General features: G+C 44.6%; 2 protein-coding genes across 3 annotated transcripts; one reads left to right on the top strand and one right to left on the bottom strand.

Moving 5' to 3' along the window:
• Window positions 1-16,742: 16,742 nt before the first annotated feature.
• On the bottom strand, window positions 16,743-36,124 carry IQCB1 (IQ motif containing B1). The gene is made up of 13 exons (XM_009946266.2): window positions 36,007-36,124; window positions 35,007-35,169; window positions 33,204-33,333; window positions 30,876-30,969; window positions 29,706-29,805; window positions 29,152-29,324; window positions 26,398-26,510; window positions 25,019-25,128; window positions 20,029-20,171; window positions 19,463-19,611; window positions 18,869-18,997; window positions 18,337-18,493; window positions 16,743-17,247 (listed from the first exon to the last, which is right to left on the bottom strand). The coding sequence occupies exons 1-13, from the start codon at window positions 36,122-36,124 to the stop codon at window positions 17,018-17,020; spliced, it is 1,809 nt and encodes a 602-aa protein (XP_009944568.2). The 3' UTR covers window positions 16,743-17,017.
• A 991-nt stretch (window positions 36,125-37,115) lies between these two features.
• EAF2 (ELL associated factor 2) lies at window positions 37,116-50,993 on the top strand. Of its 2 annotated transcripts, XM_086465397.1 has the most exons (7): window positions 37,116-37,254; window positions 39,997-40,091; window positions 40,781-40,917; window positions 41,659-41,804; window positions 45,381-45,558; window positions 45,601-45,647; window positions 50,153-50,993. In XM_086465397.1, exons 1-7 carry the CDS (start codon window positions 37,152-37,154, stop codon window positions 50,197-50,199), a joined length of 753 nt encoding a protein of 250 aa, XP_086321523.1. In that variant the 5' UTR covers window positions 37,116-37,151; the 3' UTR covers window positions 50,200-50,993. The 2 variants fall into 2 exon arrangements, with proteins under 2 accessions (XP_086321523.1, XP_086321522.1); XM_086465396.1 differs by having other exon boundaries at window positions 45,381-45,647.
• The last annotated feature ends 7,297 nt before the right edge of the window (window positions 50,994-58,290 follow it).

The following is a 58,290-nucleotide window of genomic DNA, read 5'->3' as shown; positions in this document are numbered from 1 at the left end:
CACAAAACCACAAAGAAATCCTGGAGGAGATGCTGTTTCCTTCCAAGTGATTCTGTGAGGTGGGGACTGTAAGTGAAGCAGAGAAGCAAGAGTTTTACCAGTTCCAATATAATCCCATTTTTTTCAGGAAGATACTAAAAGTCCATTTCAATGCAAACCATTTTGGGGAAGCATGGAGGCTGGAGCCTGTTCTTCACCTGGTTTCCACTTTCCCAGCCTAAGCAGTGAAAAAAAGTTAAGAGAAGGACACAAAGCAGCCTAGTTCATATTCCAGGCAGAAAGGAAGGTAAACAGTGTAAATCAGGAGTAGCACAATTTAGACGCTTCTGTTAAGTTCGTTTGGTTTTATTTTAACCTAAAAGATATAAAATGGATGTAATTGAGCTGGCTATTTGGGACGGTGGTGTGGCTGGGATCACAAAACAGCCTGTAAGTTGTTTGAAGAGACACACTCATTTCCCTGGGTTGCAACAGTGAGCGAACAGAAGGGCCCTTCTCCCGGTTCTCCCAGTTCTGCCCTCAGTGGCTGAAGGCACACTCAGTGCTGCTGACGGGTGAGCCCAGCTAAGTGTTAAAACTTGGCTTAGCCTAAGCAGGGAAGGAAAAAAAAAAAAAGTTAAATGCTCTTTTATTTTCTCTAAGGATATGGTGGAATTAAGCCAAAAGTGTGTATTTGTACTGCTTCGCCTAAGGCAGCATAAGCACCTTCTCTGGTGAATCCCTAGGTCCCCAAAGCTTTTGCTCCGCCTAAATGAATGTCAAGTATCCTGAGGAAATGCCGCCCATCACAAGGACACTGTGACACTGCTGGGCTAATGCACGATGAGTGTCTGCGGTGAGGGTCTGCAGGATTCTACCCCAAGCTCCCTAGGATGATGACATTTGGGATCTAATCCCCAGTATCCGACTTTTCACTGTGCCCCAATTTACCTCAGTTTTTCTGCCTAATGCTATTTTCCAATCTTCCAAAAAACGTTTTCCCAACCTGTTGCCCAGTATCTCTCAGGAAGCTGGGGACAGCAGTTCCTCACTGTTCAGGGACCAGCACGGGCAGGATGTTGGCAGGTAGGTGCACAGGATAGCTTTGGAGGTGAAGGAAGATAGAGATGGACAGAAGGCTGCTGCCACCATGATGCTATGGACAAGTCACACACGGCAAGGTTTGGAAACAAAAATTCTGCAAGACGGAGATAAGGGGGGGCAGGGGCAAACCCACTCAGATAAATCTGAGGCTTCCTTGCAGCTACAGCAGCCATGTTAACACGCACTAGGTGAAGACCAGGCTCAACTGTTTTGATGTTAATTGCCTGGCTGCTTTAACAGGATATGTTCTTCTAAGTCCTAAAGTCAGCTGTGTGACAAGACAAACTGATATTTACCGCTTATCTCCTTTATCTTGGCTTGTCCAGCGCTGCATGGTCAGTACATATGTTCCTGTGCATTACAACTGTCCGCAGAGCTGATGGATTTTTTGGTAAGAGGAATGAGCAACATTTTACATCTGAAGTGACTGTTCGGACTGTGATTTGAGGCAAAGCTACTTAGGCCTGAGCTCAGTTTCTGCTCCAGGGAATGCCTCCAAGGCACCAATAACCATCATCAGCAACCAGATAATAATCACCGTGCTGCAGGGCTACTCATCAGCAGTGCAATGACTGCACGTGGATACCTGATGGCCTCTGATGATGTGACACTTGCATCACACATGCAATGCAGTCAGTGTCCCTCTGGCCATGCTGAGGGACACGGTGCTCTCATGCTGTAACAACACATGGAGCTAGAGGATCAGTTACCACAAAGCACTGGTTATTTCAGTTATTTCAGCTGGGAGGTTATGAGCATGGCTGAGGACGAAGTAACTTTCTAAGATGGGTTTTGGCACACGGGGCTTCCTGCTGCAGTCTGTGCCAACGGGCTGGCATGTGAAGGGATGCAGGGCTGCTGAGTCCAACTTCTGCCTTTCTCCTCCTGTTCTCCTTCGGCTCTTTGCTATCCAAGATGATGTAGGATAGGAACATGACGGGGGACAGAAAACACCCCCACTGCTTCTGAGCACTGCACTGCCCCATCAGTTAATGTGATTAGGTGGAGCACCAGGTTTGCAGCCAGGCACAGCTATCCACCAGCGGCCAGGAGCAGCAGGCTGTGTGGTGCACAGCCAGCGTGTGGTTCCAGACGAGGCCAGGCCATGCACTTGCACCAATATACTGACACACCCAGCCTGGCTCCACTGGGGTGTCTCTGAGCCTGTGGAGCAAATTCCTGGTAATGTGGCTGCAGGTTATCTTGCAGTCACCCCTGTTACAACCAGCAAGACATTATCTCAGCCTCCTGATCTCCCCGTCTGGTTGGGCTTTGTATTGAGAGAACTCAGGCTCTGCCCCCCATCCCCATTACAGCTTCAATGACATAAAAGCAGAGGAAAAAAGACATTAAATACTCTGCATTATGGAGTGCTGGGTCCTTCTCTAAAGAAAGTGGGGGAGGATCCCTCAGTAGGGTGTAGTCGCACATCACAAGCTTTGCTATCAGATTCTCTCACTGGGAGAGAAGGACCTGAAACTAAAAGTCTCCCTGCTGCTCCACGACCCCACGGACAACTGGGCAGAGGTGCAGTCTACCATGCGCCGATCAGCCAAGCGTGGCACAAGGGGACAGGGGCAAGAAGCTGGCCACTGCCTTGCGAAAGGCTTCCTGGACAGGCATGTGCTTGGAGGCGCACTGCTGGAAGACACCTCTGACTGCAGCTCTCCTCCCTCCTTGCAGGACAATTCCCCTCACTGAGGGCCACCCCTGTGTGCTAGGCCTCGAAGCAGGTTCATCTTCATCAAATGATCACAAACCTGTTCTCACACTCAGTCCATCGAACAGAAAGGAAGCTGTGAGACCTGGACTATGGCACATAAAGAAGCAGTACCATAGGCTCAAGTTTATGCTTACTTACACGGATGTAAACAACCTGACCAGAAGCAGCAAAGGTACCTGATTTTGCCTACTGCCAGAGCGAGGAGGACACTGCATGAGGTACAGAGCTACCAAGGGAAGCTACGGTGAAATCAGCCACCTCTTTGAGCCATTTACCACATCACGAGGCAGGATGAATCAATAATATGTATCGAGCTGGGAAAGTTAATCTGCATCCAGAGCATCATAACAAATTAAAAGGAAATAAAATCAGTACAATTCCACTGGCTCTCATTACTATCACAGTGGAGAGTAATTAAAATCCATGGGCCAAATCCAACACTGAAAGAACTCTCCTGAAGCCAGAGGCACTGTACAAGGGCATTGCTTTCTCCAGATGCTATGTGTTTCAAACAGCAGCAAGAATGGCAAAATGGGCAGAGAGGATAGGGCAGGGTAAGACAGGAACCTATTTAGGAGCCAGGCATTCTGCTTCTTGCTCTTCCTCACCTGGAGTCCTGCTGCATGCCTGCTGTTTTGGTGCTTGATGGGCTGAATATCAAAAGCTCCAGGCATTTGTATGGGGGGCTCCTACTCCAATGACAAGGCCTTCCCAAGCCAATACAGAACTGCTATTCACCAGTCCTCGCTAACACCCCTGTCCTGCCTCTCCCCTGCTCCACTGCCTTACCGTGCTCCCTCTGTGCTCCTCAGTACAGCCACCCCTGCTACACCCTCTCTTCCTTGCTACAGAAACTCCTTTCCCTACCACAGAGCACCTCTGCTAGCCTGTTGCCTGACAAGGCACTCAACCCATCTTTCTGTGCTTTCCTATAAACTCCTTGTCCTTTGGCCCTCCCATGTCCCTGAAGAAGAAGAAGCAGCTGAAGGAGGACTCTCACTTGCCCCAAAGCCATAGCCACTTGCACTCCCATTACAGCTTTGGTCCAGCCCTGCACGAATTACAAAGCTGTGCTATGAAGCAGGGATTCACCTTGAAGCAGATCTGCTGCCCACACCTCTGGTACCCTGCCCCTCTGAGGCCTCACTGCTCCATGTGGCTCTGTCCCAGCTCAGTCCAGCAGCTGATTCCCACTAAGCAAAAGGGGAACGTGGGATGCGCAGGAAGCACGTTGCTCATCACCGCACACAGCGCTGCATCCAACTAACCAGCACTGCAGCACGAGGTGAGAGCGCAGGCACCGTACAGGCACCCAGAGAGGCAGCTGATGGTGACACATGCTGCTGGCAGCGAGCAGGACTGGGGATGCGAATACCAAAGTTGGGTTCACAGGGCTCAGGGGCTGGGAACAGCCATTAAAGGAGAGAGGACCTGGAGAAAAGATAGCAGTTTGGGGAAGCCCTATACCCGTGTCTAGCAAAAGATTAGATCTCAGCGTTCTTGTCCAGCCTTCAAGTTTATGAACCTCTTATCTCCTGTTACCACACCCCACACATGGCTTCCACCTATGGAAGTTATGCTGACATCGGCAGGATTAGGCAGTTACTAAATACCACGTGTGGCAAACTCCAGTCTGCCCATGTACGTTGCTGATGAGGACTTTTACACACGGACACATATACTATGCAATAATTATGATACTCTACAGAGATAATCTGAAGTGGATTGTTAATGCTGTTTTACAAATTGACGTAGTATGGTCCTGCAGGTGGAACCATGGACTGAGAGTTGTATTTCCAGAAATACCATGCTCCTGTTCACTGTCTGGGAAGGTGGACATTTCACTTGCCCTAGCTTTGCCTCAGTATGCCTTTTAAAAGTTCAGCCACTCTACTAACACATACCCAGCTCTGTAACCATGTTCAGATGCACCAATGAACAGCACAAAAGCATCATTCTTAAAAGTGTTCAGCACCTATATTCATAGCCATATTATCACAGAATGCGTTACACCATTTCACCAAAAGTGCTCGCATCTTTCAAAACAATTCAGCAGGGACAACAGAGACCCTTTGGAAATCTGCCCCTTAAGTGCCTATCTAGGGGCCAACTTCCCTTATTTCTCTTAATTTCCATCTGTAAATAGCAGACCATCTCTCCTGGTCCAGAAAGCCAGGACTTCTCTTCTAGGACACCTTTTTAGCTAGCTGATGGAAAATAAGCAGCAAGAGCTTCTGCTGTGTCATGGAAGCAGGTGCATTCACCTTGGCTACTGTGGGAGGGAAAGGCTGGGTCTTGTTATGGGAGGAAAGCAGAAGGCGTGAGCAGGTAAGGGGAAGTGTTTCTTCCATAGATCCTAAGACGGGAAAGTATGTCTAAATTTTTCTCTTTATGGTGGGCTAGGAACATTATTTTTAATGATGTACTACTTAGTGCGCATATATATATATATATAATCTCTCATATATGTAAAATCTGTCTTTCCTATTACAACAACTTTGAGTTGATTTGTAGAACATTTAGACATTCTCAAAGGGATTACTCTTTGTGTTAGCTTGAGGCATAACTGCAGTGTTGTCCCGAATATGACTTTACTCAAAAAGAACAGTGTTTTGACATAGTCTTTATATGAGGTGAGATACAGGTAAAAGCATGGCTCCTAATGCAATGAGGAAATAAACTTGCTGACTCTCACCCCCCTGGACAGGCCAGAGCGAGTAGGGAGCTTCTTCCCATGGAGGTCAAAAGCCAGCCTGTACATGGAAATCCGAGCTATGCACTAATGCATACTGCACTGCATAAGCACGGAGGGGATGGCTCACACGGCTGGGGGTTATGTTAGTGCCTGCAGTTGCTTCTGGGCTGGGCTAGCTCCATTTTATGGATTTACTTCATGCTACTGCTGTAATGAAGAAAAGCCTGAGGAGTGTGCTGAAAGCCAGAATAAAAAGTGTTGCAGAGCTATTGCTCTACTGTTTGCATGTGACCAGAAATAATGCAGCGTTGTTTAGACGAACAATGACTGTGTCCCTTGGGGACGCGGCTATATGGCAACAGGGAGGACAGAACCTGGAATAAAGGGCAGAAGATCTGCCCTGAAAGACACGACTGGCTGTAGAGGCACTGTTCTATTAGCAGAGCTGATTCTCAGAGCCAGAAACAGGATGTCAGCTCTTCCCATACCTGCTGGAAGGTGTCCTGAGACCCAAGTGGCAGATCAAACAAGCAAGGTATGGCTTCTGCAAGCATAAACCACCAATTTCCAAAACCATGTCTAGCCCTTAAACTAGGAAGAGGACTGCCACACTGGGGCTCACGAACAGGTTATCTTCTGTTGCGGAAACGTGATCCCTGATTGTCCACAGAGAACAGAGCTGTTGCAACAGCTGTGGTAAAAAATGGGGCACATCAGTGCAAAACAGTTAAGTACCGCAAACCAGGACTCCTGAGGGAGTGCTCTCAAATCTTGTAATTGAGATGTCTCAGATCAGTTCAGGCCTGAGGTTTTTCTAGGTTAAACTACTGCTGCACGGATTAGCAGTGAAACTGTATTGATCCTTTATGATAAGCAGTTACCTCACCGGCTCTTAAAAGGCACTTTCTTGAAAGAAGTCTTTCAAGAGGGACCTCCTCTTGAAAAGAGTTGCTTCTGTCTACTCCTAGAAGCAGGCTGGAAGGATCAGCCACACCACCATGAGTGACAGGAGTACTTCAGCACAGAACTGATCAATATCCCCAGGCACTGATGTCCTGTTAGCCCAGAGCGCTCAGCTTCAATCGGGTACCAGCCATGGCTGGTGCTCATCCTGCTCCAGTCAAAACTCTGAACCACTGCTTTGCCTCTAAACCTCTCTGCAGGGTTTATTGAGCGAGGCGTTTGAGACGCAAAGATCCTTAAGAAGAGCAAGGACTTGATTAGAGGGAATGGTAGGTGAGCTGTCCTTGAGACAACCTATGAAGCCAGCAGATAAATCTGTCACAGCAGCTCTGACTGGCTGTGACACTAGAAATTAATGTGTATCACTTCTGTGCTAGGTCTGAATGGAGCTGTCTCTCTTCAGTGTCTGAGGGTCTTTAATTCCCTTCTTCCTGGGGGAAGAACCTTGCATAGAAAGTTCAGCTGTGTGTACTCCAAATCTTGTGAATCACTCGCTTGTGGTCAAAGCCACTGTCATCTTTCAGTCCCTAACTGGCTTCCTAAACATGCCTGCAGAAACAGTCAGATTGCTGTGTTGCAAACAAATGAGTTTTGACAGGACACTGCCAGCACTGCTCCCAGATGCCAGGGAAGCCACAAGATGGGCTGCATAGTGTCTGACTGGAGCAGCTCTAGTACTGCATCCACAGCTAGTGCACTGTCTGGCTGCTTCTGCAAGCGCTGACAAAGAACCAAGCCTGTAAACTCCCACTAGCATCTGCTGAAGCTTCGTTTCCCAAAGGAAAAACGGATTTTTGCTTACATGTATCTTTAAGCATTTCAGCAGCAGAGAAGGCAAGGGCGTAGACACTCTCTCTAGCTAAAAACCACAAAGCCATGTTTTTTCTTTATAAGAAAATATTTAGTGCTGCTCCTTGACTTCCTGTCTACGACAGGAGATGGAGAAGGATTTCAAAAGGTTTAGTTCCTTCCTGGAAAGAAGTCTTTAGGACAGGTACTGTTTAATTCCCGATCAGGTTATTTCTAGGAGGTGAGGGGATGGTCTCAAACTCAGGTTCCAAAAGCTCTGCAGAGGGCCCCGAGCTGTTTCAGGCCCAGAGTTGTTACATGGCAAAATGAGTATCAGCAGACAGTGGAGATTTTTTTCTTTTTCCCCTTGTGCTTCACCTTGAAGCAGCTGTTAGCAAAGCCAGAAAACTCCTCTGCCCCTCAGTGTATTTAATACAGCCTTGGCAAAGAGACTGCAGTCTGTCATCTCATGACTATGGGAATTGCCTAATTCTGCAGCTATTCTTATTACCTCAGCCGGAGGGTCCCAGCTTTCCATAACTAATTCCTGAAATCACACTTTCCACTGTCCTTGCTGTCCTTGAGCAGAAAATCGCTGCTCCTCATATAACTGATGCTGGTGTCTGCTGTGGTGACACAGGTTTTCCCAGGGCCCTCCCTGAGCAGGGACAGCTCTATGGACAAGACTGCTGCCCCCAGCACTCCTGTGCAGTTCAAGGAGCTACTCACCCTTTGTTGCTGTAACTTACAGCACCGTGTTTTGAAAATAACAAATGCTGCATGGCGCTCTGCAGTGGCTCAGGGCTGGATGAACAGCTCTGAAGCCTGGGCAGCAGGCTGGCAGCAGTAACGCAATCCATCCCCAGCAGCAGAGGAGATCCCTCACGCTATTCCTACAAGCCACAGAGCTCCCTGCCTCCTTCCATGTCCCACCTCATCTGCGACTCCCACGAAGTCTAGAGATTTGCAGTGCCTCCCACTTGTCGCTTCATTTTCCCCTCATTATCAGGTATGTTCTCAGTCTACCTTCCCTCCCTGTGCCCATGCACCTATTTTCTGCTCCTTCATTATTTTTCCTAATATCACTGATCCTGCCAGCCCTGTCCATCCTCCCCAGACTCAGCGCTAAAGCTGTTCCTATGCTGGAAGGCGAGAATGGCTGCCAGGAACCAGCTGTTAGGACTGCTGCAAACTGCAAAGCAGCTGGAAGCTGAGGCTGAGCTAATTATGAAGCAGGGACTGCAAAACTCACAGAGATTCTGGCCAGAAGTGCCTAGTTAATTCCCAGAGACAAATGAGCACATCCTTTGAATGGCGGCAGGTGACACGTGAGCAGGAAAGTCACCAAGCTGTGGACAGCTTTGCAATCCTGGCTACAGAGTGCTGCATGTGATGCCTCCTCATCTCACAAACACCCACGACTGCTGCTGCCAAGCTGCTCTGGACAAGGAGAATGTGCTCACACGCTGCACCAGCAGCTGAGGAGATCTTAATGCTGGTTTCAAGGGCTAGATTCCTGCAGAACATAGGCAGGTAAGAGCTCTTCTCAGAGGCCAAGAAGTAGCCCGCAGTAGCACAGGCCACTGAGTCAGGATCATAGCAAGGTGGAAAAAACCCCTAAGTTCTTCCCGTTTCTTTTGTGATACAGAATTTTTTTTTTTCCTCTAGAGTTTGCCAAAAGGGTAACTGCATCAATGGTAAAGACTGGATTATGTCTTCTGGTAGGTTAATTTCTTCTTCGTAGTTCAAAACTAGCCCATACAGAAGCCGCAGAAGCAATCACCTTGGAAGTCCATGGTTTTGTAATCAGAACCTCCCTTTCAATTAGTCATATTATAGGACTGTAAATACAATAATTCCATCAATATTATGGAAAAGTCATGCTGCATTTGTATTAACATAAACGAATGGTAATGTGCCATAGAGCTAATCTGATATGACAGTAATTGGCTGATGCCCAGCCATGGAGGCCCTGGAGCTACACTTGCTCTCTCTTCTCTAAAAGAACTGTCCTCTGAAACACTGGAAAGGAAACAAACTATGATACCATATCTAGCCTGCCAGCAATGAACAATGCTTCTTGCAACGGCAGCACCGAGGTGTTTGGGTTGGGGGGGAGTGTAGAACTTGATCTCCTACACACTTAAATATTAAGAAATCAGGATTTCCAGAATATCTTGCAAGGTAGATCAGACTTGGCAAGCACGCAATGGGTATTAAACCCAGAATATCCATAAAAGCATTCAATCTGCTCCTTTCCCTTCCCTCTGTGACTACTGGGAGCTGTACATCATCACCTAGTCTGCAGTAGGCTTTTCTTACACAGATGAATCTTAAGAAGCTTAAAACTTCGTAAATGCTTTGGGGCTACTATTGTTATCTTGTGCAGTGCTCTACAGACAGGGCAGCAAGACTTAAATCTGAGACTGCAGCTGGGGTTCTCTGGTTAAAGGCCTTAAAGGAGATCAACATAAGCAAAGCCTAAGATGGGAACCAGATCTCAAACACAGCCCATCTCCTGTCTGGGCCATGAAAGCAAGTGGACAGATTCAAAAGCATGCTAGGATCAGGAGTCTTCTGTGTTACAGTCACAGTAGGAACCACCTATTCTGCTTTTGGAAATATGCCCTTCAAAGAGAGTCTTAGTGAGGACAGACCTCTCTTTTGTGAGGGGGGCTGTCAAAGAAGTCATAGCAGATATCTAGGCTTTCTGTATTTGGCTCATCAGCTCTTTGCAGGCTTCGCTGTCTGACTGTACAATGCCTTGCCTAATGCACCCTCATCCCTGATGGAGCTCTTGGGTTCTACACCAGTACAAACCAAAGAACAATCAGAGACTTGTTTTAATCAAGAAAACATTCTTCTCAACAGTACAGCACTAAAGGCACATAATTTTTGGCAATATGCAAGAGCAGTATTCTCAAAAATCCAAAGCATTCATAGCCTGTCAGTGCCCAACATAGCCAGTGAAATTAAGAGAGAATTTCATTAGAGGAGGTGGGGGAGAGCACCCTAAACAGAGGATTTAGGAACTGCGAGATGATGGCGTAGGTTCTGGATTTTACTTAATCTTTCTAGGTCTCTGATCTGCTCCTCCATCTGTAAAATGGGATCAATAAAACCTCCCCAACTTGCAGCAGGGCTCCCAGTCTTAACTGATGTCTGTGAAGCATTTTGAAAGCCATGAATGAACGAAACCATTACCAACCCCTCAGGCCTTACTATAATACAACAAACAATGCAGAGTTGTTTATAATGCTTTTCAGGGCCACAATGCCTAGGAAATGAGGGAAGGCAAAAGCGTAGATGCGCCCAGCGCTGCTTTGCTGCAGTGTAAATAAAAATGGTAGAAGCAGGTTTTATAGATTGCCCTCTGGGGAATTCTGTCGTAGCTACTATTTTCAATAATGCAGTAAAAACTTCTGCCTCTATGGCTTCAAAGAGATGCCCTTGCTAACAGCTCAGGTATCAAAACCTATTATGAATTTGGGAAAATGCATCCTGGAGTTGAAAACGTTCTGAAGCCCATGGAAACCAATTAAGAAATGATTCACTTGCACCCCACAGATTTAAAGAGCTGGTGCTGCTCTGCCACCCCTTACAACAATTAAACTCAGGCTAATACCGTACCAGCACACAATATTCCACCTTGCAAAGGACAAAACCCCCTCCGCATCTAAAAGGCTCTAACCTGCCAATTTGCAAAGTTACCCCTGCGGCTTCTGTTTTAGGACCCGGAGAAAAAAAGCCGGGGGGGCTCAGCCGAAGCCCTGCGCAGCGAAGGCAGCCGCCCGCAGCCCGGGCGAACAATTTGCCCAGCGCAGAGCCTCTCAGCCCGCTCTTCTGCGCCAACGGGAGCCAGGGCCGAGCGCTGCGAGTGAGGGGCTAGGAAATGCAGGGGGTGGGGGGCATGCGGGTCCCCCGGCAAGGAGCAGGTGTCAGCCGGGAAAGGTGTAGAAGGGTTTGGGAAGCGTGTGTCGTCCCCCGCCCCGCTCCCGCGGCGCTTCCCGGGCTGGGCGCGGAGCTCGCGGTTGTACCCGAAGAGCCCCGCCGGGGCAGGCAGAAGGAGCTGGGGAACGGGACCCAACCAACAAGTAAATATATAAAATGCTGCGCCCGGTTCCGCTCCGTTCCGCCCCGAGAGAGGGGTAGCAGCCGGGCAGAGGCAGGGAGGCCACCGCCAGCCCCGCAGCCCTCCCCGGCGCGCAGCCATTTGCCTTTGTTGCAGCCCCGCGCCCGCAAGGTGCGGCGCCGGGCCGGGGCCGGGGCCGGGGCCGGAGCCCGAGCCCGCGCCGCGGGTCGCTCCGCCCTGAGGAGAACGGCCCTCGCAGCGCGGCGGAGGGGAGCCGTCCTGCGGCAGCGGCTCCCGAGAGGGGCCGGCCCGCCCGCCGCCCGCACCTACCTACCTGCGGAGCCCTCCCGGGACGCGTCGCCTCCCGCCTTTGTTGTGCATGCCCCGGCAGCGCCCCGCCGCCGTCCGTCCGTCCGTCCCTCCGTCCGTCCCTCCGTCCGCCCCCTCTGCGCCCGCCGAGCCGCCGCCAGGCCCCGGCTTAGCCCGTCACCACGGCAACGGCGGGCGCGTGGCGGCGCGTGCGGCGCGGCTGGGGTAACGGCCGCCGCGCAACGGCCGCGGGGCTCCGCCCGCCGCGCGCCCGTGGGGGCGGTGAGGAGAGGGGAGGCGGGCGGCGGCTGAATAGACGGAGCCGGGTGTCCCCGCCGGGCGGGGGGCGGCCCCTCGGCCTCGGCTTTATGGGCCCTGGCTTGGGTGAGGGCTTGCGCTGCTGGAAGGGGAGAGGCTGGCCTGGCAGCCCCGGCAGCCCCTCGCCCGACCCGACCGGGACGGAGAGCAAGGAGGCGGCTCGGCTCGGCTCGGCTCGGCAGCCACCCGCCCCGCTCCCCTCCTTGCCCAGCGTGCCTGGCAGTTTCCGAGCTGGGCTTGGGTTAGCTCTTGGCTTCCTCTTAGGGTGCATGGCATCCCTCATTCTCCATCCCCAGCAGCTTCTCTTCAGATTGACCGCCTCGGCAGTCCCTAGTACCTGGTCCCCGATCGCACATCCTTTTGTCCTAAAGCAAGCGTGGCTCTGGTGACTTTCAGGACTACCTCCCTGTCTCGGCCTTCGCGGGCTGTCACACCTGATGGGCAGTCTCACTGGCACCAGCAGAGTTGCTCAGAGAATAAAGCCAACGCGATGGCAATGCCTCCGTTTTTCCCTGCTCCCGAGCACAGAAATGAGTTGTAGCCTGCATTTGCAACTATTTTCTTTTAATTCACCGTTCATTTTAGGGGTAGCGGTGCCAGCTTGAATGCCTCTTCCCTTTCAGACAGTAAGGACTTGCCAAACTTAATGCTTGCTCTGACTGTATCTAGGACTAAGTGTTGCAGTTCACTGGCTCTGTCACGTCATGCTGGATTCAGCTGGGTCATACTGTCCGTCTTGTATGTGTTTGTCTTGTTCCAAACAGGCAGGTTCTGGATTGGTGAGACGTGTTAGATGAAGCTTCCTGGATCAGAATCACTTGCTTTCGTGGGTTTTTATTAAGTGATCAAGCACAGGTAAAGACATTAGTTCTGTTTGAGGGTGTAATTCAACAGAGAAGAACTAAATTCTGCAGAGAAAAGCTGAATTCAGAGAGAAATACCATCTTTCTGTGTGTTCAACATCTGATTATACAAATGTTTTTTTTCTTTCTGGGGCCTCTCAGATTCCCATTTCACTCTAGTAGAAAGGGATTTCGGTGGCACTGGGCTCACGCAGCATCCTCCAACTGAAGGCCCTTGAAACAAATTACAAATGCAACAGACGAAACCTCCTCAGTAAGCCTCCTGTGAGAGAGGAAAAGACAGAAGCAGGGCCGGAGTGTGCTCAAGGTCACAGAGGAGTTCTCTGGCACAGCTGGGACAAATGGCCAGAGCAGCAGCGCCCTGTCCTTGGTCCTCACCTGCCAGACTTTGCCTTTCTGGCCTAAGAAGGCAGATGGAGTGAACCCAGCCCTGCCTTCAAGGAGGGCAGGGGAGAGGGGACGGGAGACACCCATCCTTTTAGTTCCCCACCATAAATCTGGGCCCAGATATCACTCGTTTAGTAAATAATCTCTTTATTACAGTTTTTTGCTGCACACAGGGATGCCTGGAGGATGACCCGGTGTTGCTGTGCTATAAAGAGGGATGATAAGGAGAACTTGGAGATCCATTGCAAAGATCTTTGCAGCTCCCCCTGCAAAGAGCTGCCTCCGTTTCATGCTAATTTATAAATAGCCCCGAATCCACCACTTGGAGAAGCTTTCCTTTCTCCTTGTGCTTGATGTATGTGATACTCAGCCGTGGAGAGCAGATGTTTGTAGCAGATTCTGCTCCCACGGAAATTGGCAGTAGAAGGCGCGGAGGCGAGAGGTGAAATAGCATCGGGGTTATCTCCTGTCCTCAGCTCCCAGCTCCTGTTACAGCCAGGCTGAAAGGCCAGGAGACGCCCTTGGACTGAGCAGCTTAGTCTCAAGCGCATGCCTGTGTCTCTGCTGGAGATGAGCATCCTGTTGTTTGCAGAGTCCAGTTACAGCTAAAGCTGAAAAAAACCCCGTATCTGTCCGCATAAACAGGAATTTTCCTCAATTGCAGGAGCCAGCAGAGGACACTGCTTTGTCTCTGGCTCTGAAAGAGCTGAATGGTTGGGGTTTTTTTGTTCCTTTTTCTGCTTTCTTCCTGCTCCCTGACTCCAGTGGCACCTTTGGCGGGAGAACAGTCATTATCCCTTCTTTTCTATCCATATCCCTCAGAGGATTTTGTTTTCCAGGTTGTTTGCTGCTGCTGAAGCTGTAGCAATGACGCTCCTGCATAGCTTTACTTAATGGAGGGAAGGAACAAACCACATGACAAATTGGTCCAATTTATCACAGCAACAGAAACCTGCAATTCAGCTAAATCGCCCCACAGGCCAGCTTAGACGGCATCAATATTTAATGACCTGAGCGCCACTGCCTTCACAGCTCCGGCTTCACCTCTGCCCCTCCTCACGCCACAGCGTGCCCACAGGTTTGTCACCGGTAGGCACCCCCGTGCTTCCCCTGGGCTGAGCAGGGGCTGTCTCCAGGCTGCCAGGGCAGGCCTGCTTGCTGTCCGAAGCGGCACGGCCCAGACCTGCCAGGCACAACCAAATTCTGCCCGTTGTCCTACCTGGCTGGACCAGCTGTGCGGCACATTTAGGCCCGAGTCACAGCTCCCAGCTTTCTGGGCGTGCCTGCGGTCTGTGGCAAGCAGACAAGCAGGAGCAGGACTGGACTCATGTCAGCTCAAAGCCTCCCCTACAGTCTTTTTTTGGGCAATTGTTTAACCCAGACAGGACTGTTCACCTGGTAGCAGGCTGGAGGTGGCTTCTGTTCAGCTATCTACGTTGGTTCCCATCACTCAGGCAGGACTATTTTATCCCAGAAGGAGCTGCAGTGAAGTAAATCACCAGCAACATGTCCTGCACGTGGCACAGGAGGACCTGGAAAGAGGATGAGCCAAGCTATGCCAAATCCCTCCAACCCATGAGCAAAGGGGGGTAGCAGGGGAGCTCGGGGATCTCTTCTGCTGGGCCAAGGCTCCAAGGTGGCCACAGCAGCTGGCACTGAGAGCCTCTCCCAGCTCCACCCCAGCATGCTGCAGCGGCTCCGTTCCGGCTTGCTGTGCCCAAGACAGCAACGGGAACAAGTGACAGGTTATACAGTTCTATGTGGCCACGGGCATGTTCCCTCATGGCACTCTCGCCTTGGTTTCCCTGGTCTGTAAAATGGAGAGGACAGAGATCTGGTGACAAGCACCAAGAAGAGGCATTTCTCTTTATCAGGGAAGTGGCGGGGCGGGCGAATTTGTGCTGCTGGGCTGGTAATAAACAGCCCAGCAACTTGAATTCCTCTAGCAAGACTGCACCTTCCACCAGGCTCTCTGTTGACTTAAAAAACCCCATTATCCAGCAAACCGCATATTCCAAAGCAGGGGTTCGTTATCCACTCCAGTGGCAGTGAGTGGCAGAGGCCATTACAATAAATGGCTTTTTGCTAAGAGGCCTCGATAATTCACTCTGTATTTAACACTGGCCAGCGGGGCTCATCTCTTTACATAAAATACATTAAGCAAAGCACCTTTGTGAACATCCCCCCTGCACTAAAGAGCTGTTTTAATGAAGGTGATTAGGAATAAACATAACAGCAGAGGCTGCTGTCTGAAAATAGTTTGGGTCAGTCGCTGCACGGCAGAGGGGACTACGAGGCGCACAGAGGACTGTATTTGCGAGGGAACAGCTGGCCTGCTGCAGTTCATCCAGAGACACTGAGCCCTTCCCAGCGCCAGAGCTTGGCAGCTGCTGGGGGGGCAGCTTCCATCCCCTGGAGCACGTGGTGAGTGCCCCCCAGCCCCTCCACTCTGGTGGTTGTAGGGCACCTGTCTTGTTATGGGCACTGCGTAAAACTAATAGAAGGGCTGCACAGAACAATATGTAACTCAACAGAAACATGCAAGTGCCCCTGGCAAACGCTTAATGGATCGTTCCACCAGTTAACTCTCCAAGAAAGGAACTGAGAGACAATTCAGTGCCTTCCAAATCACAGCTCTGCTAAAAAAACTAACGGAGAGCACAGATCTTCCTCTTGGCAGCTGTCCAGTTATTAATTTCAATGTATCAGCTGCATCTGAATGGGCTTGGGCTTCTGCCCACTATTGCTATTTATTTGTTTTCCATTCATATCCACTAAAACGAAAACTCAAAACCTTCTAGAGAGAATGGAAAACAAACATGCTGAACCAGTATTGCTGCCCACATACAACTGGCAGATATCACTGCACTTTTTCCTCCTCTCCAGTGAGGTTAGATCTAATTCTGAGGACTCTCTGGGCCTCTCACCTAAAAACCAGTGCAGGCACCTATGGCACTAGCTGCAGCCTCGAGTTCTCCTCGCCTTCTGGGCACACCGGTAAGCAGCAGCCTTCAGCCCTTGACTGTAGGTTTTTACTGTGTACCGGGTCACGGTGACTCGCAGAGGCTGGAGACCTTTCTGGATTAAACAGCATCTGCGTGGTTTAAGAGGACAGAGCGGATGGTCCAGATGGTCACACTGAGGCTACGATCCCACAGAAGAGTTTGGACTGGGCCCATGTTACAATGCACTGCATTGGCTGTGGAAAGAACTGCATGCTTTTAAAGCAAAACACATATAAACCAAGAATACTGGCATTTTTTTCCTCCCCTTGCTTTTTCCCGTGTTGCTATCAAGAGGCTGGTGGAGGTTCCTCAGGCCAAGCTTTGCCTGTGCTAACTGGAGTCAGCTGTTTTACCGTGCCGTAAGTGCCCAGCCTGCCTAGTGCTTGCTTGACTTCCTGCTGGTGTCTTGGTTTGTTCTGAACACGTCTTTATCTCAAAGCACATCACCTGAGAAAGTGTTTTGCTATAACAGCCCAGGCTTTTACAATGGCACGATTCTTTACACATCCGAGTGTGAATAAGGACTGAAAAGCCAAAGGTTATGAACTTACTTTAAAAGTGATACAAATCACAAAATATCTCCAGTTACAACTACAGTATTTCAATCCCATTTGCAACAGCACGGTCAATAGGATCTAGCCGTTGACGCACAGGAAGAGATTCTTAGTAAGTAAAATGCACTACAATAAGGCTTCGGTCTGTTGCAGAGCTTTCTCTTACAACTCAAGTGTTTTCCTTAAAAACACACGCAAGTAAATGCATAGTGCAAGGTATGAGTCTGGTTGAGTAAAAAATTCTTCTGCCTGTTACCTAAAAGGATTTCCTTCCACCAATAAATAGAGCTCCCAGTTCTGCATTTAGGGCATCATCAGGAATGACATCATCCTCCATAAACTCATCTCCAAGCTTCTTCCACCATGGCCAGCGATTGTACTTCAGCATAGTGTTGTGGGATTGTCTTGCTTTGGTAGCTACAGGGATTGATCGACTCATAAAGACATCGAGATCTTTTTCTGTGGTCTCTGCTAACCCTGGAGCATCTGTAACAACAAGGAGAAGAGCTTTCTGTATCATATTTGTGGTTGTATGAGTATTTAGAACAAAGAAAGAAGGAGCACTGCCCTCCCACTTCCCACTGTCCTAGGTCTCTGCTTTCCCCTTGCTGGCATTACAATTTTATGGCTGCATGATAAACCCGACTGGAGAAGCGATCCAAATTAAGGCTAATCTGAAAAAATAACCACGTTGGGGGAGGGAGAAGCGGGAAAAGCAGGACTACTTCATGCAGGTGCAGTGGTGGCATCCACCAAAATGACTTCTTGTGAAGCCACGACCTAAGAGAAAGAGGAGCTCCTGGTCGCTCCTGCTGGATCAGCGCTCCCGGTGAGGGGGGACATCGCATAGAGCTTCCACCGCTCTGGCGGAGCGCCACTGCGCGCCCCCTGCCTGGGGGACCCCGCACAGCCTAAGAGTGTGCTGCTGATCTGCCTGCTCGGGAGCGATGAGCTGCAGTGACACAGCACGTGACAGACTAAATAATGGAATTCAGTAACTTGCTGAATTTTGCCTGGCTTGGGTGCTCTCTGGTGGCTGCGGTTTGCTATTCTCGCTCTCTCACTCTGGGCTACTCGTCTGGAATGAAGATAGCACAACAGTGAATTCCGTTTCAAATAAAGCCAGGCCAGAGAAAACACAAACTTGACTCGGAATTTGTAGCTCAAAGATTTCCCTCTTTACCTGGAAGATGTGAGAGTGCTTCAACCAGCAGCTTCCTTACTACACCATAAATCAGAACAAAGCAAAACAAATCTAGAGGAAGAGGCTGTGCGAGATCCCCTTCTTAGAAATTTTAACGCTTTTCACAGGGCCATTATTTTCTTGCAAACATATCAGATAGAGACTTGTAGCAGAAGAATAAGATGCTGCTTGAAAAGCAGGTGTGTATACTTAACCTGCAGCAACACCTGGATAATCTCTAAGAAAGCATAAATCTCAAGATAAGGCACATGGCAAAGGAAGAAAGGTGCTTCAGTTTTGAAATGAGGCTTTACCACTGTTCCCTCTAATTTTCTTTCTAAATTAGTTTAATCCAAATGGCAATCAAAACTACGACCGGAGCAGTCACATACTCATTAGCAGCTCCACATCGGTGTTGACCTGAGCCAGTAACGTCTCTCTCCGCTGCGCTGCTCTCTGATCCACTCTGCTCCTCAACAGGAACTGTGCCAGCTTTTCCTGGGCCTGCATATGCAATTCTTTACTCAGTTCTTCTGACATTTGGGAAGCCTGGAGGAGAATAACAGTTTATTACCATTAGGAGCTGGTTATTTTAAATCTTTTGGGGGCAGAATAATGTCTAAACTAGGAATGCAAATGCTGTTCTTAATTGTTAATAATTTTGCTTCCTCTGCAGCTCTCTCCAAAGCTATCTATCATCAAGTATATAAATTTTCCAATTACAGTTTGCTTTGACCCTTTTTATTAGATTAATGGTTAAAATCCCCAATATCCTAGTACCTTTCTTTCAAACAAGCAGGGTTAATATATGCATACCTCAAATGGATTATCTCGATCAGAATTTATGAAGCTGAATATATTTCATCCCTACAGTATTTTATGTTGCATCATTAATGCGAATTATGAAATGACTAAGAAACAGACCGGATGCAATTTGATGTAGTCATCCACCTTCTGCTGCAAAGCTAGTCTCTGCTCATCAGTCAGTCCCTTGGGATATTTCCAAGGAGAGAGAGGTCTCCTCTTCCTTCGTTTTTCCAAGAATTTACAAGCCTTTGTAAAGAACACAAGAGAATATGACAATCACAGACAGGAAGTTTGTCTTCTCGCTTTGTTTGTAATCAATCAGTGAAAGAAAAACGTTTCAGTACTGCATCTGTTAAAGCATAAATTTAGCTATGATGCTGAAAAGCCAACATACAGCCGTCAGCATGAATACTGAATACTAAGTAAGAAACTTCATAATAAGTTACTGACTCACCTGTAGTATGGTGAAATTCGAACCTTGGGTTTCAAAGTGGCAGCTCTTGCATTTTAGTTACAAGACTGTATTAGGCTTTGCAACCTATGCAAGGTTTCACCTGTCTAAGCAACTTGTGGCTCTAGACATCATCCTCTGAATAATTTTTTTCATAAATTATGGCTACACCGACAGTAAGAGAATAAGCAGAGCTTTTTGAGGGATCGCAATAATCCACTCAGTCCTACCTAATGTTAGAACAAAGTACACATACTTACTGCTCTCTGAATGACGACAGCTGCTTTATACTCCTTAAGAGATTGTCTCTGTTGATGAAAATTTCTTCTCGCCATATACCCTCGCCAGAATCTCTGGATAGTTAATGCTGATTTCCCTTCAATTTCCTCCATGTATTTATTTACCTGACCTACAAATGTAACAAAAATCCAGGTATAAGACCGTGGGTTGGGATTTCTTAACAACTTATATTTTTAATCCTCAAACCAGACAGCACCAAAAAAGCTTGGGTGCCATCAATTAAAAACCCCTCTTCATCCAAGGTCTGCTAGCTGTGGGCCACGTCTCAGAGACCTGTAGCTGCAGCAGCCAAGCAAACTGGGTTTCCCGTTCTTCCGCACCATTCTGAAGGCAGCAGATCTTGATCACTAGTTACTGAGCCCTTGTAAAATTTGCATGTTCTCTGACAGCTAATTGGGTCAGGAGAGACTGACTGTAAGACTACAGCGCAAACAGACATGCAAGATTAGGGAATATACGTGGGGAAACTGTTCATAAGGAGACCCAGACAGTTTAATCTTCTGATATAGTTCAATATAAATCATACTGGCATGGATTATTTCCAGCAAGGCCAGCTGTCGTTCATGGAAGAGTCTCATGGCCCTCTGCCTCTGAAGTTGCATTTGCAGTTTTAGAGCTTCATCTTCCTTCTGTCTTTTTAAATGCTGCAGCTCCTGTTCCCGTTTAGCTCTGCAATACACAAGTACATTAACAATTAGCTTCAGTTGTACATTTCTTAAAAGCACCTCTCTTTCTTCTGTGTTGAATGGTCCAGCATCAAGGGAGGAAATCCACACAATAATCTGCCATCCCAGCTGCTGGCTGCAGGACCACACCGAGCAATGAGAAATCACCTGCAAGCTAACGAACTACCACACTATCTATAGCCATGAAAAATTCTGAGCCAGTCACTCAATCTGTTATCAAATCAAAGGATATATTTTTACTTAGGATATAAGCTCTAAGGACCCTGAAGGGAATGATGCTCCATGTGGGACGTTCACAGCTAGCGTGAACTAGAACAACTATTTTGATTCCATCATCTGGGAAAAGCAGGCATTCTCTTGCAACGTTAGCCATCTGCTCCAGCACGCACCTTTTCCATTGCATCCATCAGCACACACGGCACCTGCTTTCCGTAGTACATACTATTATTGTTGTACTGGCTGCAAGAGTAGATCAGGATGTTGGCTGAAGGCTCACATCTTAAATTTGAAGGGATTTTTTTTTCTCTCCAGGAAATACAGACCGACACATTTTCCCCATCCACTTTATTAAAAGAACACTAGGAAAATTTTCCTACAAATTCTTCCTGATCTGTACTAGTTGTTGTAATTTGATGTTAGGATGTTGCCCTGCTGTGCTTGGCATTGGAAAAGCCCCACCAGATGTTTCACAGATGAGACAACTGAAAGTCTGTAACTGGCCCTGGAGTGTTTAAGCTAATAATAGCCTGTATATCAATTATATATACACTAATGTATTAATATAGAGACTAACAAATTAATACTAAATATGCTGAGGTGTAGATACTAATAATTACCAAGACCACCTGGACACCTTCACCTTCTCAGTGAAGCATGAGGAGCTGTGAGCTAGGGCTTTCCCTCCCTTCACTGCCCCTTCTCGTCCCAATGGACCTGACCTCATTAGCAGCTAATGCTTGAGACTTTACGAGATCACCCCACCACGAGGCAATGATGGGACTCCTCCTCTTCTCCTGCTGCAGCAAAACCACTTGCCCGCTCAGGACCTGAGCACCCCACTGGGCCCACAGCCCTGAGTTCTGCTCTCCTCTAGCACTTTTCCAGGGACCACGAAGCACTAGGAAAGAGCACAGGCAGGTGCAGTTTCTCCCCAGGAAGAGGAAAAAAAGGCCATAGACTAGACCTACTCTCCAGCAATGTTGGTATTGCTGCACGTCACATACCTGTAGATTGCAGTACTACCAAGTTATTTGTGTGTTTCCTATCGGTAGTATAAATAGAGTTGTAATTTTTCCACCAACCATACTTTCCCCTCAGTCTCTCTAATTGGGTGGGGAAAGATGGGCTGGAAGCTATTTAGTAGAAGAGATGCTCTGGATTTAAAGATCTGGCCTTAGCTGATAAACAGCCTCCACCACGATCTGAGAGACCATAATCCTTTTATGACAGTAATGCAGACTTGAAGCGTGCCCACACATCTACCTACAGAGACACACCATGATAAATGTGATTGCATCAGAACCGTCTCAAGGAAACTAGAGGTTTTCAGCCCACACATTTCTGCGAATTAGAGCTGTAAATCTTTGCATTTTCAATCCAGGCATGCACATACTATACTTCTAAGCAGAATGATGTCACAGGACCAAACAGGACTTTTGACGACATTTTCTTGGTAAAACTATTAATCATCTTCCCTAGAAATTTTTATCAGCTCCACTAGGTGGAAAACTACAAGAACGTTTCATGAGGTTTTTGGATGTGCATCTGTGAAACTACCAATAGTGTCTGTCAGGTATTTAAATGTTTCTTTGATACCGATTCTTTCCCATGTAGTCTGCAAAACACACGCTCTTCTTCATTCTCTGTTCCTCCTACTGAGAAGATGTATTTGTTTGCACAAGACCACATGTGACAGGGAAGTGCCTCTGAACAGAAGCAAAACACACACAGAGTAAGATCCAAGCTTCCTTCAAGAGTTCACGGCACAGATCAGCCTCCCTCTGATCATCTCTTTATATATATATATATATATAAAAACAGTTAGATTTTTGATGCATGATTAATAGAAACTCTTGCCACTGTAGCAATTCTACAATTAGCTATGTAACAGTGAACTAATTTCAAGGAGAGATTACAAGCTTTAATATTCACTGAGGAGACATTTCTGAAACCACAGTGTCAGAAGTTTATCACTTGCAGAGTTTAAGATCTTCCGCTGCAGGTGAGCCAAGTTTGGAGTTTCAATCTCAGCAGTATTTAACCACACTTGTTCTAAAATAAATCTGTGAATATAACCAAACCCTGACTGTTAAAAAATAAAAAGTCCTCTTGAAACCTTTTCTAAAGTCATGCTTACAGTACTCCAAACACTATTTTTCAGCGTAACACTAACTGCAGCTTTGACCTAGACAGAAAAAAAACAACACTGGAGCTCTACGGTTACTGTATTTACTCAGTACACTGGGACTGACTGAGCTACGAGCACACAACTGCAAGGATATTAACACATTTCCATTCCTCTCAATATTCAGCAAACACACACATTCAAGAGTCCATTTAAATGACTCAAGAACTACTTAAGAGGCACACACTAACGTTTACGATACTGAAAATACGACACCAGAAAGTCAAGTGGCTTGTTGATTGCCGATAGCCTTGCCACCCTTCTGCTTCTGCTTTACCACCTTATATCTTAGCCCAGCATCCAAGCTTTCTGGGCTAGGATTTTGGCTTGCAGGCTTGCAAGGTGCCTGACGAGGGCAGGAATATTGGCTCAACATGTCTGGTGGAGAAAAAAAGGAGTGTCAAGTATGTCATTCTTGGTGGTTCAGCACAAAAGCCGGAGTGGCTAGTGGCCCTCAACAAACACACTGCTTGCCCCTGCAAATCATCCAGAATTTAAAGACTACACCCTAGATAGCCAGTATCTTCTTAATGCCAGTCTAGACGACAAATCATAACTGTCTGCTTCCTAACACCTTGATCATAAAGCAATCTGATTTGACTAATTGATTTCTAAGATCTAGTTTTGACATGGTAATGCACAATGTTCAAAAAAAGGCTGAAAAAACCTGCTGTGGAGTCTGAACTTGATTTAGAACCCTTAACCTATGTTAAATTCACACTAAATTTCTCAAAAGAGTTAGGCTAACATGTGCTAACATTACCGCTGAAATCCTACAAGACAAGCACTATTTACATTGCTTCATTCTTCTGTAGTGATCCAAGTCAGAGGATGCTATGTCTAGGCCATTGAAGTGACTCCACTTCTGAGAGTCAGAGATTTCAAATATTAATGAAGAACAAGGTCTTGCAAGCACTACACTGAGCAAGCACTAAGGGCCTTGGTTTCTGCAGTGCTTTGGCATGGCAGACTGGAAACTCTGGGGCAGCTCCACACGCAATTTATGGTGGAATTTTTTGTCAAGTTAACCGTGAACCAGTTAACTGTTCTACCACCAGGACATCATCTTCTAGTGCTATTTAGTGCAACCCTATGCCACAGTGTGCCACGCTTTTAGTTTTCAATATGCCATAAATTTTTACACAGAAAACATATAAAAGCATCACAGAGGTAAGTTTTGTGCATGGAGAAGTTTGGCAGCTGGGAAAGGGACAGTTGGAGCTTTTGGCACCAGAAGTGGCCGTTTGGTGCTGCTGGAAAAGCACATTGTTTGGATGTTTCTGCTAAAAGAATCTGTAGTGAAACAGCTCATTGGCATTACAGTACCTTTACGTTTTAGAAATAACAGCTGACTGGAAAAAGGCATCTTCAAGATGAAGGAACTCTTGGTCAGCCCAAACTTATGCCCTGGGACATGGGAACAAATCCACAGGGAAGCCATTTCCAGGACAGACAGGAAGGTGCATGGGAATAACCAGCATATATTTATTACAGGCAAATCATATTTGACCAGCCTGATTGCTTTCTGTGATGAGATGACTGGCTCCATGGATGAGGGGAGAGCAGTGGATGGCATTTTCCTTGACTTTATCAAGGTTGTCATCACAGTCTCCCATGCGGGGCAGGGCTGACACTCAGAGGAACCTCCACAAACACAGCAAATGGGTCAAAAGAAACCATGTGAAGTTCAAATAACGTACAAAATAATGTCATGACCCAGTACAGCTTGGGCACTGACTACCCAGACATCAGCTCCAATGAAAAGGACCTGGGGTTCCTGATGGGTGACAAGCTGACCACAAGCCAGTAGCATGTCCTTGCAGCAACAAAGGCTAGCTGCAGAGGGGGTTGCACGAGCAAAAGCAGAGGCAGCAGGTCAAAGATTATTCTGTTGCTTTACTTGGCAGTCTTGAGGGCACACCCAGAATACTGCTACGCTACTGGGCCTCCCAGTAGAAGTCAGATGTTGATGGTGGGATAGAGACTGTCCAAACAGAGACAACTAGGGCTATGCAACGTATGAGATAAAAGGATAGGTGACAAGATGGGTTTGCTTAGCCTAAAGGAAGGCAAATCATATTTCTGTCTTTCACTACTAAAGGAAGTGTTATAGAGAAGACGGAGCCAGACTTTTAGAGGTGCACAGAAAAAGGACAGGAGGCAGTGGTGAAGAGCTGCAACAAGGAAATCCCCACTGGCTGTAATGGAAGAATTCATCACAAAGCAAGTCATTCAGCACCAGGACAGGGACCAAGTGAGATGGTGGGATCTCCATCCTTGAAGATCTCCAAAACTGGATATGGCCCTGAGGAGCCGGATGCCATTCTGAGGCTGGCCCTACTTCAAACAGGACCTGAGAAAAACCAAACCAAACCGTCTTACTAGGTTCTTCTCTTTAGTGCTTTTTACAATGCCGTACTGTTTACCTGAAGCTTCTCTGTAAAGTGGTCACTGCTTGGGGTAGTTTTTTCAGCCTTTTCCTTGTCTGAAATCCCCTCCACATAGCCTGGATTATACAAGCTGCTTGATGCTGCCTCTGAAATTAATAAAGCAGTTGGTATGATATTTTCTCTGCATATAAAAACAATTACTGCTTGCATATTTGGAACTATCTCAACATTTGGCCAAAACACATCAGTTTTCAAATGCATCAAAATTCAGTACTTGTAACAGCTTGGGGAATTTAAGGTCTTATGAGACAGTTGTTATCATGAGCCCTGTACTCGCTCCGAAGGCAGCTAATCTGATCATCTAGATTGATGCTCTCTGTGGTAAACAAATGAATCTTACTGTGAGGGTGGTGAGGCACTGGCACAGGTTTCCCAGAGAAGCTGTGGCTGCCCCCTCCCTGGCAGTGTTCAAGGCCAGGCTGGATGGGGCTTGGAGCAACCTGGTCTGGTGGGAGGTGTCCCTGCCTATGGCAGGGGGGTTGGAACTAGATGGTCTTTAAGGGCCCTTCCAACCCAAACCATGCTGTGATTCTATGATCTACAGCACAAATATAAAATATATATCAGCTGCATTAATCAATGTTAGAAATTTGTCTTTAAAACACCTGAGGCACTTGGTATTTCAAATGGTGATTCAATCAAAAAACCTACAGCACAGAAAGACAAGTTTGGAGAATCAGCAGCCAGGAAAATGTTACATTTGCAGTATGATCAGAAGTCACTGAAATGCAACAAACATGAAAAAAAAATCAATTCTATTCTTCAATGGATTTAAAAAAACCCCAAACACAAAACAGCCTGCTCTGTTGAAGATGAAAGCAGGTCTCTACAAACATAACTCCGATTTCCTTTAAAGTATTGTCTCTGAGAAACCTGCATGTAAAATTTTGTTAAGAATTAAAAAAACACACATTGTCTCTTTTATTTGGAACACAGCCCAGAAGGTGTTCTTACTGAAAATTTTCTCTGTACAACTTAATTTATGTGAATGCTGCCTAGAATTCCGAGATCTAAATTTTTAACACTGATGTGAGAAAAGCAGATACAGTTATTTTTGTTTTATAGTTAGCAAAACAAAATTATTTCTTCCCCTATGGTTGTATAGAAGTCTATGGTGAATCTGCAACAGAAAGACAATCTCTCAAGTCACAGTCCCATACCCTAATCACTGGATAATTTCTTGATGTCTTCAAAAACGAAAAAAAAAATTAATAAAGAGAAAATTTTAAAATTCATTAATATAGTGAAAAACTAACACAGGTTTTGAAAAGCAAAGTAATAGAGTAAACCCATTCTAACCATACATAAACACATGTAACTAGGATTTCACACACAAAAGTCTCAAACCACAGCACCTGGATTTCTCCTTTTCCATTGGACTGTTCCAAGTACAGCAGGTCCAAGAGTTGACAGAGATCCCTGTCAAATCCTTTGCCAGTCCACTGTTTACTTAAGAGCTCTTTTAATCCTAAGGGAGAAAGAAGAAGCAAATGGTACCGCTAAGGTAAATTTTTCTTTTCAGGATTTCAAACTAACAATTTCCAAGTCAAAAAATCAAATCCGATTCTATGTGCAAAGGAACACTAGAGCTGAACACCATCAGTCGTCTTTGAGTTTCAATGCAGAATATTATCAATGAATAATCTGGTGCTCCAACCATCACAGAGAAGTACTATACAGTGACCATAATTTTGTATGTCCAAGTCACTGTCTATCATGCCTACACAACTGGCAGTTAAATTATCAATGTACTTTCAGTGCCTTATCAGCAAGTCATTGTAAGATACTAAAAGGATGTAAAGCACCATGCAAGTGCTAGGTTTTATTAGTACTGCTTTCATATTTTTCATAATAAAAATTATTTATTTATAACTGGAATTCTTTGATGTCTTATCTGTATAGCATAGTGAGTATGTGTACATCCAGTCCCTTAGACAAAATAGCTTTCTGGTTCACAGTAGCTAAAAAGCAAACTTGTGCTCCCCCCCCCGCAATGCACAGACGCTCCCTGTGCTGTGCACAGGGCACAAGTAGTCAGTAACACGTGCTTTTTAGCTTTGTATCAGACAAATTCCACAACTTGAGAGTTCTGCAAGGAGTTGGAGGGAAAAGGAAGGAGGGCTGGAGGCAGACATGTGTTTGAACAGCCTCCTGAAGAACTGCAGATTCAAGTAATTTTTCCATCTTCAAATTGTTGTCCATAAGCATATTCATACACTGGGGAACTCCAACATCCACATATACTTACAGGAGCTGGATATGGAGCACAAAGTCCTTCGTGCAAACAGAAATGGCACCTTGTTCTAACACACATGCACCATTTTAGAAAGATGATGACGGTTAAACACTTCAGGAGAGAGAGGTGAGGCTCCAAATGGAGTCAGTGGGTGCCCTAAGGCTGCCTGAGCTCTGCAAAGACACATAGCCTGGCTACACAAGGCACATCCCTCACAGAAGTCCTGTGGGTCTGACACAACCACTTGCCAGCTCCTGTACAGACTACACAGCCATATGCACCTTTCAGCTACTGACCAGGAGTGCCTCGAGTGTGCCTCTCAGACAGGCCAACCCGTGCAGACAGAAAGCCCAAGCCCTCCTGGAAACCTAATGTAAAGACTGTGCTAGTCTTGGAGAGGTGAGGGTCAGGTGATGTCCTCACCTCTGCCGGGCTGCCTGTACTGACAGAAAGCTCACACTGAAGTACCTCATAGTGGCAACGGCTCTGAGCCACTGTGAAGCCAAGTTACTTCAAGGTGATGGCCAGATGGTGGAAATGCTGTAATGCTTTCTTTGCTGCTGCTGTTCCTCAAACTACCTAAAGGATTCCAAAGCCTGAGTGAAAACTAACATAAGGGCTCCAGCTTAAAAAAAAAAAAAAATAGAGGAAAAAAGTGATTTTTTTTTTTTCTTAGTGGAAACAGGAAACATGTACAGAAGAGTCTCTAAATGACTGTGGCATATTCTGATTCCGGAGCAAAATAAAACATAATCCTTTGATGGAGACTTGCACCTCTTCAGGCAAGCCAGCATTCTATAGCTGGGATGATCAGACCATCACAGTAGCTTCACAGGAGTCCACAACGTGATATTTGCCTTAGGCACGTTGTACCTAATTTCACAGCAAAAGGAAGACCTCCTCTCCCAGTTCTGTAAGCCAAAGGGTGGCAAAGCTGCTCATCTGGTCCAAAAATTTACCTGGCTGGTACTGCCTAATAAGCAGTCAGCACAAGTGTAAAAAAAGGGGGATCAGACTTTTTTATCTAGCATACCCATTTCTTACTGTCTGGGACTCCAAAGGACTGAGGCTGCTCACAAGTAGTTTTGACCACCAACATCCAGAATATAAAAGACCTGGCAAACATTAAAGCCTTTTAGTCTCCATGGGCATCACAGGGGACAAAGGGGTTTCCTGGAGCTCCCTGCTAGGCTAGAGACAGAGACATGAAATGGGACACTTCATTAAATAATAAATAACATAGAGCAATTTATGTGCATATTCAGCCTCCTCATCTAAAGGCATTAAGACAAAACAATAAACTCAATTCAATTTTTGGGAAGAGTTCATTCCAATCACTTGGATATCCAAAGACAGTCAGCTCCTCAGTAGCAGAGCAGCACCTATCAGATGAGCACACCTGTAACAGCCAGGGTCAGAAGCTGGCTTTAAGTAAAACTTCCGTGCTTCTGGGGTAGCGGGCCTTAGCACACTGGCAGATGTCTGACACACGGCTCTTAGCGCGGCAGTACAGGCACCCTGCTACTAGGACCTATCGATATCCAGCTGCACAGGAAAAAAGATGCAGAACATCACATAGAAAGAAGTAAAGCCCATCAGGTTGGAAGTAACAAACAACAGCTTTAAGAGACAAGTTGCCACATGTAGAGTCCTCAACACACCGAAGGAAATGGATCTGGGAAACAGAACGAGGCACTGCACCTTAAACTACAATGAAAATGAACAGAAGAGAGGGATAAAAACAACAACACAGCACTGCAGTTTCCATCTGTATTGGACAGTGATTGAAACGAGATGGGAAACCTCAATCTCTGTATTTTTACAGTGAACGCAAGAGGAGGCCGAGTGATTGGTCCCATGCACGTTTACAAACCTCTGTAGCGAGCTGTGAGTAACTTCACAAGCTGCTTGCCAAATTTTGCCACCACCAACAGCAGTTTTGTAACAGCATTTCCTATGACGGGATTGGTGGTAGATGAAAGCTTATACACAAGTTCATCCAAAACAGGGTGAAGGGTCTCTTCATCAACCTGAAGCAAGACAGAACTTTAAAAGGAAGGAAAAAAAAAAAAAGGCGGCAAGGGGAGACACAAAATTGAAGTGTTAATTACAAACTATGAGCATTTTAACAGTGACTTATTTTCAGATATATCAGGCATTCAAGCAAGCTAACACACCCAGCTAGCTGGACCAGCAATCTGATCCAGGCAGTACTGCTGTTTCAATCAACTGATTCCTATTGCCCCAATTTAACAACAAAATAAAGAAAACATCTTCTTTTTTTTTTATTATTTCTACAACAAAGATTAGGGGAAAAAACCTCCCACAACAATTCTTGTATATGAAAAAGTTCTACTTTACCAAGCAGTAATGAACTGAGTTTTAAATGTAAAATTCAGAAAAATCCATGATACGAAAACAACTAACCTATTGACCCTCAAAATATTGTGTAAAACAGACATCGTTATAGTTGCTGTTTCAACATCATCTGTCATTAACAACTGCAGGAAGTGATCATTTTGCAGTACTGCAAAACACAAAAACAAGCAAACAAGAAATCATGCAATCAGAACCAGACTTGAAAATATCATTAAACAAATAAACTTCATTAAGGAACATAAGCCATACCAAGTAAAACCAGATACTGTTTCTGGAACAAACTCCCTCTTTTATAATTTTCACACTGAAACTTACTGTAATAAGTAAACTATTTCAACATTTGAAAAACATGTTGAGCCCTGTTTTTGTTGCCTTTGGTTATCCCTCAGGCACTGGTGTTGAAATGGAATAAAAGCTTTAAAACTTTTTGTGTTACACCAGTACCAGTTTCTTATTACAACAGTGGAATTATCACTGGGGCAACAACCGGAAAAGATAAGGACTTCAACCTTGACAGTTTGTTACACCAGGTTTAAGTAATGCAAGTCATTAAAGCACCATCTTTTTTATTCCAGTGTACCACTGTCTACATATTTAGTAATTTTTCTGGCCGTGTGTGTTTTTAGTTACACACCTTGCGATCCTTAGGTTCTTGTTCTGCATTAGAAACAAACCAAATTCTGCTTTTTAAAATAAGTGTGGTTAACATCGGTTTAATTGAAAGCTTATTTTGGTCAGAAGGGTACAGTGAAGTTTGTTAGATATTTGTATAATTCCACAGAACCACAGAACGGCAAGGTGCCATGCCATCTTGGCATGGCAACAACTTCAGAAATCTGTTTTCAACTCTATCCACTTTTCAGGGCTGGTCAAATTTCTACATATGTTAATCACACACGGCAAAAAGATTAACTGTATCTTCTCAGGAAAAACAAGTCTGATTATTTTTAAGGTACAGAATTACAAAGGGCAATTACAGGAAAACGCTTTTAATGTTTGTCTCTGAAAGACTAGACAGGGAACTCTAGTATTTCCCTTTAGTGGATCTTTCCCTCTTTAGACATTCCTGGTCGTGTGGAGTCGACTACTTTAAGAGATTGATTTAATATCTACTCCAATTTAACAAACTAGGTGGTGATTAGCTTAAGAGTGATTCTTGATACCTGTAGCTGCCATAAGTAAATTTTCAGGTGTTTTACAGGTTTACTTTTTCCTTACCGCAGGCTGCTAGTTGAATATGCCCACCGAACAGCCAGCAGATGGCATCAGTTACTGTTTGGAACCAGTGTAAAAATTTTTGGTTTTCTTCATCCTAAACAAAAGAGTAGGTAAAAGCATGTGTATGTTATCTTCACTGAGGACGTCAGCTTGATGTAGTGGGAAGGTTTGTACGCTTCAGGGATTCAGAGTCCAAAACTGTCAAATTCCCAAATGAGGTTGGTGAAACTCTAGGAACTAGTCAAAAAAAAAAAACTTGCGAGTCCTTCAAGGCCAGAGATCAATCAAGAAAATCTAAACATACTAAAACCCACAAACATTCCTGAAAAAATCATAACAGGGAGAGAGAAGTCTTGTTTATTCCTTCGAAAATAATTGATAGTGTAGGAGGGCTAAGACGGCAACTAATAGCTCAGTACAAGTGCATCACAGATTTAATCTACTAAATGGGAAATATAATATTGAAGATTAAAGCACAGGAAAAAAGGGTACAAACCAAGAACACAGTTAAAATGGAAAAGGTTACTAAAAACTGGCACGGTGAGGCTTCAGAAGCACCTCCTAGTTGGAGGTCCGGGAGCAAACACCAAACCACTACTAAGCTGAAGTTTGATCAGTTTGCCAAACAAACTGTGTTATGTGCTTGCCTGTGATAACATTGGACTGGAAAAAAATGACCAGGAAGAAGCCAGGTTTTAACGTGTGAACGCACATACAGACGCAGTCTGGAGTCTGTATTCCAGGTGCGAGCCACAGGCCACTGGAAATCTAAAATCTTGGTGTGTGGGAGAGCAAAGGGGCTTTTGATAGTACTACATCACTGACAAATGTTGTTATAAAGCACTTGGCCTGGTATGTCCCACATCAACTGAGCCTCACAAATGAAACTCTGGAAAGCCTATTCCTAGATCCGTGCAGTAAGTCCCAGCCATCAGTCACAGTTTAACTTTGTATTTGGTTCTTACCAACAATAAGAGATACAAAATCACAGTAATAAGTTCAGCTGTAACATTATCTGTGCTGTGTTTTGGCAACACGTCAGTTTCTGAAAGCTATTTCAGTGCTTCCCTTGACTTCAAAGACTTGTGCAAAAAGCAAACGAGGGCAGAATAAACTACTAATCTCCACTGGTAGAGTGGGATTTCCAAAGTTCCACTGAGCAAGCACCAAGTCTGGGTGCCCAGTCACCTCCAAGACCACAAGGTTTAAAAGCCAAAGTACTAATTATAATGTAAGCTGCATTTGCATTCAAAAGAAATCTTTGCCCACAAGCATGACTCAAGTAGCATGTAGGCTGAGACATAATAAGAAAGTGTGGGGGAAATTACATATTGTGGATAAGACTCGAGTCTCCTGGGAAGTCATTCAGGAAGCTTCCTTCTTAAGCACTAAATGCACCTCTGAAGTGTTGAGCCAACACAAAATACATTACTTTATTGACACGTTCTGGGAATTGATTATGTTTGTAGTGTCCATCGTAATACTCGCAGGGAAACTCTGACTAAGTGCAAGAAGCCAGTGAACCAAGAAATGAGATACTACGGGGAAACAGGAATATTAAAATAAACTATCAGAATCCATGAGGTTGGTTATTTAAATTACTTGTGGGTTTCCTTTGTTGTTTTTCTTTTTTTTACTTCTGATTCTGGAACTCAGAAGGCTTCAAAAGCATGAGGGAACCCAGCTGGGCAAACCCCTTCTTCTCTGCAAAGGAGGAGAGAAATGTAAGGAAGTGTTCAAATCTACAAATTCGCAAAGTCTGCCTTTGGGGTTCCCAACAGGCAGGTCCAGAAGCAGTGAGCCTTTTTGGAATTTTTTGCGAATTTCATGGCAGAAATTGTATGGCAAAACAAACTTTAACAAATCTGATTTAAAATCTTAAGACTTCTTAAACCTTTTTTGTAAAGCTGAATAGAGCAGTGGGAACAGAGCTGTTACAAAGACTGAACTCATTATATGCAAAATTAAAAAGACACTACCGTGACTGGGATGCTGCCTTTTGTCAGGCATTTCTTTTCTGTCATACCGCTCTAATTCTTCTACTTACAATCGTATTCCTTCCCCCACCTTTAAAATCTGTGAAAAGTAGTACCCAAACTCTCTAAACAAACCTATGGCAATGAACTAACTTTGCACATGTAATGGACTGAATGCTCCACAATGACAGATTTCACCTTCAAAGCTCCAAGACAGAAGAAAAACGACTATAATTTCTGGAAAATAGATTTTCATAATACAGTGTCCCTAGGATAATATCCTACTTTTACAATACGTAACCTTGGAAAGTTACAGAGGTTCTCTGCTCTTTCAGCTATGAAATTTAAATACCTTGATTGCTCGGATAAATCGTGCTTGCAAGCGCCTTCCCAAAAACAGCAGGTTGTTTATAGCTGAAGGAAGAAACTTCTTGTAAAATTCCTCTGGATCGTCTTTCACCTCTAGTCCTACACAACAATGACTGAAATGGGGGGAAAAAAAATAAAAAAAATATTAACCTGAGTAGTCGAGGGCCTGTTTGAACAGCTCTGAATGAACGTCACGGCATCGGAGAAGAAATGCTTCACTGGCATGGGACAATTCAACACCGAACAACAGTTAACTGCTGTGACTGGCTCCAAAGCAGCTGCTTCAAAAGGAAGAGGAACCACTGGCAGGCTGGAGACAGCAAGTGTATTGCTACTCACTGTAGCACGTCTGTTTAAAACATATGCAAGGCACTTTCTCCTTTACCTTCATAGGATCTGTTCAGGCTTGTTCTACATGCTAAGGAAGGGCTCTGATGGTCATAAAGAAGAAAAAAAAAAAGCAAAATAGAAAGGTAGAGAAAAACCTGATAAAGGAAGCCTGATGATGAAGAGGGTCCAGATCAGGCAACGAAAGTATGTATAAAAAAAAAAAATTTCTTGCCACAAAATCTTCATTGAGTCTGTCTACAACTTCTCTCTAACTGAGGAACACATGTGGGCTAGAAATCAGTTCTTCAGATCTCAGTTTCCTTATTTTACTCACCGCAAACATGTCGGTCATTTCTGGAAGACTTTTTACAAGAAACTGCATGTTTTACAACCAGGAAGTTTTTCAATTCTGTACTCTGCACTGATACCAGTGCAACAAAAGAGTCTTCCTAACTTTTTACGAATTTTGCTTTCTGACACCTCAACTAGGCTTTTTTAGGTTTTTGTGAATGCACACACGTAAAGCTTTGCTAACCAACGCCCTTGGAAAGCAAATTCTAGGCATGAAGCTGAGATCCATCTAGTTACAAAAGGACATTTTATAGCCAAAATAAATTTCAGTTTTCTCTGCAAACTGAAATAGCTTATAGGGGATGATTTAAGTATCACACAACTCTGGTGATAAATCTTGCATCTCTTCATGAAACTCCTGGCACTAAAAATTCATACTGCAGATATGGCATAAACAAGAGATGGTCGCCTAATTGCTTCATGCCTTAGAATTTTGCTCCCTAGTTAAGCCAAAATCAAGTAAAACTTGGGGAAAATTTAAAACTTACTATTTTTCCTGACATTGAAAATTGAGATTGGGTCACTGAGCATTTGAGTTTAGAATTGTCTTATTTACTAGACAGAAATTAAACTTAATAATGCCCTTCTCACAGTATCATTACACGAAGCTATCTAGTCTGTATGAACTGTGTCCTCTATCACGTTTAAAATGTAAATAGATATTTAAAATAGGTATATTAAATAGATATTTAAACAGAGTCAAGACAGGCTGTGAGTCAACCAGGCTGAAGATTTTTGCAAGATAAATCTAAGTGAACAAACTTTTTTAACTAACAGCAATTCAAAATCAGCCATCGCTGGGTAAGAACTGTGACACTGACGAGTACTGTTCACAAAAAAATGTAAAGCCAACACAAAAACTGTTCCCACCAAAGAGTTTACCCAGTTCAATGAAATACAATGCGAATGAATTAAACAGGACCAATTAGGCTATGCCTGACCCCTCCGCTCTTGACTGCTCCCTGCACTTTAACCCTGGCCTTTCCTGAACAACAAGCCTTGTTCTGGATGGGAGCCAATGTATTACGGCTTGAAAAGAAAAAGAGCAAGATGAAAGGCCAGAAAGAAAACAAGAAGAAAACTTCTGAGCACTTTTTTTTTTTACCTTAGTATCTCTGCTAGCTGGGCAGCAGTAGCCCAGCCTCCACGCAGTCGAGAGTGGTCTTGTTGAAGGACCAGCATGCAGTACTGAGTAAGATCATAATCGTATATATCTTGCTTAATTTTTTTTGATTCTTCATGTCCCAAGGAAGCACTGTTTAAAATTCCTGTGGGAAGAAAGCAGGAGAGAGACAAAGAGGAGCATAAGACTCTGATGTACAAGATTTTTTTTTTTTTTCCCCCAAAAGAGAGGAGTATGTGTACACAGAGCCAGGATTAAGGTAATTCTAAAAGTGCTAACAACAGCATCAAATATTTGTCAGCATTTTTCACTCCTATAACTACAATCCATTTGCTAGATTGTATGACAATTGGGAAGGATAGCTGAACTTGCGTTTCCATTTTTCTCTTTACACATTTAGTAGTAAAACATGCATTACCTGGGATATAGCCCATTTGTATGAATTTCCTAGGCCAGAAAAAACCACAATGACAGCTTCAGTGAAACATACAGCTTCCTTATAATTACAGCCCAATTTAGAACAGGACATAACTTGTTTCTATCGTTTCTATAAGCAGTAGCTATGTGGCAAAAGGAAAGACAGGGGGAGTCACACAGGAGCTCATGATTGCGTTTCTGTGTTAAGACTTAAAAAAAGCATACTGACGACCACTCCGGCTCTCTACCCAGAAACACTGCGAGAAATCATTTGACCAAGTGTAAGATCCTTGCCCACATCAGCAGGGGTCTTACAAACACGCTGACAGCTGAGAGGGAGAAAAGACTTCCTCTCCATTTGCTCCCCAGCTCCTCCTCCTTATTGTTGCCAAGCCAAATGCCACTCAATAACACTCTCAGGAAAGGCCGTATGATCCACCTTAGGGAGTTTCCAGCCCTGCCAGAAATATTCAGAAAAACCTTCTGTATTTAAGGAGGCAGAAGGAAGAAGGACCGTCCATACTTCACGACCTCATCCTTTTATTTTAGAAACGGTATGAATTACCCTTTAACTTCAGCAGTAGCAGGGGGATGTCCTGTTCTCTGCTCTCAGTGACCTGCGCAGCTAAGGCCACTACCCGGGGGTCCGCAGCTGCCAGCCCCGCGCTGGGCGCCTTGGCCATAGGAAACAGGGGCCCTCGATGGCATCGATTCGAGCCTATTTCCCTCCTTAACTGTTTCGGTGCAGGCGTGGGGTCCTTAAGCCACAACTTCCCTCAAACCTCCAGCTCCTGCACCATCAGCTGGAAGCTGACCTTCCGCAGGTCTCTCTCCCTGGAGAAGGAAACAAACATGGAGAAAGCCCCATCCACGCTCCCTCGCGTCGCCTTCTCCAGGCCGCGGGCAGCGGGACCGGCTCTGCCGGCAGCACAGGGCTCCAGCGGGGCAGCCCCAGAGAGGCCCCGCGGGGCGGGCAGAGGCCGAGGCCTCCCTAAGGGCCGCCGGCGCCGCCTCAGCCGCAGGAGCGGCGGGGGGGGGGGGGGGGGGGGGGCGCTACCCGCCAGCAGGGCGGCGCGGGAGAGGTGCCTTCTCCCACCGGAGCCACCTCAGCGCCTCCGCTAGCGGCGGTCCGGTGCCGCGGAGCCCCCCGGACCGGGAACCCTATGAGCGGGGACGCTCTGAGGGAAACCCCTTCCCGCCCCCCACCAGACCCCTCTCACCGCCACGCCGGGGCTCCCCCACTGCGTGGGGCTGGGGGGGGGAGACTGAACCCCCTGGGTCTAACCCGACCGCTTCCCCACACCCCACACCCCCCCCCCCCCTCCCGTCCCAGATGTGTGGTCGCGGCCGCTCTCCACCAACCAAAGCTCTCCTCTGAAGGAGGAGGGTGTCATTTGCATATCCGCGTGCGGGCTGCCGCCTCCGACAGTTCCACTCGTGGAAATCCACAGAGGGCAGTCTACGCCGCCCAATCCAAGCCCACGCTGACCGTGACGCCACGCTTGAAGGGGAGGGGCTCCGCTCAGCGGTAGCCTATGGAGAGAGCGGGTGGGCGGGGCCTACCCCGGCGTGGGGGCGCGTCCACCGTCCGTGGGGGGCGCGTGGGCGTGGCCGGGCGGTACGAGGGATGTTGGGCGACGACGGCGGCGGCGGTAGCGGCGGGGGTCGCCCGGTCTCGCCATGGTTTGAGGCGCGGTCTGAGGCGCCGCGATGAACGGAGCGGTCCCGTCGCTTTGCGAGGCGAAGGAACGCGTGTTGAAACTGGGCGAGACCTTCGAGAAGCAGCCGCGCTGCGCCTTCCACACCGTCCGCTGTGAGCGTGGGGTTGGGGCAGCCCCTCAGGGGACCGGGGCGGGGGGCGGAGGGGGGGGAGGGGGTCCGGGTGCCGCCGGACGGCGGCACCCGGACCCCCTCCCCCCCCTCCGCCCCCCGCCCCGGTCCCCTGAGGGGAGGGGAAGAGGGGGAAGCTGTCCGGGCAGGTGCTGCGACCCGTTTTGGGGTGGGAGTGGAGCAGACCCGGTGGCGGGGGGTGTCTCGGTGTGAGGGAAGGGTATGGCGAGGCAAGGCAGGTGGGTGCTAAAGAAGGGTAACGTGGGGAAAACTTTACTGCGGGGTTTGTTTGTGCTGTGGCCAGGCTTAGTTCTCTACACCCCCCCCCCCCCCCCCCCCCCTCGTTTGGGCTGTGGAGGAGCTTATCTGTTCCGTAGGCAGGTTGTAGCCTGATGGGGGTTGAAATATCAGGGACCGAGAAGCTGAAATGAGTCGGTTGTCTTTGACCCGGGATTCGGAGGTACGCCTGGGAACCGGGTCCCTATGGCTGGGGTGCTGGTCGGGCATGTCGGGAGTAATGGGGTGCAGGTCAGGTTTCAGTTGCTCCGGAGAGCGTGTTGCTGTGAGGCCGTTGTACCCCAGTACTGCTCCTCGCTGCTCTCTGGGCACTCACTTCACTTTTTACACCTTTGGCGTCCAGAACGGTGGCTCAATGCAGTTCCTCTGAAAAGCGAATTGGGCTGAAGCGCTGGCTTTGCCCTCTTTCCTGCTTAGATTTTAGAAGTTAAGTACAATTCAGTAATCAAAGGTTAAAGGCAGTATTAATCACAAAGCCAGTATACCCTCCCTGAGTACATAATTACTATCTAGAGAGGTGTGTGCTCAAAGATTCTGAGGGTAGCTAGGAAACAAATGCTCTCAGGATTATAGTTCTGGTAATTTAGGACTGCTGCGTCTGGTTTTGATGTCTCATTATTTATAGACTGATCCCCAAGATTCAGTCTCACGTAGAACGTCCTGTATGCTTTCAGGCAGTGCAGCGAGATGGGTAATGTGCTTTCTGTGAGCAAATGGAATGGCACTTAGTAGGATTGTCTGCAACTGTGGGAGGGGAGGGAGCGGGGAAAAGCTATAAATGGATTTAAACAAATGCTGTAACTTGAAATTTTAAAGAGGACTAAAAACCACGTCTGGTACCTCCTACCCTTATGATTTCTTGCTGACTCCTGTAACTTGATGATTTATTCTGAAATCTATTTTGAAATCTCTCTTCCTTTCCAACAAATGAGACATAGAAACTGGCATGTTCATCGGGTCTGTCAAATGCACATGCGAAAGTATCCTTCTCTGACACCTGAAACTTTTGTTAACAAGTGAGTGAAGGGGAAGACATCTGCTGGTTAAAAGTTAAGATCGGAAGTCTGTTTATGGACACTGGCATCGGTATCTTAATTTTCTAAAGTGTTAACTACCCAGTGGCCGTGTATTAAGGCAAACATTCTCTAATTTGATGAGAAACCTTGGAACTGTGGTGCGCTTGTCCCTGTGAGACAACGTGTGGGGTTTTGGGGTGAAGAAGGTTAACAGGGGCTGTTAGCAGGGGCTGTTACCTGTGTCCGAGCTCAAAGCCTTCTGCTGCGTGCATCGTCCTGCCCGCCAGCTCTGGAAGCTTGGTTTTCGTGCCCGGTTGGTGTGCGAGCCAGAGCCGTGGTCTGTGCTGCCTGGCCAGTGGGTTGCAGGCAGTGGTGTTGCCCTGGGAGCTCCCCAGCCGCCACAGAGCGCTGCCACCTGTGACCCGCAACGGGTGACATGACGGGTTGTGAGGCAAGGAGAGCGCGTGGCTGGGGAGCGTGCCGCCTGGTGGGTCCCCTGCATGCACCTGGTCCCTCCGTGCCTGTCCCCGGCGTGCGAGGCAAGGCTCCGGGCATCCCCGGGGTGCGAGGCTGGCCCTGCGCCTGCGTTTGCTGGAACCACGGGTTCGAACCCACATGTTACCACGTGCCTTGCAGAGCCTCTTGATGCCATCCTATCTCCCTAGATCTGTGCAGGCAGGCCTTTCAGCTGCAGCCCTTCCCGATTCATTTGTGGTGGAAATGAGATTTTACAGATAACGGTAGGTTACATAGCTGCAGCACTGGTGCCTGAACGCGTGCTGGTTTTCAATGTCTCAGGTTTTTGAGAAGGACCAGGAATTGCTATCTTCTTTTGTTTAAAACTTATTTTAATCAATACTTTAGATGTTGAAAAAGGCAAAAAGGAAATTAATATTTAATTGGGAAGTAATTTCACTTTTGACAAAAACAAATATACTGAAACACAAGTTCTGGTCAGCTTCTGACTGTGTGTTTTGGTAAAATCAGAAATGAATACAGAAATAGATACTGAGGATTGATGTTGCCCTTTGCGTTTCCAGTCACTTGTCTACATCTCCCATGTTTGGGATCAACATTTTCAAGAACTATTTATTACTTTTTCTGAAAGTAATTACGTGAGGGTTTATCTTTTGAAATGTAACACAGCTTGTTCAGGCCCTTTATCCATTAAAACCTAGAAACATTTTTCTAATTTTAACCGAAAGGTTTTTTAATGCTTGTACAGAATCTTGAGAAAACAGTCTCGATTTTGAATTCTGCTGACTTATGGAATGATCTGCTCAGGGGAATGGTAGATGGTACACTAGCAAAAAAGGCTTTAACTTAACAGGCTCCAACTGCAATTAAAAAGTGTCTACACTTGTAGGATTCCTGAAGAGCCTGTAAATAATCCAGTTTGTTTTTATATTTAGATGACTTTAAGCCTGCATCTATTGATATGTCCTGTGAAGGAGACCTTGAAGTTGGCAAAGGTGAACAGGTGACAATAACACTGCCAAATATTGAGGTGAGTGGGGTGAGCTGAAGAGTGGTGGGCCGAAGGGAATGATTTGTTTTGTTGTCATAAGTATATACTGAATATAGAAGGATGAGAAGTTTCAGTGCTGTTTCGGAGCTGCTTGTGTGGCTTTTAGAGTAGAAAAACAATTGCTCTAAGAATGTAAAATTACGAAAGACCTAAAGGTTAAACAGCTGCGCTGTAACTTTAAGTGTATCCACCGCATTGGAAATATGCTGTAGGATGACCCAGAAGTGTTGCGTACACAGAAAAGCTTCATGTGGATGTTGGCAATGCAAGTTTCCCCTTGGTATTTATTGCTCTAGTGCAGTTCTAAAGCAGGAAAGACTGGAAGGGGAAAATTTACTACCTGCCATGCTTTACTGCTGTGCTGATATGGTAACTGAAACCCCTTTTGGTAAAAGGAGCCCTACAGCGAGCATGCCCTCAGTGGGAAATAGGCATTGAATCAGTTTCAAACTAAGCTAAGCTGGGTGAAATCCCGTTCCAGTCAAACACTGGCTGCTTTTGGTCATGGCTACTGTGAATCGAATTTGAATTAACCGATAACCTTTTTAAAGGCTAGAAATGATCACTTGTAGTGAACTTGTCATCACTGTGATGGATTGCTCTTTCTAACAAAAAAAAAAAAAAAAAAGACTACAGGAGTAACACTTACTGGACTTCTGATTTAATAGGGCTCAACTCCACCAGTGACTGTGTTCAAGGGCTCAAAGAAGCCTTACCTAAAAGAATGTATCTTAATTATCAACCATGACACTGGAGAATGTCGCCTAGAGAAACTTAGTAGCAACATCACTGTGAAAAAAACCAGGTGGGTGATTTACAGGAGAAACAACTGTGCTTTACTCATTGTGAAAATCGATTTGTTAATGAGTCTAAATGCAGATAACGTAACTACCCATTACTATTCTTAGCAAACCATCATTTTTAGAAATGATGTACCTGGCCTTGTTCAGCAGAGTGAAAAGCCTGCTTTCTCAGCATACCAACTTCACAGCTTTCGAGTCTGACTGGCAGAAGAAATGGGAATAGTTGGTTGGTTGGTTGTTTTAACTGAAAACTGTCACATTGTTGAAATAGATGGTAACTTTGATGAGTTTAGAGGGGGTAAAAAAAAAAAGTTTGGAAAACAGCTTGCCTACTGTCTTCTGACTTCTACGTGAGGAAATCGAAAAAGCTAAATTCTGTGATGTGTTTCAGTAATATTAATGGCTTGCTTTTCTCATAGTAAGTTTTTTTTAATGTTGTTTTTTTCTGCTGCTGAGTCCATGTAAGTAATTTCTAGCAGAATTATTATTATCCTGGGTAGCCAGGTATAAAAACAAATCAAGTGTCAAAGAGTTAAAAAGTTATCAGCACTGTATTAAAAGAAACTGTTTTTAATACATCTATATATAATTAGGTGCCAGTAGAATAATGCACCTAGAAATCTAATGATGCTATTTAGAAAGGCATGACAAATAACTCCATAACTTAAGAATCCCCTATATTCTTGCCTCTTTCCTTGCATCTTGACTTCTAGTTATTAGTAATCTTTTGCTTTTACACACAGAGCTGAAGGAAGCAGTAAAGTCCAGTCTCGCATAGAGCAGCAACAGCAGCAAATGCGAAATGCAACTAAGGTTCCAAACAACATTAAAAATTCCCCACCAAAAGAAAAGATGTTTCCTCCTTCTCCTATGGATGATATTGAACGAGGTAAGCTCCACTGGCATGTAAGTTTTAAAACCTTTGCTCTTAACTAGCAATTAGTTTTTAAGAGCCAAGGTTTTTTGTTTGGTTTTGGGTTTTTTTTTAATTAAAAAATGATGAGATTTACCCTAGAAGCTGATTATGTAAGCCTGTACCCTGATATGGAGATGACCCCTCTGGCTCAAGTGGTAGCAAAGCAGTATTTGAAACTCGCGAAGGTAAAAAAATCAGATGAACCATTAGGCTTAATAATGCCAGAGGTCCCACTCTCTCCTTGATTCTGTGTTCCACTGCTACTTTAATCAAGTACATAGCTGGTTGTGCTGTGGCACTGGAACCAACCGCGTCACTTGCGTTTTGACATCGCTCCTCATTCTTTCTCTGCAGTCAGCAAATGTACAGGTTACAGTGCTCTGGAACTTGAAAATACATTTTAAATTACTGGATAAGACCCTGTGAAAGATGAGGTTCCAATGAAAAAGACAGCTAAAAACCTATATAAATCAGGCCTTGAACGGTGCTGTGTGGCTGTATTCCTGAGAGACTCTGGTTTGGTGCAACACTCGTATTTCACTTCTTAGGAGGCCTTATTTCCTTTTGGAGGACAAGGAAGATGGCAGGTGGTAGTTACTTGCTACAGAAATGCTGACAGGTGGCAGTTTCATGGACTGGAATTGACATCTGCCTCCCAAGATGTTCTAAATTCCTTTGAACAGATTTTTTTTTTTTAGATATATCATTATGAAGGGTTTTCTTTTTTTCCATTTTGGTTTTAAACTCTGACCAGAAATCTACACTACAGAACAGTACTAGAATACATTCAAGGTTGCAAAGAGGAGGGAGTACTTCAATGCAAGGAATAAAATAATGTTTTTTCTTGGTGGTCTGCTGTTTTGGGGAGAGTGGTGGTGTCAAACATATTGCAGGTCACCAAAGTGGCTGCCAGCATGTGTCAAACTCTTGTGTAGTGCCAGTCCAATTTTGAGTACCACTAAAGAATGTGGAATAATTGACAAACAGGGATGGCAGGGACCTTTTAATGTCATATAGTGCATCCTTCTGTCCCAAAGTCAGATTTCTGACATAATTTTTTAACCTGTTCTTAAAGCCTTCCAGTGACAGATCCTGTGTGCTCTCTGGCAGTCCATTCCAGGGCTTTGCTCTCCTCGCTCTTCAGGTTCTTCTAACAAATAAGCTGACACTAAAGCCGTTGCTACTTTCATAGTTATCATGCAAGTATAGATCAGATTACTCTGCTGCTTTTGAGCAGTCCTTCCTGTACTCAGAAGCTGCTACGTCTTTCCCGTTCTTTATGCAAAATGATGCCAGCAGGTTCAGTCTTTCCTTAGAAGTTTTCTAGATCCCCGATGCATTGTCACACTCCTTTAGCTATCTTAAATCGAGTCCAAAAACTTCCTGAAGTATTGTGCCTAAATACATTTACTGTTTCAGCTATGGTTTTAGCAGTGCTGAGCCTGGCAAGAAGACTGTCTTAGAGGCACTATTCATCTTTATACACAAAGACCAAGTAGTATCATGTCCCAGTGTAATGCTTGTTATTTCCACAACAGCACGATGTGGTAGAACTGTGTGTAGTGATCCAGTGTAACTCGCAGGCTCTTCAGAAGAGTTGCCTACTTAATCATTCTTCATCCCATGGTTGTGTAACTGACTATTCCTGCTTAAGTACGCTACCTTGAACTTGTTACTAACTTTGTTTTCTTGGGCGGGAATCACTCTACCTTTGTTGTCTAGTATACATGCAGCCCTTCCTTCACTGTTTGAAAAGTCTCAGTTTAAATTCTGTCAGATAACATTACATCAGAATTCAAGGCAGTTTTTGGTATTGTTAGCCTTTCACTTAAAATTTTTCTCTATTAGACACTGGTGAGAGCAGGGAGGAAGTGGAATTAAATGCATAGGACTGGAGTTGTATCTTTCAGTTAACTTACAGCTCTGGATGGGTGGTAGATCGGTTGTTTCTTTGGCCTTTCTTCTCTAGAATTTATTTTTAAATGACTTCTTGATTGTTTGGCTAGCCACATCCTAATTGTTGCCTTAGCTTTTCTGCCTACTTTTGTTTCCTTAAGGTGTTCTTATGTGTGTCCCTAGTAACAGGAGGACGCTTCCATTTTTATTTTTTCTTCTTTTTTCCCCCTCTCCTTCTCTTATGTTTGAGTCAGCCAGTATGGTCTTTTATTGTACTTTCTGTTCATCCTTGGCATTGGGTTAGTTTGTCCTCATAGCCACAGCTGTGCTGTTTCAGGTGCCATTTTTCCTGAACACCATTTTTCTTTATACTGGCCTTTGATAAGGCTGACTGGCCTAAGTACCTTTCCTTTAGAAGTGGCCTTTGATAACTCGGAATTGGAAGGCTTCATGGAAGTTTTGTGTTGATGCTTATTCTTTTGTTCTCCCTTCTTCTCATGATTAAGCTTTGAGTCATTTTGCATCTTGGTGACTTTCATCTTCAACCTGTTTTTCAGTATTGGGTAAATTTGAAGTGAGATGAGCCACTCTCCTACTTGCTTTTTATGTCTGCTATATCAAAGCTGTTCCTGAAATATTCCAAGTCCTTTTAAGACCATCCTAACAAATATCTGGGTAGTTACAATCTTTTATAACAATGAACTTCTGCACCCTGGGTAACTCCTGAAGTCACTGTATAAAATCTCCACCCACTATTATAACTCAGTGGTCTGTTTCAGACTTCTCCCTTCAGCAGTATCCCTACTTTGCACAATTATTATGTGTACCCTTTCTGCAAAGCTTAAGTTCCTCTGTATGTTGGAGTTGAGCTAGTAGATATAAAAAATGCATACTGTGCAGCGTGATCTATCCAGTCATACTCTCCTAAATATTATTGTAGTCAGGTGAGTTATTTCATCAAGAGTGCAAGTTGGCTGAGTCAGTTTGATCTGTTAATTTCCAGTATTTCTTGTCTGCCTCGCGTTGTTCTAGCTTCTCCCCACCCACAATCTATAAAGAGAACAAGGATTTGGTGAAATCTTCCTAACAGTAAACTGTGGATGGTTCCTTTGGATATTCTTTGTGCTTAACTTGGTTTTGAGCAAAATGTCACATAGTCTAAACAAATGTATTGATTGTAATACCAAACTGCTTGGAGGCATTTTGGGTGCAGCTGCAGACCTCTTGCAGCTAATTTATCTGTGTGATTGTAACTGCAGTTTTTAGTCGGTGAGAGGCATCTTTAGGGATGCTAAGGAAAATACAGAAGACTTGCTAGTTGCAGAAATTAAAGGCTATGTGGGATGCGCTACCCTGTGGAATGTGGGGTTAGCATTTGGGTTCACAGACACCCTTGTTCTAACACTTGGCTTGAAAAGGAGAAAGTGCACAAGCTACAAGAGAAGAAAACCACATGACAGGCTGGCTGCTTGCTTGTGCCCTTTTCTTCTGGAGGCTTTTGGTGGTTTTAGTTTGGTTTTGTTGGGGTTTTTTAGTTGCTATAATGCATGTACCTCATTTCTGCTGTTGATTTTTCTCTTTCATTATTTTTTTCCCTCCTTATATTTCAATTATGATGAATGTTAACTGAGAAACAAATCGTATTGTTTGCAGAGCTAAAAGCAGAAGCCAGTGTCATGGACCAGCTGAGTAGCTCTGACAGTTCATCTGACTCTAAAAGTTCTTCGTCCTCTTCATCAAGTAGTGAAAATAGTTCTAGTGATTCTGAAGACGAGGAAATGAAGCCCTCTCTTCCTTTGTCAATGCCGTATTTGCAGCCGCAGCCTACTGTGTCTGCCATACCACAGCAGGCGGTCCCTGACAAAGATGCCAGTCATAACAGATCCCAAGAGAGTGGTGGTCATATGATGAATACACTACGTAAGTACAAAGGCCGTTCTTTTCTTAGTGCACAATTCCAGACATTAAGATTCTGAAAGGAAACCATATTGTTTTTAAGTATGTCTGTTATAATTGAAACTGTGGGAAGCGATCCTAGGGTTTGATTGTTCAGCAGCGTCTGAATTAGACACTGGGCTAGAAGGTTCTTGGTCCCTAGAGATATTAAATTAAAGCTGATGCAGTTGAAAGTATCTCCTAAGCTCTTCTGGCTTCCTCCCAGTTATATACATTGGGACTGGAGAATAGTAATTTTGTATTAAAATACTTGAACTAACAGGGCACTCCTAAAACATATGCTTATAATTTCTTGGGTAGAACTATGGCAAAGATACTATACTTGCAGTACTCTGAATTACAGAATAGATGGGGTATTCTTAGCTCCTTCAGTTGCTATTATTCGTGGCACTGTTCCACTGGAGAGCATGGCAAAACTGTCCTTTGTGTATAAGGAAGGAGGTGATTTGCTTTCAGGTGATACTATCTTGTTCCAGCCATTCAGGCAACTAAAAATGTATCTTGAAGAGTAGCTGTGATATTCCTCAAGAAGTGGTTGCTGCGCAGCCGGGAATTTAATGCTCAGTGTATTCAAAAGAGGAGAGTTTGGACAGAAAAAAAAATCCCACTAGGTAGAGAATCTAAAGTTTGCTACCTAAATAGCAGGAGTATTCAGACATAGAAGTGAGTATTCAGCTGTGGTGACTCTTCAAATATGATTACATTTTTAATTAGGTGCTTAGCTGCAGGCTCTTGGTTTGAAGAGATTCCCATCAACCCTGGTTTGCAGCCTAAGATCTGTAAGGTTTTTCATTTATATGTAAACTTGTTACACTGACATTTTAGACTCTGGCAGAGCTACTTTTCTTTCAGTACTTAATGGATAACATGAACAGGGTTTTTTTAGTAGCTAGTATTTAAATACTTAATTAAATATCTGTGCTGGTTATTTATGTACTGCATTAACAGATAAGATCAGACTGAAAAGTCCTGTGACTGTGTGTGCAAAGGACTAAATGCTGCTTTCATTTTACTGTCACTGTAGAGAACAATGTCTTCATGTTTATAATTTGCGTAACTTTAGAGTGTGCCATTTATTTCAACCCTTATTCACAAATGGGATTTTCCATTCTTTATGCTTCAAATAAAACTGTGATGAAAACGAGATTAAGCTCTGCCCCTGGTGACAGAATCCCATCTGGCAAAGCTTCCCCTGAGAAATACACTTACACAGTACAGGTGGCCAAGTCCTCCAATTCCAACAGTCATAGTGAGAAAACACTGCTTAAAACATGATGACATCAAAACTGTTGCAGACGAAGTCGGTGGCTTGATGGTGCACAAGAACCACGTTGACAGGTAGAACCTCTGTCTGTAGCACCAAGCCTTGGGCTTGACTATCTGAGCTTGCCTAGATCTTTAGCTTAATCACATTTACTTCTGTTATGGTTACAGATCTATTTACTGCTTTAAGTAATTGTGTCCCCAACTTCCAGTATGGTTAACACTTAAAATACATTTCAGCTACACAAAGATCGAAACGGTTACTTTCATGGAGAATGTGTTTCTCTAGCTCCCTTGCTGAGGGAATTTGGCAGGAGAGTGAAACCTGGAGAAACTAAATGGATAGCACATGGTTCTAGCTTGGATGGCAAGTTCTCAGTCGGGGTCCTGTACAGTCATTTCTTCCATCTCAAATAATGTTTTACAAAAATAAAATATTGAATCAACAAATGTCAGCACAAGCTGTGCGCTTGCCTAATCCTGTTTTGCGGTCTGTTCGCTTATGTGCCTGACGGGTTTTGTGCACCTCTGTAGAATCAGGGCCATACTGGGTAATTGGTGAAGTTTTCCTTTGGCTTGCTGTGTGCAGGCGGAAGGCTGGGGGAAGGCTTAGAGAGCAGAGTTTCGTCTTGCATGTAGAAATCATACAGCTGAGGTTTTGTGGAAGTTGAGAGACACAGGAGGTGGTGTCTAGAGCATGGTAACCAAATACTTCTGTCAGATAAACATAATACACCTCTTCAGGAATCCAGGGCTCAAGGCTGCCCCTCACCCCCAAATACTGCCTCTTCCCCTCTCTACCTTCAGAAGCTGATTATGTAGGCTCACAACTTGGCTTATACAAAGTTTTTAAATGGTGGCACTAATGAATCTGTTCTTCATAAATATTTGATTGTTGCTTTATGTCAGCTTTTTGTTTAAACAAGGGTTATGCTAGATGGAGTAATTTTTCAAAGAAAAACCAGCCTAAGTTGGCTGTTCTGGAGCCTTGTAATATTGAGCACAGCTTTACTTCTGATACTTAGTGCTGGTACAAGCGGCTAGTCATGAAATAATTTTCCCTTGTGTTAGTTTGGTGTTGGTGTGACCAACTCTGATGAAACTCTGTGGTCACTCCTATGAGTTTCCCAGTCCCCTATAACTCACAAGAATTCGATTGAATGTGTTATGGTCACTGATTTAAAAGTTTAGGAAATATCATAATTTGCAGTGCAATCTAATTCCCCAGTTAATATTGCTGATAAGCAATTGGCACTGTGAAAACCGAACTCAACAGTTTTTACCGCTTTATTGCTGCCTTATAAGTGCAACAGAGTTTAGATGTTTCTTCGGAGTCCTAGTTAAATGAACTTTCCATTCTTGCACCAAACCTGTCTGAAAACTACCAACTGTGTTATTTTGCCATCTTTCTGAAGGTATTTTTTGGAGGTAGGGTTATAAAAATGGGGCAGAAAGTTTTCTCTGAAGTAAATCCTAATGCATTATTTCTGACTCTGGAACTTGGAGTTCTTTCTTTTCCCATCTGCTGGTTTTCACAAGCATTGGTATTTTTGGCTGGTGTTACAGGGCTTGTGTAATTTCTATTAACTATGTTGAAATAACTTTTGAAGGCTGCAGAATCACTATTTGGAAGGTTATCTTCTTGTTCGTACTCCCAGTCCTCTCCTAAAGTAGGTAGTGTATAACAGGGCTGGGATTTCTAAGAATTCACTGTAAGTTTTCCTTTGAGTGATAGATGCATTAATTTAATTTACTAATGCCATTCTCTGCCTTGAAATATTATTTATTGGAATAATATATTGTCCTGAATAATTATTGACAAAGTATTTAATTTTATTCCTTCAAAACAGCTTTTTGAATTTATATTAAGATAATATGTCTGTAAATATTGTCTTTCTATAGAGGACTGGAAAGGGTTTTTTTTCTACAGTAGTACTTTAAAGATTGCTGGAAGCAGCCATCTTCACTATTCTTGGCTTACATTAAGTGTTTTCTGTTTTGTTGCAGAGAATCATGTACTACTCTGTAAGCTTTAGCCATGATGTAGTGGAAAACAAAGGAAGGGTAAATGCAGCCATGTTAAAGGCTTCCGTGTTCTGGCAGAAGTGATGTGCCCGGTGCTCAGATTGGATCTTTTGTTGTCTTGTTGGGTTTGCCCTCTTGAGGTTACTTTTTTACCCATCTGCAAAAGTGATCTGTGAAGGGTGCTGCAGCTGAGGAAAGGGCATATGAAAATAGTGTGCCTACTCTGTTTCAGTGATTTTTCTTTGGGTTTTAGGCCATTTCTGCACAACCTGACATGCTGAGAGACATCCTTTATTTTTTTTTTCCTATTTTAATGGCTGTTTGGCAAGGGAGGTGTGAATAAAAGTATATTAGTTGGAACAAATTCTTAAGAATATGTGTGAAGTTGCTAGATATGATGTAGATTCTGTATAGCAGGCTGCTCTGTGTGTGTGTATATGTGTGTGTGTGTGTGTGTATAAAATATTTTTTTAAGTTCTCTATCATCCTAGAAAGATTCCCTCCCTCCCTTCTACCCCCTAAGCTTATGGACATCCATTGCAAGCACAATGTAGTCTTTCTTCTTGCTTCCCTATTTTAAAATATATATATGTAGCCTCCAAATTGAAGTGCTGTGTAAAATTTCTTTTGATGTTTTGTTTGTTCACTTGTTCCAAAACCTGTTTGAAATAGTAGGTCACTGATACATCTTTAAATGGTACATCAAAGAGCTGCTCTTCTTGATTGAGACACCACTTTGTTTTCAAGCACAGCTGAGTAGCATTCAGACGTGTCTCAAAAAAAACCCCAACAACTCATTTTTCACAAAACTGCATTCACCAGCAGTTTTCCCACTTATGAAGCATGAAAATGTGGGTGGCAAAGATAGCTAGGTGTTGTCTTCTGTGATCTGGTGATATTAAATAAATGCACTTGTAGCTAATAAACTAATAGCTCTCTTGTCAAGGTTTTAAAATTGTAGAAAAGTGATCTCTCTAAGGTTCTGTCACTGGGGAGTTTGGTTTACACCCATTTGTTCTCTTATCATAGAATAGTTTGGGTTAGAAGGGACCTTTAAAGACCATCACCCCCCATGACCTGTTTGATATTTTTTGTAAGCTTTTAATTGGGAAAGGGAATATCTTGAAAGAAGAAAAGTCTTTCCCTGAAAATGACTAATAAGATTACTTTCTTTCTTCTAGGAAATGACTTGCAGCTGAGTGAATCTGGAAGCGATAGTGATGACTGAACAAATTTTTGGCCTTAAATGTATCACCTTTTTTGCTAAATATGTCTTAGCATCTGTTTTGCACTAAGATTAGATTACCAGAGACTGGAATGAATGTCCTCAATTTTGATAATAGACATCCTAATTTTCTACTGACACATCATGTCTATAATACAGCAGCATTGATATCCTGTCAGTGCTATGGTTATGTGTTTATCTTTCAAATTACTGTATTTACAGTAAAATTGTGTATGATCTGATTTTGATTATTGTTGCCTCAGCCACCTGTTTTACTTGAAACTGATTTGTAACAGCTAGTTACTTTATATAAATAGTTACGGAATGGAGAAATTTCTGATATTTATGGAGGCAAGTTTCCTTCCTATCATTTAAATGCTGAATGCTGATCTCACAACTTTTACTTGGAGGGAGTGAAAGGGAGAACAACTAAATGAGGTCTGCCGTGTCAGCTACGCTTTTTGTTCAGTTCACAGTTCATACCTTTAAGGAAACTGCTGAATAATGTGGTCCACTAGTGCAGTTACAGTTTACAATTGTTCAACACATTGCTGAATTCTTAATTTCATTGTATTATAGGACTTTATATTTCTGAGCCTCAAGATTCCTAAGGGAACTTGTCTATTCTCTGCCTTTTTTATGCAACTTGAATAGGCTGGTCTTTGTACAACCTTTTTGTATCTAAATTTAGGTAACTGCAGACAGCAATGAATTTTCTTCATTTAATTCTGTAATGGAAATCGGAAAATTTCTTTGTAGGAATATAAAAATAATTTAATAAAGCAATATTTATCATTCTCAAGTGTCTGATTCTGTTTTTACTTGTTAAGAATTGCACTTTCTACCTATAGAAGTCATGCCAGTGAAAGGGTCATGCAAAGAAATAGAAAGCAGTGAAACAGTAGCTAATATGGGCTCCCCGCCCCCTCTGCAAGACTTAAGTGTCTGTTGCTTTTGCCTACATTGAGACAAGCCCTAATAAGAGCTTGCCAAAAGTTTCTGGTGGTGCTAATGTACTGATTGATGAACGTTTATCCCAGATTGTATCCAAGTGCCATTGGTAAGGGATGCTGTGTTAGACAAGAAAAGGGTTTTGCCTAGTCTTATTTTTTCCTCATTTGAGATTGTATTTCAAGACCTGAAGAACTGCCGGTAGGAATCCAAATTTCATCCTGTAGTTGACTCCTGAAGGGTTGTGGGTTTGGGTTTTTTTGTAGCTAACAGTAGGAAACGTCTGTAGGATGAATTGTGATGAGATAAACTTGCTCAGTCTTGCTCAGAAGTTTCCTTTGCTAGATTGCAGTGACTGAATCGCAGCGCTGTCTAAACTGTGAGGACTGAATCCTATATGTAAGCCTGAATGTGCAGACAGAAAAAATGCATACTGGGTAAATGTATACAATAGATGGTACTAGACCAGCTTATTCTCTCAACTGTGCTGTGGGTATCAGCCTGTGCTTACCTCTAGACAGATTAAGAGGCCAAAACCATGTCTATCCCTCACAAAGGAACCTTTATTGGTACCACCAGGCAGAAATGAAATACTGGAAATGCTGCTTTCTGATGCTTCCCCACCTTGCATGCTGTACCCCAAACTATGGTACTGGTCCGTGTTCTGCACCAGGTAACAGCTTGCTAGTCTTCCAGCTCCCTGAAGCTGCTGTCATAAGTAGTAAAACATTTTCTTGTGTATACTCAAAGGAAAAAGCTCCAGTTAATAACCATGGATAAACAGGTCTTTGAGAAAAGGGCTAATGAGCAACCTTGAGGAAGGATGCTATGTAACAGCCACCATAAGATACTTGGACCTTTCTCGAGGGAAAGGGTATTGAGTTCCCTGATGGATCGTAGCCGTTGGTATGGGAACTCTAGTAGAGTACTTGGTTCTTGGCACATGCTGCTAATGAAGTCTGCTAAGGCAATGTGAGGAGCTGAGATGTTGCGGGTAACCTTAGGACTGAGGAGAAGCCCTGTGTGCTAAATAGGAAGGGGTGTGTGATAATGAAGTGTCCTGAACTGAAATGTCCTCTTTTTGCCTTCCCACTGTCCCCAGTGGTTTCTGTGCATCAAAACCTTCCTTTAGGCCAATGCTAAATTCTCATTCTAGCCAGAATGCTGCTGATTTTCCTGAGTAACAGCGTGTTCAGGGTGTATGGGAGTGAGCAGATGGGTGGAAGCACTGACCGGGCCAGGGTCTAAATCATGGAGAGTGTGTGTGTAGTCATGGATTATAATCACTCCTGCAGTGATAAAACTGATGAGTACAATCTACCTGTATCTGTATGTAATTGCACTCATATGTATACAGGTGCTTAAATATAGCTCTGGGAGTAAAGCAGATGTCCAAGTTCCTGAGCCTCAGGACTGTAACTAAGCCCATGCTATCTTTAGGATTTGATCTTTGGGTTGAAAGCTTTCTAGGATGGGAAGAGTCTCTGTTAAGCTTTTGTGTAGCATGTGGTACAGAGTGATTAGTGACCAGTCAGGCACTACCTGGTATAAATAAGTATGTGATCTAGATGGATGTATTCTGTCAAATGCACAGTTGTGATAATTCAGGAAAGGCTCCCTTTAGATATCAAGACAGGAGATAAGATTCTGGAACAGAGTTTTTACAGAGATAAGGGGAAAAAGATAACAGACCTTAAATCCATGATGGAAAAAAGCTCTGTGTGGCATATTGAGCCCAACTGTGTGTGATCTGGCTTCCTTTCTCCAAGTGTCAAACACAACCAAGTGAGCTAAAGAGCTTGCTTGGGCCTGTCGTCACACAGGGGGGTTGGCTTGGATCTCATTTGTGACTTGCTGGGGGTATTTCCTCCCCCAAGGCTTGGTTTGTGTGCCCCAAGCAGTGCTGAGCTCCCATATCTCCTACTGCAGAGTGAGGGGGTGATTGTATTGAGATTTAGAAGCATGAATAAGGGAGGTATTCTAGCAATAGAAAACCAAATCAGGGTGTTGTCTTTGGTCTTGGAACTTCTTTTTGAACCCTGATTTGAAAATTCTGTTCTTCTTCAAAAACACATTTATTCCTGTGATGTCAACTTAACTAGAAATGAGTAAAATCAGCAACTGCTATAAGTTCCTATGACCTCTGAGTGCCTCTTTCAAAATAATCTGAAATAGATCTGCTTCTGTCTTGTTGCTTTAAGCTATTTTGTCTTTACATCCTGAGGTTTAAAGCACAAGTGTGTGTGTGTATCTCTAAGTAGTAGATACATTTGAAGAATGATTTATTATATTATATTTTATTGTGATGTTACAAGTAAACTGTTGTGTATGTTTTGGAGTTGAGGAACATCTGTGTATCACTTACATAGAGATAATGAAAAATATCTTCCAAATGCAGCTGGATATTTCACCGTTTGTTATTTTTCTGACTATTGCAGTGCTAAGGACCACTGCAGCCACAGCTCACCCAAGCCCTTCTCTCTGCATGGCACCTGGTACGTGCACAGTTTGTTTAGTAACCCCCGTTAAGTCCTGAAATGGTGATTATGTATGCTTACCAATTGTAACTCCCTTGCCTGGCAGCTTCCAATTTTTGTAAGACCTCTGTGTACTCTTGTTTTTCATTAACCTTGTCTCAGGACGTGTGGAGAGGCTGAGGTGGTCTCTTCAGGGCAGCCCTGGCACCACTGTATTCCACGACTAACACTGGGATTGCGTGTGTTTCTTGGGGTTTCTGTCTATCTGTAATACCCTCTTGAGATCCTTGCCCTTAATGCTCTAACGGGCCTTTACGAAGTTCTGCTTTATAAGCATCAAACTTGATATAATGTCTGTGCATTTTGCAGTTGTTCGGTGAGTAATAATCTCATTTCCCGTGTAATCTCTGAAAATTATTTTGATGCCTAGGCACGGACTACTGAAACTGTTGCTCAGCAAAATCATGATATCGGCATCAGCTGGAGCGCAGCTTATTGCGGAGTTTATTGTCAAGGCACCTGATACGATCAGCTTTATTGCATAAGCTTTGTTTTTTATTTTGGAGGAAGGCGGGAGGTGATAACCATTTTCCAGATTAAAGGACTTTGGGAAGTCACTTCTGTGCTAACAGAGATTGGATCATCTTGAGAACTAAGCAATAGTATTTCGAAGCAGAATGATTTGTTGGGTCTTTCTTGACTGATTTCTGGGGAACCAAATGTGAACAGATCATCTCCAATAATAGTTTGCTCTGGTTTTCAAGATGTTGGCCCACAAAAAAAAAATTGTATCATTTCTGGCCAACACTTTTTATTTCCTCTAGAATTTCTACAAGAAGGTTTCTGAGTACAGCCAAGCAGATTGTTGAATGCTTCTTAAACAGAAGAGATGAGGATGCCTGGGCTGGACAGAAACAAAGTCCACAGGAAGAAAGAGAAGATGTTTTGGCTCATGATGGTGCCGAGGTTGAATGCTTGCAGTGCGTGAATTCCTCCTCTCACCACTTTTTGAGGTCATTTAGCTAACCATGTAAGGTGCTGAGGACAGTCTAAGTAGATATCGAGTTCAGACCAGCTTTTTGAGGAGATGTACAAATAAGAACGAGGAAAAGAGAAGTTTTGAATAAGGGTGTTTGCATTTTGTTAAAATATATATTCCTGCTGCTTTGGGAGAGGTAGGGGAAATGCAAAAGGAAGGTGAAAATGTACTGAAATGAGGAGAAAACAGCGTGAAATGATAATTTCTTTCACAGTTTAGACCTAAAACTTGATAGGAGTAGTCATCCACATCTGACGGGAGGACTGAAAGACCTACGTGTCTTAGCTATTACTCTACCCAGTTCAATGAAACTGTGGTGACAGCTTCTCCTGGTTGTTAACTGGTCAGCAGTTATGTCCCAAGTGATCTTGGTCCCCCTGCACAGGCATGAGTCATGACAGCTTGGGTATTTGCAGGCAGCAGCTCCTTGCTTACCAGCTAGATGCACAGGAATGGGATGAATTAGTGGAAAGCTCTATAAAGAATCTGTTACTGTGGCTTTTATTTCACTGCTTGCAGATTCTCATGTTGGAGAAAAGCTCCTGAAGGGCTGTCTCAGAGCTCAGGGTTTGTGTCAGCAGGAAGAACTATTCAGCTCCCAAGCAGAGATACCAGCTTCATACAGGTTTTCATAAAACCCATGCTACATCTGTAGCGAAGGGTCTGGCCTGCGGGAAACAGTGAGGGCTTGGGCTCTAGTTGTTTCTGTGGTTTTCTGAGTCCATAGAAGAAATGTGTGTGTTCTCAGACTTTCCTTCTCTGAAAAGCAAATCCCTCTGCTGTGGTGAGGAAGGAATGGAGGTTAGAGGCAAAGATGAAGGAGCCTTTCATTCAACAGAGGAGGCTTTGTTGATGTACAACACATACCTGGTGAGTTAGCTGCTGAGACCTCTCTTGACTTGCTTTGAACAGGGGCCCTTGTTACAGAACCTGTTCTCCATCTCTCATCTCCCATATGCTGTGCATTTTCTGTGCAGCTTGGTTTGCCTCCTGAAAATGCATACATGGCTTGTTCTCCTAAGTGTGCTTACACGTGACAGGGGATTATTTGCTCCCTCTAAGAGATGAGGCCTTCTTCATGCTGTTATTTAAAGAAAAGTGGAGTGTCTTAAAAAGGTAATTAAAGAAGACCCAACAACAACCCGAACTGTTCTTTAATCTCTTTAGTTTCACTTCCACATGCTGTGCATCTTGTTCTACCAGTTTCAATGCTCTTGCAAAGCAGTTGCACAACGACTTCCTCTTAGCAACGAGCAGAATTAAACTTGAGCTCACCTAATTGGCTGTACCTTTTCTAAGGTACTCAATGTATTGAGTTTCCAATAAACTCTGTAACCCCCCTTTTTTCCTGCACCTTTTCATTGCAACAACTTTTGGAATAAATGCTCGTGGACATCCTCATATACAGTTCCCATACAGACGTGGGAGCTGGTTGAAGCCTGAAATACCAACTCAACCCTTAACCAATTTCCTTTTCACACCTGACTCTCTGCACATTGACAATTTATGAAAAGACCTAGGCTTTTACCAGAGTTTTGATCCAAGTGTTTATGGTAGTATTAAAAAATCTCCCACTACAAACTGTTCCTAAAAGCTACGGCTGTTTTAAAGGCCAATGTCTGACTCAGATTGCCCCTTCAAATAAAACCAGATTTTTTGCCAGTTTCTGATTTTGCTGGAATAACGAGGGCACAACAGAGGCAGCACAAGGTAACAGGCCACTCAGAGCATCGGGGTCAGATGAACTACTTTGGAATTAGCTGTCCTTCAGCAACTCTTCTGGAAAGGTTTGTGTGCTTTATGATCCTTGCCCACCACAGTGTGGAACAACTACCACTCCTGTGTGGGTTTTTTTTTCCCTATGTGAAAGTTACCAATAGAAACATTTAGCTAACATTTCATAAATGGTTTTTTTTTTATAAATACTGGTCATCAACAACGGTTGCCAAATGTGACCTGAACGTAGGAGGGGAAAACTCCATGCAGATTAGTAGCTACACTTGGGTTTCTCCATTATTGGAGCTCCTTTCCCCCTTACAAGCCAGACTTTGCATAGTAACCTTCACCAGGATACAATATTTGTCAAGGATACTGATGAGCAGCGGTTGTGGCTATGTTTAACCAAGGATGCAAGACCGTTAAGCTATTTAAGAAGTTCTTGCCACAATGAGTACATTTTAGAAAGTACCACCTGGAAGGAGCATACTGAGCTTAGCAGGGACTTTTTATCCCCGTTAATTTGTAAAACAAAATGACTGCTAAAAGCTTAGAACCCATCCCTGCTTTTGTACTTTCCATTTGACTCCCTCCCGGTGATGAAACAACAGCTACTCACAGGTGAATAATTGAGGTCCCCGAGAGAGAAACTTGTTAAAATTTTAATAATGTCTCAGCTATATTTATAATTCTGCAGAGAGGCTCTTAGCTGAGCGAGCCAAAGAATCTGCCATGTTACATCAGAGCCTTTGATCCAAGTGACCTCTGTTCTGGAAATGAGAAGTGCTTACGCTGCACAAATCTCTCTAAACCTAACAAAAATATGTGTGAAATTGTCTGTGCTGTACTGGAGAAAGATCACGGTCAGGTAACTTCGGCCACTGTTAAATGGGAGCAGCTCTGTGATGGGAGGTTGGCAAACAGTCGGTGCCTGTGGGATGTGTATGAAGGTGCTGGTGGATTGATCTGATGTTTCCTTGAGAGCAACCCCCAGGCAGGTGTGTTGGTTGCTGGAAGGGCAGAGCCTGCAAACTGCTCCCTACTGCGTGGTAGCCTGTGAATCTCCTGGGTCTTATCAGCAGCTCGCACCACACAGAGACCTCCTGCCTGATACAGATGCTCAGCTGCGAGAGGCTGCCTCGCAGCTGTGTTTTCTTCACCTTGTACTTCTTTGACAGGGAGGAGGGGCTGTACAAATAGTAAATTTGTTTTCCAAGCTAAATGAAAACTGCAATTTCAAGCTTGCTTGCCTTGGCACCTCTAACACCTTTCCAGTTTACAGGGACAGTGGCAGGGTACTTGGCAGGGAGGGAAATATTTTGGTCACCCCACAATAAGGTGAGGTGACCGTTCAAGGTAGCCCAGTGGCTCAGCAGCCAGACTTCTCGCTGGTGGACTCTGCTCAGGTGACAAAGCCACACAATTTAACACCCAGCCAGCTTGTTGCTCTGCTACAGCCTTCCCAGACTGGCACACGACACGGTTCCAGTGAAATCAGGTCACTTGGTCTCACAGGTTTCTTTCCACCCATGCTAGCATGATCTTCCCTCCTCTCTTCCCAGGGTATTTAGGATTGTGTTAACTGCATCTGGTATGAGAAAATAATAATACACCCCTGCTCCTTCCTGGCTTTGCTGAGGCCTCTCTAGCCTGGACTCATGGGGTAAACCACTCAAGTTCCTTCCCACTGCATCAGGGGAGGAAAGTAAAAGCGTCTTTGCAATGTATACAGCTGCTCCACTCCCTCCAACTGGGAGAGGTGGAGATGTCTTGTGTCCCTCAGCCTCAGTGGCAAGGACCCCATCGGGTACCTTGTCTGAAGGCTGAAGCATGACTGTGCTGAAGTGAAGCTGGACCCACAAGGGAACATCTGGCTTACTTTGCATGGCGGTGTGTGGTTGGGCGGCCCAT

The sequence above is a fragment of the Leptosomus discolor genome, chromosome 5, assembly GCF_034619465.1.
Source record: "Leptosomus discolor isolate bLepDis1 chromosome 5, bLepDis1.hap2, whole genome shotgun sequence".
Taxonomy (NCBI): Eukaryota; Metazoa; Chordata; class Aves; order Leptosomiformes; family Leptosomidae; genus Leptosomus; species Leptosomus discolor.
Note: the sequence above shows the minus strand (reverse complement) of the source record. Positions and strands in the feature narration are given on the sequence as shown.

Coding starts and splice junctions, on each gene's coding strand:
- EAF2 (XM_086465396.1), top strand. CDS start 37,152: ATGAACGGAGCGGTCCCGTCGCTTTGCGAGGCGAAGGAACGCGTGTTG. Junction 37,255..39,996: donor CGCCTTCCACACCGTCCGCT/GTGAGCGTGGGG, acceptor TTTTATATTTAG/ATGACTTTAAGCCTGCATCT. Junction 40,092..40,780: donor TAACACTGCCAAATATTGAG/GTGAGTGGGGTG, acceptor CTGATTTAATAG/GGCTCAACTCCACCAGTGAC.
- IQCB1 (XM_009946266.2), bottom strand. CDS start 36,124: ATGGCCAAGGCGCCCAGCGCGGGGCTGGCAGCTGCGGACCCCCGGGTA. Junction 35,170..36,006: donor GCTACTGCTGAAGTTAAAGG/GTAATTCATACC, acceptor TTCTTCCCACAG/GAATTTTAAACAGTGCTTCC. Junction 25,129..26,397: donor ATGGAAAAGGAGAAATCCAG/GTGCTGTGGTTT, acceptor TATTAATTTCAG/AGGCAGCATCAAGCAGCTTG.